This window comes from Lutjanus erythropterus, chromosome 15 (assembly GCF_056507025.1).
Source record: "Lutjanus erythropterus isolate fLutEry1 chromosome 15, fLutEry1.hap2, whole genome shotgun sequence".
NCBI classification, from domain to species: Eukaryota; Metazoa; Chordata; class Actinopteri; order Lutjaniformes; family Lutjanidae; genus Lutjanus; species Lutjanus erythropterus.
In genome coordinates, this window is record NC_139331.1 from 37092176 (window position 1) to 37164264 (window position 72089).

Here is a 72089-nt window from a genome sequence, read left to right on the forward strand (position 1 = left end):
TGCAGAACCCAATATAAAGGGCAATACCTTCTGTGAAATGTTTTACCCAGAAACCCCTGTGAGAGGTTCTACAGAGAACCTTGCTATGGTGTAATCGTTCCATTAAAAAACTCTTGCTGGAGGTTCTATTCTAAACCATTCCACATTCTAAGATTTTTTTTATCTAAAAAGTTTCTACTGAGAACCTTTTTTATCTTCCATGGGTTTTATCTAGAAACCACCCAAGGGGTTCTACCAAGAATCTTTTAATATTCCATGGGTTTTACCTAGAAGCCTTTCAGGGAGGTCTTACTAAGAACCTTAATTTGCTCAAAGGGTTTTATCTAAAACCCACCTCAGGGTTTATTTCAGGAACACTTTTATATTACAAAGGGTTTTATCTAGAACACACTCTCAAGCCTTATCCACCAACACGGAACCGGCCTCATTCTGGTTCACGCACCAACAGATAGCTTTTGGGAACCACAGTGGGCGTGTTGTATTCTACAGATCGTTGTTTTGCCGCCCCCTCTGTTGGCAACAGCTTTAATTACAATGGTTCCACTCAATACTAATGGAAATGTGGGCTGGTTCACTAGATAGAACCAAGGTTCCAAGGATCTTGAACAGAACTAGTTCAAGAACCGGAGCTAATGTGGTGGAAAATGGGCCTCGGGGCCTAATCCTAACCTTACTATACTCAAAGGGTTTTATGTAGAACCCATCCAGGTGGTGGTGTGAGAACCCTTTTACATTATGGTACAAAGAACCCTTGATTAAATAAATCTTTCAACAATCCTTGAAAACCTCTTTCTCCCAAAAGAGTTTGTGAACTTTGATCTAAAACATAAATAGTTGATCATGTAATTTTGTCTTATTGATGTCATGACATAAAGAGAATGTTGCATTCAAGAGCAGATCAAGAAGCAGGTCAGTTGATGACCATCGTCAGTGTAGCAGCAAGTGTTACTTCCTGTTTTAAGTGTTTTGACACTAAAAACACACACTGTTGAAACACCTTCATAAGACGGATAAGGTAAATACAAAATGAATTTAAAAATAATACTTCAGCCTGACTGTGACAACAAACCACCTCACTGTCATTCTCTACCTGTCCACCAGATGTCCTCAGATGTTCCCACCTGTCCCAGTCACCTGCTCACCTGTTTCCACTTCCCCTAATCAGACCTTCTGCACTCTGAGATCTGGAATCTGGACCCTGCAGCCTGTTCTTACAATGACGTTCTGTGAAGACTTTGTCTCTGTTAGAGACGAGAAAGTGGACTTTGACGTCAACAGTGTGAGTTGGACACTCTCTCTCTGTCTCTCTCTCTGTCTCTCTCTCTGTCTCTTTCTCTGTGTCTCTCTCTGTCTGTCTGTCTGTCTGTCTGTCTGTCTATCTGTCTGTCTGTCTGTCTGCTGGTTTCTGTTCTGCTGGTGAGATGAGCTGCTGTGGTTGTCTGTGTGTTTAACCTGCAGTGTAATAATTGATGTTATATAATGTGCTGTGTGTTGTTTGTCTGCATGCTGAAGCTGTTGTTGTTGTTGTTGTTGTTGTTGTTGTTGTTGTTTACACAGACTCAGACAGCAGGGATCGTCTGCAGAACTTTTGGAATAATTTAGAATTAATTTAGGCTGCTTGTTGTCACCTGTTGACTGTGAGGGTCTGAGCAGAAGGTCTGTTTGTTGTTTGTCATCATTTCTTCATCTTTATTTTATTTAAACTGATAAAGTTAAAATATCTACACTGTAAAACCAAATGCTCAAATTAATTAATTGTAATAAGTAGTCAAAAAGTAAAACTTAAACTCATACTTTTTGATTAATGTGAACTTTACTGAACATGAAATTATGTTTTAATTCTCAGAATTAATCAGTTGTGGGCTGCAATAAAAGTTGAGAAGTTTAGTTGAATACTTTGTCTATGCACCCTCTGGTGTTTCAGGGCATAAAGCTAAGGCTTAAAGGGACAGTTCACCTAAAACTGAAAATTCAGTCATTACCTATTCACCCTCAAACTGTAGGTCAGCTTTATTTTGTTAGTCTGCACAACACTGCTGGAATTTCACAGGAAAACAGTGCTGCAGAATCTCCCAAACAAACATCAAATGCAAAAAAATTAATAAGAAATTAATAAAAACAAAACAAAACATAAAACTCCTCCATGCTGCTCATCTGGTGTAATCCAGGTCTCATGAAGTCCGAACATGCTGTTTGCACACCGTCACACCACACACACACACACACACACACAGTTCAGACAGTGTGCACGTGAATGTGGCTCCATGCTAAACATCTACAGTGAGGATTCAGGCTTTGCATGCTGGGACTTTAGGAGACTTGGATTACACCAGACGAGCAGTATGGAGGCATTTTATGTTTTTATTCTGTTTTTTTTAACATTTGAAAACTGGTCACCATTCACTTCCATTGTTTTGAAGATTCCGCAACACTGTTTTCCTGTGAAAATTTGCATTAGGGTGAGTAAATAATGACTGAATTTTCACTTTTGGGTGAACTATCCCTTTATCTGATTGTAACAGAGCTGCTAGCATGACTGTACTCTCAGCTTTGTTAGCATTTATCTAATTCCTTTAAAATTCACCTTTTCTCCTTTGATCTCATTTCATCTTCATCCTCTCTCATCATCTGTCTGATATCTTTACACTTAAATAATTTCCACTCCCATATCAGATGAAGAGGAAGGCAAATACAGGCGGCTCGGCGCTGGCGTGTTCCAGCTGCTGAGCCAGATGTAGTGTGTATTCATTGGATGTCAGGCCAGAAGAGTGTATATCCAGTGTATAATAAACCACAGGAATCTGGAACTGGAGGAGCAGTGTTTCTCCAGAAATCACCTCCTCGTCTCTCCTCGCCCATCATCACGTATCCTCTCCTCTCATCTCCTTTTCTTCTCCTGTTTTCTTTGATGAAACAAAAAAAAGAGATGAGATGCTGATGAAAAACAGGCACAGCCAGCTGACCATCGCCATACATCGAATCCTCTGTTTTGAATTCAGAGTTCAAAACAGCAAACCGAGCTGCCTTCTCACTTCTCATAAAATGGGGATGAAGGGGAGGGAGAGGAGGGAGGAGGGGTGAGGTTCACCAAACATCAGACCTCCTCATAAACCCACAGCTATATACTGTCAATATAAAGTGTGGTCGGAAGGAAGGGGAGACACGGGGGGAGGGAGGAGGGAGGACGGGGTTACACATACAGGCCATTTGAGTCCATTCCTCAGATTAGATGAGACTGAACGCAGTTTTTCACCACTGAAACTCAGGAGAGGAAAAAGTTAAAGTGATGCAGAAACCAGAGATGAACGAGGCCAAATGATTTAAGTGTTACAAGTTTAAAGAAGTTTGTTCATAAACAAATAGAGGGATTTAGCTCAGTTAGATGTGATCCTGTCAGCTTTTTCCTGCATTTTAGTGCATTATTATGCACCACTTTGAGCTTTTTATGCATCAGTCCTCTGCTGCTCTCATCACCAAAGGACAGGAAATAAAGAGTCAGTAACAGGAAGTGCAGTTGCATCAGTTGTAGTAAATACTGAAACATCAGATCATACACAATCAAATATCTGGTGCATCAGAATGACTCTGCTCGGTTCTCTGCCCTTCATGCTGTTCAGACCCCTGATGAATGTTGTTTCAGGTCGGCCAACAGGAAACACTGATCCTCATTCCCACTGACAGGACTGATCCATTTGGGTTCCGTCTGCCTTTCAGATTTGTATTTGGACAGTCTCTTTCTTTCTGTCTTTACTTGAGCTGGAGATTCAGGCTTATTCATCGACTGAGTCTTCATAACAGAGCAACAGTGATGCTGAGTGACAGGCAACGTCCTTGTCATTGTGAGTGTCATTCTTGCTGGAGTGTCTGGCTGATTTTCCTCAGATTCTCTCCTGAGAATTGGAGGAGAAATCTGGGTTGGACCTTCTTCAATCCTGAAGTTTGGCTCAGATTATCTGGTAATGTGAGAGGTTTAAAGATCCAATCTTAACCCCACCATCTGCTCCTAGAACTCTCCATAATTTTTAAACATGTTTGATATTTATGAATTAAAATCCAGATGATTACATCTGTATGGAAGTAAGAGAGCTTTCTGGTCTCTGTGGCTAACATTAGCTTGCATGCTACTGTTCTAAGATTATTAAACCCGACAGTTAAAATCTAACCTCCAGTTTTCGTTGAAGAACAGACAGTGTTGACCGCGTCTCAACAAACATTTTCTTGGACTTAGACTTGATTAACTTTTGCAAAGCATTACATTACTAGATTAGAGGAGATAAAAATGGGGGGAAAAAAGTAATTATGGTTTGGGTGTTAAAATGGCTTCAGTGTGTGGACTGTGGATTGACAGGAGCGGGATGAGATGGGACGGGACGGGACGGGACGGGAGTCATTCTTCCAGGATTGGGACAGAAAAGGAGTATTTTCATGGGAGTGGGACGGGAGTGAAAAGACTTTCTCTCAGTTGGTGTTTTATAAATCACACTGACTCCGTTCCCATCAGTGCAGCAGCTGTTCACTTGTTGACCATGGTTCAGGGTTAGCGTAGCCATGAGACACGCCGCGGTGACTGAGCAGAGGTCTGCTGGTCAAACCCCACCTGACCAGGGCGAGGCTGCGTGTTAGAAAAGTTGTTCATCAGCAGTTCAGTGTGTGTTGGAAGAAGTGTCAGAACAGAAGTGACTGCAAAGAGGAGCTCAACACAGGAAGTCGATTTCATCACACATTTTCTGGTAAGTTAATATAAATAGCAACACAAACGGCCTGTGATGAGCTGAATCAGCCGTGACAGGACTGAGCGGACGGAGCAGCTGGAAAAAGTTCACCAGCAACTAACACTGTAGCTATAAAATATCTTTCTTTCTTATTTTATTTTATTTATAGTGATTGAAGATAAATGAAATATTCCTCCATCGCCTGTGCAGATTTTAGCTCTGCTAGCTGCAGTTTCAAGTCACTTTCTCAACTAGGGATGAGAATTGACAAGATTTTATTGATACCAATCGCATTGTCAATTCTGCTTATTGATCCAATCCTTTGTTTCCTCTGGATTCCCTGTGTGGATTCTCTGTGGATTGTGTTTGGGAGTTTTCATATTTAATGTTCATGGCTTCCTTCAGCCACTGTGGTGCTGTAGGATTCACACTTTTGAGGTTCACATGTGCCTGAGACACAGCCCTCATTTGGATAATGCCCATGATGCACTGCTGAGAGTTTAAGTTTTTAATGTACAGTTGGTACTATTTGTTTTGTTAGTGTTTGTTCAGAAAAAGGTGGTTTATATTGGTAGTTGTCATTTTTGTGCCGCTTTAGAGACGTTTTAGTCGACACCATGAGTGAGGGGTCTTGAACATTTCACCAGCTGGAGTTTCTATGAAACAGGCGGGGAGTTGTGTCACCAGCACATCATAAACACTGTATGAAGTAAAGGCAAAATTTTGAGGAGAAACAGTGAATGTGTGTGTGAAGCGATAATACACACACAAGCACAAATTTAATCGGTGCAGGAATCAAAAATGAATAGATTTCTAGTTTTGGAAACGGGTCTCAATGCTCTGAAGACTGACATGATGAAAATAAATCCAGAGAGATAGAATCTCTCAGTGTTTTGGATTGTTAGCCAGGCGTCAGAGGAATCAGAAAGAATACATCACTATAAATTATAGGGGGGTGCACAGACACCACGTACAGGGGGGCATTGGGTTTTATACCCACAAAGTTGAAGTTGGAGGTGCAGCGACCCCCCAGTCTTGAGGAAAAGCAGGAAAAAATTCAGTTGTAAAATAACCACAGACTAATGAATTTAATTAACATTTGTCAGGAAAGGAAAATAAAGTCATAGCATGTTGCTATATTGTTTTTAAGATTTAATTTTCATGCAGGGTAGTGTGTGTTTTGTTGCTCTTTTTTGTTACTGGCTGAGCACACAGAGCGCTTTATTTAACTGAAGCACAAAGCGCCATGAATTCAAACACTGTTAAGACACTAACGTGTGTCTCTACCGTCTGAATGAGACACACAACATGATGTCTGCCACCAGCTTCATGTGGAAATACTTCATAATACTAAACAATGAAGATGTAAATAGTGCGCTGCACGGGAAGAACAAAATGCACTGGACTGAGGTTTGCTGTCATATTTGGAATCTCAGATAAAATTCCAGGTGAAGCCCAAAGAACGCTTTGAATTCAAGTCAGGTTTAGATATGAAGACAGCAGCTGAACTCTCCTGCCAGGAGCAGCTGTGTGGGTCTTTTTAGTTGAACTTGATTTTTCTGAACATGTTGAAGATCTTCATGGTCACCATGTTTTCTGCACATAATGGCACACAATTTTATTTCTCATCACACAGTTAATGATCAAACAATAAATCTTTCAAACTCTTTCAAAGTATTTTTCATACTTGAAACACAACATAAGTGCTGGAACACAAACTGTATGAATTATTTTCATCAGATTATGTAAAAAGCTAAGATGATATTTCCACTGTGGCTCTTTCTGGCCAGCGTCGCTGTTTTCCTCTCTGATGTTTAATGATGCTGATGGAGCTTTAACTGCTCAGTCTGTATGTGATGAATTAATGACACAATAAAACAGGCAGATCTGTGAAGAATGGCTGCACATAACAAGTGCTGCTCTGTAATAATAACAGTACAGCCCAAACCCAACACAAGCCCATGAAATATGAGAAATGCGGCCCGACCCGTCGGGTCCCGTTGGGTTCAGATCTCAAGCTGTAATTGTTGCACCTTCTGAAAATCGTTTTTTGATAATAACTGATATAATCAGAACAAATACACACATACAGCTGTCCATACTCACCACAGTGATGTATAAGTGAACTAGGTGGTGCCAAATCATAAAAAAAATACTAAATCTTACGTAATGGTGTTTTATTTTTTTAGAGATGGTTTGTGTTTGTAGGAGGAAACTATTTTAATGGGATGATGAAAATGGCTGTTGGATACTTGATACTTTCAAAGAAAACAACTCCTGCTTCCTGTTAGTGCGTCTGGTGGTGTTCACACCAGCTGCTTGTTGTTCTGGGTCAGTCAGGTGTTTCCCTCAGGTCTCCACCGTTACGAGACTTTCATCATTTCGTGTCTTTTTTTATGATGACGATATCTGGTTTGCTGTTTTATCAAACAAGCCCTGTAATCTCTGTTTTCCTTTGCCATAAAACAAACAAATTGGCAGCAAATTCCATCATATTTTCTCGCCCCGTCCCGTCTGTGCTTCGTGTTCTAAACAGTCCCTCATGTGCACCAGGTGTGCGTCATAGTTGCAGCTTCTCCTCATTATTAAAACCTGAAGCCGTGTGGAACTCGAGCACAACAAAATAAATTAGTGTATGTGTAAAATTTATGTTCTGCTTTCAGGGTTTTACTTACTGTGTGGTTCATTCTTTGTCTCTGAGCAATTTCCCTCTTAATGGACCTTAAACGCTGCGCCAAACAGAACTAAACAGATCGGAACAAAATAAATCAGAAACAGCTCTGGGTGATTTCTCAGCTCCAGCTATAGAACAACCTCAGTAATACCTCAGAAATCCTTCACAGGATGCTTTGCCATGATATTCATCCCGTACAGCCTGGACTGAAGCGATCGCACCGGAGGAGTTTTGTGTTACATCATACAACTATTACACTGAGTCCTGGAAATACAGATAAATCCTCACTGGATGTTCAACAAGGGAAGTTAAGCTCACCTGTAATCCTGCTGTAAACACTTTAATGGCAGTTGGCTGTTTGGTTAAACACATTAGTTGTATTTCTACTCCATGAAAAAGATTACACACTAATCCACACAACACAAATCCAGCCAGGCATCCAGTCAGACACAAACAACCACTGGGTTTATGATGAAAAATCATGTGCAGATGGACAAAATACGATTCATTCATGAGACTCACGTAATTGACACAAATCTCACACTGTCACGCCACACATGCTTTTTCTCACGCTAACGTTTCGTCTTCATTTTCTTTGAGGTAGCTGAGCTGAGGCCCAGACGGAAACGAGGACAATGAGTACAGAGAGTTGGAGCCATAGACTGAAGGTTAATTAGGCCGTAATCAGGTTTAATATGTGATACATGTTTGAAGGAGGTTGTTTCTCCACGCTCTCTCCTTCATAGACACAGCAGAAAGAGGCATCCTGCAGGAGCTCTGCATATATATATATATATATATATATATATATATATACACACAGTCTGTTTGTCAGTAGGAATGGAAACCCCAGCTGTCTGGTGATGTGCTGCAGCCTCTTTGTTCAGAGTATGAATTCAACAGGTGGCCAGTTCTTACATGTCGCTCCATAAAATCTATTTTCTTCCGACTCTGACTCTGTGTGGGCTGAGTGCTGCTGCTGTTGTTGACAGGGTTTAAGAGACTCTGCTAACACTCACTCTGAAGCTGTAACACCTCATGTACTGAGGGGAGTTGGAGGTGTTTGGGGAGGTTCAGGGCGGGGGTTGTGAGTTGAGGGTTTCGGTGGGCAGGAGGTGTGTAGGTGGGGAGCCTTCAGACCAGCAGCGTCTGCTCCCGGCCTCAGACTGTAAGATGTGGTGTGTTCTCCAGCAGAATCCCACCGGCTCGCGAATGAAACGCAGCAACAACAAAGCCGGAGAGCGGGCAGGAACACTTCCTGGTATCGAGGCGGCCTCGCTTAAACACTGAGGGGTAATTATACGAGCCCAGATGGAGCAGTCAACCTGGCCAGACGACCACAGATCTGTTTTGAACACTGTGGCGCGTGTTTTTGTGTGAATCTGTGTTTCCAATTATTCAAATGAAAAGATGAGATCTTCATACGGTTCAGTAGCTCAGAGACATTTTGTACAGTGAAGGCCATCTGTTGGAGGCTCACTGTAGTCCATGATGCAGATGGAACATTCATCAGTGAAGAAGAATTAGCAGTATTTCATCTTCCTAATACACCTCCCTCATCTGGAACAACATCTGGAGAGAAAACTGTTTCATACTTTCAGAGAGAAAATCAGATCCACTAACAGCAGAAGCCAGTGAGAGAGAAAAAAACAAAATGACATTTTAACTACTGCAAGCCTCTTCTCATTCCTAAAGCCTCGAATACAGCAGCTGAGTCAGAGGCCTTCTGCTTTGAAGTCTGACACCGTCGGTACCTGTCTGACATCACTGTGATGTGCCATCAAAGTAAGGTGACGTTTCACAACACAAGGTTGTGTAACAAGATTAAGCTGTAGTTCCCTTTGTGCTTTACCTTGCAAGACAGCTGGATTTGCAAGATCACAAGATCATGCAAGAATCCATCTTGCCAGGCTCCATGCTGTCTGTTTATGTTCACATCAGAGGTGGTGTGAGCCAGTTAGGGTCCTTGAAGGAACTGCTGGAAGCTACAGGTGCGGTTTTAGGTGCACCGACAGCGAGAAGCGTCCATGGAAATGACTCGCCTTGAACAAACAATGGCGGCTCCTGAGGAGGTTAGCAAGATAATGTGATAACATCAGTTCTATTAGAACAGGTGCTTCGACAGTTGCACTCTGTCTGCAGCACATCTCTGTGCTGAGAACCAAGTAACGCGTTACTCTAATTCTCCTCCTGTAACTTTGAAATCAGTGGACAATTTAGGACTGAGGTTTATTATCATCCAACCTTTATTATTATCAACACTGTGATAAACTCAGCTCACCACATTTGTCAGAATCTTTGCCACAAAGCCCAAACTAAAGAATCACTAAATGTGACGTCTGCAGGGACAACAGATGCCAGATGAACCTCATCAAACTTCAGCTCCCTGACAGCTCACCTGGATGATGAGTCACTTTGTAAGTTTGTGTGAAAGTTAATGTTATCACCTGTGGCTTAGCACAGTTGTTCTCAGCCTTCATCCTCTCATGGAAAATGTTAGATATTCTACTGTGCAGCATGACTGGGGCGCAGCTGAGGTTCTGTGATGCATCATTACGCTGCGACACACAGATCTTTACCTTTCAGTTAAATCCTCACTGACAAAAGTTGTAGTGATCAAAGTTTGAGTTTCGATGTCCCGGCAGCCGTAGATCCACCGTGTTTCTTAGAGGAGCTACAGGATGATCCAGGAAATAAGACAAGAAAAATGAAAAGTGTGTTTATATGAGTAGATGTGAAGGATTGTGGGTTAATTGTACATTTTTCTCCTTTTCCGTGTTCCCCCGCCTCCCTCGCTCTCTCAGGAATGTTGATCCAGTCTTTGAGTGGTGGACAGTAAATATGAGGTGGATTTACAGGCAGAATTAGGTGGTTTTCATACTCAGACCAATCAGGACACTCTGTTTGGGGGAGTTCATACCATCTGTCTTTGTCCTCTTTTGTCCTCTTGAAAGCAAGTCAGCCTGCAGTTGTTTCACCTGTCTGTCTGTCCATCCGTCTGTCCAAAGACCAGCAGGTCGGGCTGTGTGGCTTGTTGCCTCTGTGGGAATTTGATTTCTATCCACCTCCTATTGTCTTTTTATTACAAATAAAAGCTTTGATGTTCTTAATAAAGCCCTGCAGTTCACGCAAACAAATTTAAAACAATAAAATCCACTGAATTCCATCTCTGAGTAGTTTTTGAGATGAATACTTTTACTTAAGTATATTTCTAACACCAGTACTTTTACTTGTAAATGAGTAATATTTTAGCAGTGTAACAGCACTTTTGTTTGAGTACAGATTTGTAGTAGGTCTAATTAGCAGATAATTCTACAAATATGGTCTTCATACAATGTAATTATCATTTATAATCATTGCATTTCATTGGTTCCCAACATTTTGGCAACAATAGTCCAATAAATTTGTATTAATCAAATTCTAAAGTGACTTTTTCCCATAAATAACTTAATTCCAGGCTTGCAAGTGTTCTGGTTGGTCAATTTAAAGTTGTCCTTTATAGTCTCTGTGAGCTCTAATGGCAACGTGGAGGCAATAAAGGGAGAGCAGTGGGGTGTCAACAGGGGGCAAACAGCAAATATTTGCCTCAGGGGCCCCGTCACGGGTTAATCCAATCATGCTGATGACAGTCGCCTCCTTCAGCTTTAGTTGGCAGGTATAAATTCCTGTTAATGTATTTACAGCTGACGGTGCAGTTACAGCCAGAGTTGTGTCATTGTGTCTGAGTTGACTCATGTCTCCGTGTCCTCACATGAAGACGACTTGCAGGGACGGACACGTGTTTAATTGCAGGGTGTAACTGAACTGTTTAGTCGGTGTAACACCAGGAGATAATAATGATGAGGAGGAGGTAATTATTGGCTGAAAGTTTCCCACCCTGACCCTCACCTCTTAACTGTGTAGCCCCCCCCCCCCCCCCCTTGACCCTCGATCCTCACCCCCTCCAGGGACAATGAGACAGCTGATCAGTCTGTCCTCTACAGACCGGACCATCATACGGTCACACCAGGGACGGACAGGAGCGTAGAGCAGGGAGAGTTTATGTAGAGTTAAATAATTTGACTGGAAGATGAAGGAAAACAGAAAACAAAACCGACTGTTTTGCTGTTACACTGCAAAATCAATTTTTTTTCTTTCACACAAATGATTATTTTAATTCACTTATTCTTCTGAATACTTAAATAATTCCAAGTGTTTCCAACATTGTTCAAACACAGAGAAATACGTAATTTATTCAAGTTAACCCTGTGCTTCATGCTAGTTGTTGCTAGCTAGTTTTGCTGCTAATGCTAGCTCTGGGGATTAGGAGTGTAATTGGTTCAGGTAAGAATTTAAGGGTAAACCAATCAGAGGTAAAGGAGAACAGGACATTCCTTCGGTGTCCTGTAAAAAAAAAAAAAAAAAATCCCTACCAGGAGAGACACTTCTAAATAATGTTGTCTCAATGTTCTGTGTGTTTTTTTTTGTTGTTGTTGGTTGTTTGTTTGTTTTATTTATTTATTTTGCTGGCTCCTGGCAGCCCGGGGATGACTCAGCTAATTAGGCAGCTAGCTCCACTGCTAACTGAGCGAACTAGCTAACACCAGCTACAGATAACAACAAACAGCAGTTAGCCTACAATAAAGTTTTAATGACGTCTTTATGTATTATGTGGTTTGGTAGCCAGCGTAGAGTGTAACACACATGTTAACATATTAAAAATGACAACTGACCAATTGACACTAGAAACACTCATAAAGACTCCTCCATGTTCACGACATGGTTATGACAGGTTAATGTCGGAGGAACAAGCCCTTCAAATAAAATGTTGCAGAAACAGCACATACAAATTTTGCAGATGTCACACATCAAGGGTTTGCTTCAAGACACAAGGTCTCTTTTTAAAATAAATGGATTTTTACCTGTGCAACGCTGCTTTAATCATAATGACATGATGAGTTTAAATAACAATATTTTATCAGCTTTTTGGACAATGTGTCCCGTCTCCGTGTGCAATCAGAGTTCATGTCTGTCAACACGACCATTGTGTAAATCAGACGTGCTTGAACTCTTGCTCTCTGGAAGAAATATACAATGTGACCATTTATCATCACCGCTGTACGGAGAAGAAATACCATGAGATGTATGTAACTAACATTAACACAGTGTCTTTATTCTATTAAAACCATACAGTGAACTGTGGGACCTGTTCCCGCCGGAGTTATCCATACTGACATGTATAAGCTCTCACTGAGGAGGGATCATTCATCACTACACACCTGGAGATCTATCATCCTATAGATACACACACACAGACAGTGAGTTCACAATGAGCCCATTTTGGAAAATTTAGGAAAAACATAAACTAGAAAGAGCGCCAGCATTTCCATAAAGATTTTTCCTCCCGACTTCTGCCTGCAGACCGTTTGATGTGGAAAAGAGATGGACAAAAGACAGTCAGAAGGGTTACAAAGACTATTTATAGGTAGATTCCTAAACTTGAGAAAGGTTTAAATTGTGAAGTCTGTTTTTTTATCTGTTTGTCAATCTGGTGAATTGATCAATTTCAACAAATCCTCAACATTAACAACAGACGGGCTCGACAATAAGGGTTTCCCACTCGTCCCAGACAATGAAATGCCATTTAAGACAAGTAAATCTGGCAACTCAGTCAAAAACATTTGACTATTAAACTATTTTGATCATTGATTAATTGTTATTTTTCATGCAAATAGCAGAAAATGTTGTTTTCAGCCTTTCAAATAGATCTTTGTTCATCATGTTAATATTTTTGGATTTTAGACATCACTCTGGATTTTGAAAAACTAGGATGGACCTTTTTCAGTATTTTATAGACCTTGCAGCCCTAAATTAAACGTGACAATTAACTTTAGTTTTGTTGTTATTTTATAAATGCTACTACAGTGCTGCTGGGAATTTGTTTTGGTGGAACATTTGTACATTGGGATGTGAGCTCTGGCTTTAAAATGACTACATCACTGCAAAAGGAAAGCTTACAGTTGTTAACTTGTTTACATTCGCACCATTAGCATCCCAGGCGCTAATTTGGCGTTTCCAGCGTGTAGGTTGCAGCTCAGAGGTTGCTCTTGTTTCCTGGGGACTGAAAATGCAGATAGTGGACGCTGCGATACCGCGGCCAAAGACGGGACCGATACCCTCAGTGTGCATCCAGTGTGTAAGAATAGTTTGTGCACAAAAACAACTTGGTGATAGAAAGGTTGTTGTTTGGGTTAAAATTACTACTTGGTTAAAGGGATAGTCAAGATTACTTTAAGTGAGGATGTGTGAGGTACTTATCAGTAGATGGCTGTCAACACACCCCCAGTTTGGAGAAGCAGCAGGGGCACCAGTGTAGTGATTTGCTTGTGTACTGCTGCTTTAATCCATTACCCCCAATCTCGACCACAATCAGATGTGGTTTTATTCACATGATTCACACATCAGAAACATTCTCATTTTAATTTAATACATTTATTTAGGCTTCAAATCTATTTTTTTGACAGTGCGCTCAAGGTTGGTCCCCAACAAAAAGTACTGAATACATATTTAATTTGGTGTGTTCCAGAGCAGCTCACTCTGCTCCGGTTTCATCCCACAGACTCTCCTTCACTTCATCCAGCAGCTGGGAAACACGACACAGGAACTTCTTGGACTTTTTCTGTCATGTTTTTGTAGGCAAAGTGTACATTTACTGCCACAAGACAACTGCAAAACTTTAATCCTTCTGCTCTGATCAGCAACACCAGCGCTTCGTTTTTTTCTCTCCCTCTCTCTCAGTGCTCGTACCTATACTTCATGTTATAAAGCAATCGTACCTAATGTGAACACACCCTAAATAAATATATACCAGTGTTGATCCCACCTCACAGAGAGGAGGGCCGGCAGACTTTATAAAAAGAGAGAACAATGGTGGATTCTGTAGGTGTCACCAGTAATGAATCAAAGAGCAGAGTGATGTACAGCATTCAGGAGTTTAAGGGTGTAGCAGCTGTATGTTGATATACTACATCACTCTAATCCTCTGCAGGGAGTGATGCCATTCCAAACAATTCTAGTCCTACTAAACATGGAAAAGCAGGTTGTATCTCTAAGTTTTGTCCACAGCTGTTTAAGCAGTATGAACTTTAAAAATAAATTTATTGTCAGTCCAGATGTTTAAATATTTATAGTGGCGGGATTCTTTCAATATCTGTACCAAGTGAAGTGCTGATCTGAAATTGGCTATAATCAATTTTCTTCGCACTTGTGAGTAGCGTCTATTTTGTTTTGTCAGAATTTAAAACGGGTTTGAGATCAATTAGTATTTAAAGAATATTATGAACCTGTAATCTTAATTTGTATGCTGATGATACTGTTTTATATTGTTGGCTGACGCCATTCAATTGGCCACTGACAATCTGCAGCTTTTTTTAAAAGTCTGGACCTGGATCGTTCATAAAGATTGTGAAAAGTAAAGTAAAATAAAGTCGAACCCTGAGAAACACTTTCTGTTATCTCTGCCAGATGTAGGGAATCATGCAGTCACTTGTATCTGTGTGCCCGCAGACCTGGAGCTTAGTTATTCTCACATTTGGCTGGGCCCCTTAGCCTAATATTTTTTTGTCGACATTCATGACCGTATGCTGAAGGACCTCTGTGATTTGTAATTTTTGAAAACCTAACCCTGCCCCTGCTGGCGCCAGCAACAGACATGGACAGGGGTATTTTTGGGTCATTCCATTCGTGTGAACATAATATCTCAAGAACGCCTCGAGGAAATTTCTTCAAATTTTGCAAAAAATGAGCACTTGGACTCGAGGATGAACTAATTAGATTTTGGTCATCAAAGGTCACTGTGACCTTATATCAGTCCCATTCTTATGAATACGCTGTTTCAAGAATGCCTTCAGGGAATTTCTTCAAACTTGGCACAAATGTCCACTTGGACTCAAAGATGAACTAATTCAATTTTGGTGGTCAAAGATCACTGTGATCTCACAAAACATTTTATTTTTACCATAACTCACAAATTCTTACACCAATTAGAACAAAATCTGGTGTTGAAAATATTGTTGATTAATGTCCAAATATTCTTGTGGGTCTATTGAGTGCACTCTTGTATAAAAATGCAGATTGGACATCATCACCTGCTTTAACACGCTGCTGTGGATAAGCATCAGGGTCACAGCCAACACTTAACAGTCTATGCTGTACTTTGCTAAGCTTCCTCCACTGATATTCCTGCTGCTTCTCCAAACTTATTTAGTGTCACGGTAAAAAAAACAGCATCTCCTGTGTTAAAGTTGGGAGTTTTGTTGAACCATCCATCCACCCTGACCTCCTCCCTCTGTGACCTTTAAAACAAAATCACACCTCCTCCTCCTACTTTGCTCCAGATGGACAAGAGTTCTACGTAACTCCCACGGCTGCTCGAGAGCTCTGTCACTTGACCATAAACATGTGTCCTTTTTGGGCATTTGTTTCAGTGAGTCATACTCTTGTTTTTCTTGGCTGGACGGTCTCATCCAGTTTCTAATGCTTATCACAAAGTCTTCCAAAGTCACAGTTTTGTTCTGCTGATCTGAAGCTGGTCAACTCTCACCATCAGGACTTTGTAGCGTTCAGGGGTCCTCGTCCGTCCTTCATCAAGTCAGTCAGAGTGCAAGCAACCCCCTCGTTCTATTTCTGTCTGCAGTCAGCTCAAGTCTGAGACCACATTTAGATTTTTACTCTTCTGACGACCCGTGTTTTCCCACATTTGACAATGTCCCAAAGACCTTCACAGAATGCTTCGCTTTGTTCAAGCGCCCTCATGAATGTTCACTGGGGCTGAGGTCAGATGACCTGCTAATCGGCCTCAGGGACATTTCTTTGTCTTTGTGATGAGCAAATAAGCAGCAGAGTGACAGCAGAGCAGAGACTTTTCTTCTGTTCAGATTAATGACTAACTCGTTCTTTCGTCCTTACAAAACAGTTGAACGCTGTCATCGCTGTCTGCGTTCTTGTTTGTTTGTTTGTTTTTAAAGCAGTTGTGGTTCATTTATAACATCTGTCTCACTGAACAGACTCTATCTTTTATAATAAATTTAATAATGCACTTTATTTCCCTGTTGTTCAGGGTGAAGCACAAAATCCTCAGTGAGTTTAAGTACTCAGCCCACTCTTTTTGTGGTTTTGGGTGAAATAAACCGGTCAGGTACAGGTAAGTTGAGAACATTACATTTCCCAACTTTTGTACATTAAAACAGGTCAACATTTACTTTTGGTTTCACATGGAACATGAACTCTGGTCTCCTGTGTGAAAGTTGTCTGAGCCAACCATCCAGCCTTCCTCCTCCACATGAGAACTTTTTCACTCTTTATACTGCGTCACCTGACATTTTTTTAAAGGGAAGGATTGTTGTATCACGCAGAACTGGACTTTGCTGTATGCACTGCACACAATTTCTAAGTTTTGTCCCCAGATTTAAAAGTACAGGCAGGAAAAATGACATAAATGCAGACAGCATGAATTATTTCTGATATGTAGGGTACTGGTTGTCGTTTCTGTGCAGTTTAAATTTGATCAGAATGTTCCCTGCAGCTGAGGATGATGGGATGGGCCCTCAGTCCTGCAGGAATGTGGTCATAAACTAATTAAGATGTTGACCTGTCGATGGCACCAGAGTAGTTCAGATTCATCATCTCTCTCTGTAAAAAGTTCTGTCATAATCTTTTTAAACATTGGCTGACTGCAGACTTCATAACAAGACAATTTTATAATTACTCTTAGAGTTTTTTTTTTTTTGTTTTTTTTTGCTCGCTCACGTGGATTTCAGTCCTCGAGTCCCAAATAATGTTCGGTGCTCATCAGTTATTTTGAATTATCCCTTTGTGACACTTCTTCTCTTCCAGCGTTCCTCTCAACTTTGCATGTAAGATCCCATCAGTCAATGAATGTGTGCTTTTGAATTTATGCGCTATACGTTCTCAAAGTTCTGTGAGTCGTGGAAAGTGAAACGTGCCAATATGTGTTGGCTCTGCAGGCCGAATCGCTGCTGGTTTGAGTTTGAACAGTGACCGCGGGGGAAAATACAAACCACTGACTGCCTGCTGTTCCATATCAACCATATTTTATACTTGATCTTTTCAGCACTCTGTTGTGCAATCCATACATACCTTTGGCTGTTTTTATTGTGGGTTGTGCTGCACTCCTCCAACACAAATATAAATCTGAACTTCAGATTTCTTTCTTTCAGTGTGTTCAGATACTCCTGATATATTTGGACTTTTCATCGAAACAGTTAATTTATTTGGTGTGTCAGGTTTAAATGTTCACTTACGAGTGACGGATTGACCATCTGGAAATTGGGCGAATGTCAGAAGGACGATTTGGGACGTGCAGGATGGGTCATCTTTGCAGTTGTGTCTTTGTTTTTTTCTTTCTTTCTCTCTGCCCCTCTCTTAACCTTTTTGAATCAAAATCAAAGAAAGATCTGCTGGCTGAGGCTGAAAAATGTGCAAAAAACAGATTTATTGGCAACGGAGAAAGAGATCATATGCACCGTGGCTGACTGATGCTCTTCATGGTTTTGTGGAGCTGCTTTATGCAGAGGTGGGACCGAGTCATTGTTTTGCAGGTCTTGAGGAGGTCTTTGTGCTCAAGTCCCAAGTCAAGTTCCAGAGACTGGAAGTTGTTGCGTCTCCATCTGTAATTTTTGATCTGCATGTTTTTCATACTGCAGTTTCATTTTTCATCGACGACTTCATAGTTTTCATACCTGAACAAAATTATTTTACATGAGCTGGAGCGCAGCAACGTAACGTCAGTCCTTCATGGTTCTCTGCTGTGCGATTGCTTCAAACAACATGGACCTGGTGAATTAAAGGGAATATCTGTGATATGCACTCACTGACCACTTCATTAGGTACACCTTGCTAATACTGAAAGGTTTTAGGTATTGCCTTCCTAACTGCCTTATTTCTTTGTGGCATAGATTCAACAAGGTGCTGGAAACATTCCTCAGAGATTTTGGTCCATATTGACATGACAGCATCACACAGTTGCTGCAGATTTGTCGGCTGCAGAATCTGCCGTTCCACCACATCCCAAAGGTCCTCTGTTGGACTGAGATCTGATGACTGTGGAGAACACTGGAGAACAGTGAACTCATCGCCAAGTTCAAGTAACCAGTCTGAGATGATTTGAGCTTTGTGACATGGTGTGTTATCCTGCTGGAAGTATCAATCAGAAGATGGTACACTGTGGTCATAAAGGCATGGACATGGTCAGCAACAATACTCAGGTAGGCTGTGGTGTTTAAATGATGCTCAGTTGGTAATAAAGTCCAAAGTGAGCCAAGAAAATATCCCCCACACCATCACACCACCCGCAGCCTGAACCGTTGATACAAGGCAGGCTGGATCCATGCTTTCATGTTGTTTACATCAAATTCTGACCCGACCATCTGAATGTTGCAGCAGAAATTGAGACTCATCAGACCAGACAACGTTTTTTTAATCTTCTACTGTCCATTTTTGGTGAGCCCATGCAAACTGCAGACTCAGTTTCCTGTTCTTAGCTGACAGGAGTGGCAGCCAGTGTGGTCGTCTGCTGCTGTAGCTCATCTGCTTCAAAGTTCAATATGTTGCACATTCAGACGGTCTCCTGCAGGCTTTAGTTGTAACGAGTGGTTATCTGAGTTACTGTTGCCTTTCTATCATCTCGAACCAGTCTGGTCATTCTCCTCTGACCTCTGGCATCAACAAAGCATCTTCACCCAGAGAACTGCTGCTCACTGGATATTTTCTCTTTTACAGACTGTTCTCTGTAAACCTAATGAAGTGGCTGATGAGTGTATATTGATCAAAGAAACACGTTAAGTTGAAATTCTCTCTTCACTTGACATAAATGCTACAGTCGCTGTGAAATTTCCAAACCAGAATAACTGTTCTGAACGTCTATTTCTCATTGATCAGAGTTCAAACTGATGCTGAATCTTGGCTAAATGAGTTAGTGTCTTTATTGGTCATATGAAATCATTAACAATCATGTAGATGGACTGGATGTTTATAACAGTTAAATTGAGGAAAATGTTGATGGAGTTTGGCAGCAGTGAGACAGACATTCACTGAACTCACTAAAAATATATATGGATGCAAAGTCCTTGACTCACTCTGCAGTCTGATTTGGTGGGTTGACCGTCACTGACCAGTCACAGCACTGGTATAGTTTCATCTATAAAGAGTTACTGGACAACCTTCCGGCCTCCGTCTGTGTCAGCTCTGGTAATCACCAGCTACACTCCTCGCAGTGGTTGTTTTTTAATGAACCCTGGGTTTTAACTGAAAACTGCATTTCCCTGCTCTGCACCACAGGCATGACACAATTTAGATCTCCTGTGTCCATTGCTGAATTTCTGAGAATCATAAAGAATGTGGTGATGGAGACGTGTGCTCGTTTTTTTTCAGGGGCCACTGTGTTTGAATAACTGCTGTTGTTTTATTGCAGATTCTCGTTTAATATGTTGTATTTGTCAAGTTTTTCAGTGGGACATCCTGGTTCAATAGAGGCAGAATAAAAAATGTTCTGCTGCTCTCAGATTGTGTTGAATCAGTAAACATCAGTCACTGTCAGTCCCTCAAGGAAGCAATTTTGTCCAAACTCTGCAACTTTTCCACAGATTTGACCAATCATCTTTGCTTCCTGCAAGTTTCACCAGTCACATGTGCATCTCAATGAACCAACTCTGTGTTTTGATTTATTATTCACATTTTTTATATACTTACAGGTACTGAAAAGGACTCATTTGTCATTGTTATTGACATTTATCAACGCTCCGTGCACTTTTATTTTGTACATTTGTGGAATATCTTCCTGGTGCATAAAGCAGCATTTTTTAATTATTATTATTTTTTTGAGCCTTTTTGATTAGTTAGAACAGTGTTCCCCAACCCTGGTCCTCAGGGCTTCACTGTCCTGCATGTTTTAGATGTTTCTGCTCCAACACACCTGATTCAAATGATCAGCTCGTCATCAAGCCTCTGCAGAAGCCTGATAATGAGCTGATCATTTGAATCAGGTGTGTTGGAGCAGAAACATCTAAAACATGCAGGACAGTGAAGCTCTGAGGACCAGGGTTGGGAAACACTGAGTTAGAACACTCAAAACAGAGTGATGTTTTATTCTCCCTGGAACAAGTTGCCTTTTATTTTTAATGTAATATACCAAAAAAGTCACAACTTTATTTTTGCAATTTTGACTGGCCTAAAAACGCTGCAACATGCATCACAGTTCTTTAGAAAAGCTGATGAACAATCCCAGAAAAGGTGACAATAGTGTGTGTTGTTTGAGTGTGAGTTCTGTGTTGTGAATTTCTACATTCTGGTCGCTCTGTGTGGTTTTCTCTCCAGCTGTTTTCTTGGGTCGGTGTTCTGTCCTTTGCAGAATGCCTGGGTTGTTTTTGACTCCAGTCAGTCACTGTCGCTTCTTCTTCTCTAACTCTTTGTCTGCTGTCACTGAGAATCTCACTCCATTATCTGTCCTCATTGCCCTCCCTTTCTCCTCCCCTCCTCTCCCCCATTATTTTACCTCCTCCTCTATAATGCTCTTGTATCTCGGGGCGATGGGAGCGTGACGGGCCATTGTTTCCAGTTTCCTTTTGCTCTCTATTACCTTGCCTGAAGACCTGATGAGAAGTCAAACAGTGAGCTAGATGACATGCAGACACTTGCACAAACAGACACACAAACAAACTTTTTAAATTGTTTATTTGTGCCCACAGAATTTAATTAAGATGGGTGTTACACACACGTCTGTGTCTGCAGCTTGGAGCAACTCTCATCACCTACAGAGCTGACATGTTGACAAAATCCACTTCAGCAACAAACACACAAAGATTTGTTTTCTGAAATATTAAAAAGTACGAATACTGTGAGGATAAATGTAAAAAAGCTTTTGTGAACACAAACCTGGGTGGGCCATTTTGTCGCATTTTAATATTATAAAAAAAAATTAACACTATTAAAATTAAACAGAGTCAGGGTATAGTTAGCCTAGCTTAGCATAAAGACTGGAAGTGAATGAAACTGCTAGCACAGTTTCTTCCAAAGTTAAAAAACACACCTATCGACTCTGCCTAGTTTTAACCTGTGAACACAAATAAGTGAACTTCCACTTGAATCGTGAAGTTAAATCATAAAAAAAATGTAATCAATCTGCTATCAAATAAATAACAGATCAATAGCTGCAGCTTTTTTTGTATAGTGCATAATCATAACAAAGATTGGATTTTTCCCACCAAGAGCAAGCACTTTGCTGACTGTGGTGGGGAAAAGTTTAACACTATTTAATACTTTGTGAAGCTTTCTATTAGTAAATGTGAATTTAAGACATTTTAAGACTTTTAGTTTTAGTTTTCTTTAATATCAATATATATCAATTTATTGTAAATGTTACTAATGATCAGTTAAAGAACGTGTTTACAATTTACAGCCCTAAACCTGAGTAATCAGACGTTAAATTAAAGAAGACTGTTGTTCTCATGCTGCCTGTTTGTGCTGCGCCTGCTTCCTCTCATGGTGGTGAAACTCACTTCCTCTGCAGAGCTCAGTGCTATTTACACTTCAGGACACGGTGCTCATTTTGGAACATTTCACGAGATCTGGTGGAGCAATTTTGGGGAAACCCAACCAAAAAGGCTCTTTTCTGGAGCTCACCATCATTATCTGCATCCCAGATGTTTGGATTGTCCTCGTTAATGTCTTTATGAATCTTGGTTTACCGCAATGGCCTCTCCTCGGTCAGACCGACACGGAGACAGCGAGACAGCTTCCCCTAAACGGGGCCAAAAAAAGATAAAAGACAGACACAAACAGGGGTCCACTTTTTGTGGTTCTGTCATTTCCCCACTCGGCGCGCAGCATTTTGTTCCAGATGACCTCAGAATAGATTTTTAAAGACTTCAGACAACTCCTCAGCGATTCAGTCCAAAATAAATACACTGAGAGTAGAAGTACTATCTGCCAAAGTAGTAGGGAAGCTGAGAACCACACACGACAATGATCGATGGTGGACAGAAATACTACAACTTTTAATTCACTTCAGAGTCTCCTATCAGCTTCTCCAGGGAGGGAAATATTATTAATTATATTAGAACATTAAAGAAACTACATTCAAATGTTTTTTTATTATCTCATTTAAAAATATGGGAGGAACAACTTAATGGATGAGGTTCTTCAGCTTTTCATCAAAATTAAATCCAAGTCGCTGATAAAACACTTCAGATAAGATAACGTTAACATATTAGTGACAAACTCAGACTTTCTGTAAAATTAGATTTTAAATTGAAAAACATGATATGTGTGATTCATTCACAGTTCAAACTGGTAGAAAAAAAAAATGTCACCATAGACTATCGATCATTATATATTTTCCAAAATTGGACACACTGGAAGGGGAGGGACGTCTGTAATTTGTAATGTAAAAAATCCCACAGCAAATCATCGACCTTTTTTGTTTTCTCTGTGTCTTTTTTCAATGTCTTTTCTGGTTGAGAGGTACGGAGGCTGTAAATGAAAGTTCTGACACTGCAGTGTGCAAATTCACAAGGATCATCTCGTTACACAGCGATGAGAAACATTTCTCTGTCTTTCAACAGAGCCTGACAATAATGCCAGTAAATCTGAGTAAAATGCAGGCTTTGCTTTTCCTATGTAAATGCGCCACACCAAACACAAACATGGAGAGTAATTTCTAAATCATATGAGGTCCCCAAGCACCAGGAGTCCCGTGTGAATAAGGCTTCAAAGTGAAAACTTTGAGGAAAGAGAAAGATCACCACTTTAGGAAACCTTTTAGGGTCCCAAAATATACATACCAGAGTTCAGCAGCAGCCAGGACATTCTTGAAACACTTTTCAGTTTTAATCTCCACATTCTCTCTCCTTAAACACTCGCGCCACAGTTCAAACAGAGGGACTCCCTGAGAGGAGCTGCTCAGTGGGGAACTCCCCCGAGAACCACATGCCTTCAAGAGCTCAGTTGATCTACGTCTTTCTCTTTGCATGGTTCAGTCTTAAGTTTTTGTTCACTGACAACGGTTTTCCAAAGTGTTCCTGAGCCCATGTAGTATCCTTTATACAATGATGTGGGTTTTTAATGCAGTTTTTAATGCAGTTCTGCCTGAGGGGTCAAAGGTCACAGACATTCAGTGTTGGTTTTCAGTCTTGCTCCTTACGTGCAGAGATTTCTCTGGATTCTCTGAGTCTTTTAATGATATTATGGATTGTAGATGGTGAAATCTATACACTCCTGCAGTTTTGTGTTGAAACAGTTGGACTATTTGCCCATGTTACCTGTGGAAAGTTCCAAACAGGTGTTTTTGGAGCGTTCCACAACTTTCACAGTTGTTTCTTGCTCCTGTCACAACTTTTTTGAAACATGTTGCAGACTTATTAACTGAATACAAGTGAAAAAGATTTGGGGATATTTTGCAAACCACTGTTAAAGATTGTGATTGGTTATAATATATACTCTATTTTCTTAAAAATTAAATTACTTTTCTAAAGCAAAACTTGCTTGCCAACATTATTTTTAGTTTTAAACAAAAAATAAGACTTATTTTCCAGAAACAAGGCTGCTTTTTTTTTTCTTTACTGTCTTGAAATTCCTTTTTTGCACTGTGGGATTAAAGCAGAACAAGGTGAGCTGATGGTGGGCTGTGGTAGGTTACAAAATGTGGATGAAATACACAAATAAAATTAGTTTTTAGTGCCATTTTACTGATCAAAATAAGACTGTTTCTGTTCTGACTTGCTGGCGGTCAGGACGGTGGGTTGGAACTACAATCTTTCCTGGTTCATGCACTGCAAACACAATTTAAAAAAGGGGGTTCTTCAGCATTAAAATGCCCTTTGTGAAAAATGAATTATCCATCAGACTTCCATTATCACAGCCGTGCAGTCAAGTGCTCAGTTTTATCTCAGATTTATCTGAGTTTATCTCTCTTAGCGTTACAGTTGTTGGTCGGGTCAAAGATTCATTTGTGCTGTTGCAGTATTTTCTACACTGGCAGAACATTCGTGTTTGCGGTTAAAGATGTGTACATACAAAACAGACGGGGCTGTTCCCCATGTGTGGACGACTCTGCAGGGAGATCCCCGGAGGGAAGACGGCACGATTAAAGATTACAGAAGGAGCAGCGAGACGCTCATTGAGACAGATCCAGACCACAGTGGGAGCACCGGTGAGAGCCTGACACAGGTCAGTGGGGGAGGCTGTGATTTATGACGCTGAAAGCTGTGGAGGTGTCTCACTGCTGATCCAGCCTCCCCTGTGTATCATCCTCCTCCTCCTCCTCCTCCTCCTCCTCCTCCTCCTCCTCCTCCTCCTCCTCCTCCTCCTCCTCCTCTTTTCTCTCGTGCAGTTCACTTCTCTCCATCTGTCCTGATACAGCTGTGTTCACACTATCCTCCTCCGTCAGCAGCCCCTCAGGATACAGCGCTACACCCTGAACCAGGGCTGCTTCAGCACCTGACCGGATCAACTGGACATTTTTGCTGTAATCTTCAGGAACGTTTTCATTTTTCTGCGTGCTGACTGGGAACCTTCAGAAGCTCAGGTGCATGAGAGGTGTTGTAAATATCTCCAGGCTCCTCTTGGCTGTTTATTACTGGAGGAGGAAGCTGCTGCGAGGAATTTAATGTGAGGACTGAGGCGCTGAAGGCAGATTTCTCACCTGGACACTGAGGAGGCAAAGAAGGATGGACTTCACTTACGTTTGGCTCCTCGCAGCCACTCTGATGTTGATCCATCAGCATCAAGGTAGGAAACACATCTTTGATATTCAGTTAGGATTCAAAAAGACAGTTACTGAAGCCACAAGACAAACATGTAATATCTTATTTTTACAGAGTAGAAACTATTAAAATATGCATGCTTTCTTCAGTCTGTAAGGTTGAGCAAACATTGGTGCCTGAGCTGATTTTTGTTTAATTTCCTCACCTTCATCATTGCCTGGAATCTCAGTGGTGGAAGTGCAAGTTCTCCTGGGAATATATTTAACCCATTTCCGTGTCATTTTGTACAGATATTCATAAACCCCCATTATTTAAAGTGACAGATCGTCTAAAAAAAAAAAGCACTTTTTTTTTTTTCATTCTTACCTGTGGTGCTGTTTGTCCATCTAGACAGGTTTTGGTGTGAGTTGCAGAGATCTGGAGATTTCTGCCTTCTCTCCAGTATAATGGAAATAGGTGGCAGTCAGCAAAAAATATTTAAAAATTCTATTTAAAGTTTCTCTCTGAAACTGTTCACAGCAACTGTGGATTATGTTGAATAACCATGATTTTTCTGGTGGTTCGAGCACCGCAGGCTGAGTTACATCTGCGTCCATCACACTGAGAGATGGCATCTTCAGTCTCCCTCTCTTGTGTGTTTTGTCTTGTTTGTTGTTTTTCATTTTCTTATGTCTTTGATGTCTTTTTTTGTCTCATCCCATCTGTCCTGTGTGATGTCCTCTGATGGATCCACCAGTGAATCGTCTTTTTTTATGTCTTATTGTTTTGTCCATTTAGTTTGAAATCAGTCCTGATGTTTGAAGGCGGCACACAATGATGCAAAATAAAAATAATTCACCTCAAAGTCATTAAAACTAAAGTAACAAGCCTGTTTAGAAAATACAGATAGTTGTATTCAAATGTCAAGAAATACTCAAGTAAAGCTCAGATACCTGAGAACTCTACTTAAGTACAGTAACAAAGTATTTGTACTTAGTTACTTTCCATCTCTGATAATTAGATGCAGAATTCATAACAATATTCTGTTCATTTCTATCAAGTTCTGTAGAAGGAATCTGATCGATTTATCAGCAAACTCAACCATGTTCTTGTACAGCAGGTCCCAAAGAACCTCAGCAGTCATTCTGAAGTTGTTTCATACTTATACTTAAAGGGATAGTTCAGCCAAACATGAAAATTCAGCCCTTATATACTCACCCGTGTGCTGATTGAAGGTCTGGTTTGGTTTTTTAGTCCACAAAACTCTGCTGGAGTCTCACAGGAAAACAGCGCTTGCAAAATCTCCCAAACAATGGAAGTGAATGGTGACCAGTTTTCAAATGTAAAAAAACAACAGAATAAAAACAAAACTCCTCCATACTGCTTGTCTGGTGTAATCCAAGTCTCCTAAAGCCCCAACATGCCAAGTTGACTTAAAAAAAGTAATATTTCCAGCATGTTTTTATGATCAGTATGATTTTTGGGTGAACTATCCCTTTAATATAAAGTGTTTTTAAGAATAGTTAATAAAGAAGAAAAGTTATAATGGAAACAAATAAATAATGATAATTCTAAGGTTTCAAATAGACCAGATCAGTGCTGGCTGATCCTGCTTCCAGCGTTCAGTGATCGGCCCTAAAAAATATCAATCAAGGCTCTTTTTGTAGAGCTGAAAACACACTTCCTAATGCAGCCTTCATCTTGCAGGATGAATCCACTCACGCAGTTTCAAAGATATCTTCTCTCTCTCCAGTCAACACACACTGAAACAGTCTGGCATCCTGTTTTATTTAGTGGCACTTCGTGCAAACTATCCAGAATGTGTCTAATCTTAGTAAATCCCCAACTAAATTGAAAAATTGCTTCATATTGACACAATATTTTGTGCGTCTGTGATGATCTGTCTAAATATCTCATTAAAGGAACACTTTTGGGTCACATTAGGGTCCATGTGTGAACCACGTCTGATGAACTCGAGCAGTGACAAGTTGAAATGAGAAGCTGAAATGCCACATGGTTTAAATCTCTAAAAAACAACTGCTTCTTGTTAGAGAGGAAACATGCCTGAAGAAGAAGTTTGTTGTAAAAATATATGGTGTAGGTTTTTTAAGAGTTGAGAAGAATCGGGGATGAAACGTCGCGGCAGACGGGCCTGTCGCCTGAGGAGAGCTGTGCTGCTACTTAACTTGACCTTGTCATTATGAAACAGGGTTTGTGGTTTCAGAGCACCGAGCTGCACTAAATCCACTCATTTCCTCTTGTTCAACTCTCTGCACACTCATTACTGTCACAGGAGACATTTAACACCGAGCTGAAATACCCACATTTTTGTGCAACATGTGCAACACGTCACCTCCATCATGTTAAAGAAATATTTTCAGAGGAGAGTCCTGGAGGAATCTCCCAGCAGCCCTCTGTCAACAGACGCTTTCACCGTCCATACATTCTCATTCCTGCTCCGTCTCTCCGTTCTTCTTCCTCCTCTGCCTGTTCTGTGTCCATCATGTGCCACAGATGGACATCTGAGGCCTATTAGGGTTTGCTTCAGAAAACAGAGCTTTTAAATCACAAGATGACACCAGAGTCTCTTTCTTTAAACACTTCTGACACCAAATAAAACCTAATAGCTCGTGTAACGACAGGAAAGGCTGACTGAGATGAACAGATATGTCCTAAAACACACTGTGTCTTGACGCTGTCACCTTTTAAAATGATCTTTAACCAGGAGCCTTCAATCAAAATGGTTTGTCCCACTGAAGAGTCCAAACATGGTGACCCAGTCAGTCCAATGAAAACTTTTAGGCAGCAGCCAATCAGTTCAAAGCAAAGTCAGCTGATCAAGTCATGATGGGAGAAACTGACAAAAGAGGGGAGATCTCCTGTCCGAAGTTCACGGCATGAATTTGCACAGGCCACCTCGGACGGCTCCAGATTCTTAACCCTCTCTTTGTTTTGTTTTTTGTTTTTTGTTTTTGCTGTTTCATCGATACTAGAAATACCACTGCTATATCTTAATCATGGAGATGATTAAGACCAGCACATCCCTGTCGTCGTGAGTCTGAACCCAGCTTCAATTTAACCACCATCTTTCATTTTGTTTGAGTCCCAGGGCGTCACATGTTATTAAGCTGGGAACTTCCTCATTTTGTTGTATGTGAAGTGAAGCTGAAGTGTTGGAGGAGTATCACCCCAACCCTAACCCATGACTAGACTTCAAAATTTAAGAATTATCATTTCATGGTAATCCATGAAGTAGTTGATGATTTCACTGTTGGATCAACCAGAAAAAAAAAGAATATTGTCTGTAGGAGCAAATACTCGTCTCTTTAGCATGTTTTTTTTCCATCACAGCCATGTTTGCCTCGTTGTGTAAGAGCTACATTCTACAGTCTGTGAGTCACACTGAATTAAGACATCATTACGTCTCCTCTAACCTCAGTGGTTCCCAAATAGTTTGGCAGAACAAAATGCATCAGTTTGCTTGCAGCTACTTGTTCAGGTTGCATATTTCTGTGACCTGTAAAGACTTTAATCAGAGTCTGTTTCACTTGAGGAAAAAATAATTTATTGTCTTGTTCCTTCCATTTAACTTAGTTGGTGAATGTCATGATGCCATAGTTTGGTTTCTATGAGGCCTGCTCACATTTCAGAGCCAAGATATGACACTTATAGTTTGTTTCACTTGTAATTTGTAAAGAAAAAAAATCTCTGGTTTGAGAAGAGAGTGTTGAGGACAGTTGTGATGCTTCAACAGTACTGATCAGCTTTGACTGCTGTGATGGACAGATGGGTTTAATGCATGTGCACAGAAATGATTGATTCATTGTCCTTAGCAGGGTTTCTGTTCACTCAGACATCATCTTTACCTGGATCTGAGTCTGCATGTCTGCATAAATCATCTTACAGCCACCCATTCAAACTCCAGGCTATGTGACTGTTAGAGAGGCTGCTTTCAGTGTCATTTACATGTGGGACGGACAGAGTGGCACTGCAGCAAATCATGGGTCGTTTTCTGTAATAATCTTTAATGATGTAAGAGGCTGCTTTCAGTTTCATTTTCATGCGTGCAGTAATGTCACTGCAGAAAGTATTGTGAAAGCAGAAATAAAGACTGCAGTTATAAACTCAGCAGGACAAAGGAAACTCTCCAGAGAATAAAATAAGAAAAGTGCACCACCTTAGAGCCCAGATCCTCTGACCAGTTGACAGATGGACAGTCATGCTGTCTCTTTGCTGTTCAACAATTGGTGTCATTGCATAGAAAATGAAAGAAATGGGGATGGTGAGTGTCTGCCTCCATCAAAGTGGAAAAACAACTTCCCCAAGTGGTCAGAGGTGGTGTATTTCATCGTCTGTCCACTGTGGCGTTGTGTTAAATAAATTACACTGCCTATATTAACATGCATGAAAATGACACCAAAATGCAGCGTGGTCGACGGAAGTGATGTATGGCTGCTCTCAACCACTAAACATCTCATGTTAGGTTTAGGGGATGCAGAAAATGAATCTACAGGACACATTTTGAGAAACTACAATAACTTAACCGTAACATGGCTTCCTGAAGTCTTGTCACGCTATTTGTTGATTTTGTGAGTCACAAGTAGTCTGTCTCTTTAGTCCCTTTAGTGCAGGCTTTTCTTGTATCTGCATAAGTTTTGCTGCTTTTGTCGTTGATTGTATTTTCACCTTTTTATTCTTATCGTTTGTGCTTTCAACTATTGCCTGCCCTCTGGCCGTATTTTTAGAAATGTTACTGATATGCACTGTCCCTGTCTAATAAAGTAATAAACTGTACCGACTGTGGAGGTCAGGCATGGTTCTTGCACTGCCCTCAGTGGCTCATCAAGGACTGTTGATAGAGAGTACATCTTTCTCCCTTTAGCCCAGTTTGATGTTTCCAGTCTGTCTGGTGAATCAAACTGGAGACCATTGGGGTCTGAAAAGCTCCAAATTAGGTCGAGAGTTTACTTTGGCTGTCATGTTGGCCTCAGCACCTTTATTACCTCCCAAGAAACTTGAGTCCACCGAGGCTAGAACAACACAATGCTGGTGGTGTGTTCTTTCACTGCTTCCACACGCTCACGCTGAATCTGCGAGGCTCGTACCTGCAGAGCGACTCCTGCCAATCCAAACGGCCAGCTCCTGGATTAGGCAGCTCATCCGCCTGTATATTGTCAGATATTGTCAAACCCTGTGGAGCCGGGCAGACTCTCTCATAACTGAACAGAAATTAAACTTTGCCTTGGCAGTCTCCAAACACTGTAGGAGCCTGGGCAGTGTGGGGCTTTGCCCTCTTGAGGTTTCCCACATTTTTTTCTGGAGCCACAGATGCACACTAACAGACATTTGCATGAATACTTGCACATGTACACAAAGTATGCAAGCTTACAGGCGCCGGTGCTCAAATACCTGCACTGAGTGGCCAGAAAACACTCAATGAAGTTATGAGAGGAGGAAGCATTCAGCACTATGAGGGCTGCTGACAGGATTGAACAGGTGCCAAAACTGGAGAAGGGAACCTAACCTCCATAAAGTATGATTCATCACCTTTAGAGAAGAAACAATAAACTGCCAACTTTCAGTCTAATGTCACATTCACTCCCATACAGAGGGAGCATGGCACATATCCAAGGTAGTTCTCAGTCAGTCTCATGTCAGTGTTTGATCCATGACAGAGGCCAAAATGTGGCCTGCAACAGTCCAGGTAAACCTCGTTTTTAAGCCCAGCAGTTGTTGATTGCCCTCAACAAGGACATTTCGCTCCTTCACTGAAAATGGAAAACAATGGCAGCCGTTGCACCAATGGGCCAAAACTATTTAAAATATAGATTAAAATGAATCATATTAGTATAGAATCTCAGCTTTTTAAAGTTGTTACAAAACAGTTTAACTCCAGCTCCAGTTTCCCCAAATTCCTGTTGAGATTTATGTTTTTTCTCGTTGGCTTGAGTGAACTTTAAATTCCTTCATTATTTGGTCAAACACGATGTGGCTTCTATAACCAGAGGAACTGTGTTGTTCTATGTGGTTTCTCTCCTCTTGACGTCCATCAGCAGACTGTGAACATGAAGTTAAGAGTCTGTGTTGTTTGCTTTAACGTCTCTGTTCTCTTGATCTGTGCTGTCACACACAGCTGCTGGAAACCGCCGCAGTACTGACCGCAGCGACACGGAAACCACTGACGGCTCTGAGCGAAGAATTAAACATTTACCACGATTGTTCTTCACATTGTTCGAGCTCTCACTGTGGTCTGTTGGTGGCAGGCGATGGTCAGGTGGTATTAGACATTTGGTCCAGAAGCAGCGTGATCTGCTGGCAGAGGACTCATTTAGCTGCACAGAACCGAACCCCGACTGTGTCTTCAGTTGTAAGCTGAAAATGAAGCAGCTTGTTACTTCAGTTCACTTGTTCTGAGCAGCCAGACGTCGTGTTCCTATCAGCTGTTTTCTGTTTTGACGGAGGTGATTACTTTACACAGATTTTAAACAAGTGCAGCTTCTGCCAGTGGCTGTGCTTCCATCTAAATCTGTTGCAAATTTTAAAAAATTCTGAGTAAATCAGCAACAAAAAATGCAAATGAATGCTTGTTTCTGTTGTGATTGGATTGGATGCAGTCGGTGGGTCCAATTCTCCAGTCAGAAAACCATTAAACCACTGCAACAAGATGACGTAATTAAATTATTAGAATTCAAATAATAGTTAGTTAATTAATTAATTTATTTATTTATTAAAATTTCCTGGTGAAAGCTGAGCAGCCAGAGGACATCAGACAGGAAACAAGAAAATATTTTCTCTATAAAATCTGATCCACTTTCACTCAAATAAATGAATAAAGTTATAAAAATGTTCTTTTGAACTGTGACGCCCCCAGAGACACTGAAGTCCAGCAGCATCACAGGAAAGAAAACGCTTCATCAGACACAAATTAGGATAAGCAGCATATTTTATTTTTTAACTGTTTTTCAGTAAAAGATATAAGATGTTACAGAATATAAAATGTTTTTTCATTGTTGAGCCAGATACTGATGTGACGTACAGATCAATACATATGTGATAAGTTTTTCACCTCGAGGTTTAGAAATAATGTCTGACCCGCCCTAATTGATACTGATGTGCAAACTCTCTAAGAAATTTGTTATAATATTAATAAATTATAATAATATTAAATTATCAGAAATCAATTGACACACAATAAACCTGGTTTCTTTGACTATTTACAGCCTTGTTTCAGGGTTATTTTCATAATCTAGATTTTAAAAAAAATGCTAAAATGTAATTTAATAATAGCTCAAACAGCAGGTGAAAGTTTTAAAATGTCTAGATTTTAAAAATGTTCAGGTGCAAAGCTTTTAATCTGATTATTTCTCTCCGTCTCATATCAGCAGATGCATTTTCTGAGTTGCGTTCATCCCCAGATGACCTCCTTCACAGTAAACGGCGTAACACACCAAACAACTTGCAGACGCATCAGAACAGAACATCCAGATGTAAAATCGGTTTCAATTGATCTGCTCCTTTAAAAAATCTGAAAACAATGAGCCATGTGCTTCCTTCCATGACCCTTAATCTGCTTCATGGGTGTTCCTGTGTTACACACATCGCGTTCTCTCGTGCAGACACGCACACGCTCGCCACAAGCACCTGCACATGGTTATAATGATGTCATGTGTCTCTGAAGTCAAACTGCTGCTTCTCATTTCTGGAGTCATTTGTTGAGTTAATGGCTGTTCGGCTCCACGTGCGATGACTCAGGTGAGATGGAAGTTATTAAAGAAGCTGCCTCACAGGTTCACAGGTTACTGTTACTGCCAGACCGGAGCTCTTATCAGATACTAACAGCCGAGTGAAGAACTGCCAAAAACAAGACAGACAAGATATTAAACTCTCCATCAGGATATTACATGATGTTGATGAGGATAACATGACAGGTGTTCAGAGCTGATGACTGAAAAGTTCAGCTTTTCTCTGCTGATAAACCTGCTGACTGATAAATGATGAGCTGAGCACTGTTTGATTTATGAAATATGGAGTTTTAGATGCACCGCACTTCACAGCTGCATGTCCAACATCTGTAGACAGAGTCAAAGGTCGGAGTGTGTCAAGTAAAGTTTGGGAAGACTTATGTACTCATATCATAGTCACAGAAAAATCTCTAGACCACTTTCTGTTGGACAGATGAGAGGATGGTTTCCACTGTGTTAAATAAACATGAAACTAACCAACAGCTATTTGTTTAGCTTTAGGATAAAGGCTGGAAAACAGCCTGGGGGCTGGGATTTCATCATTTTTTAGGGCACAAAGACCAAATGCCAGGCAGTAAGACCATTAAATAAACGAGAATTTTCTGAATTTAATTTAAGTTAATTTAATTTAAGTGTTAAGGATGGTTTTATTAAGGCCAGAGCACCGACCAGTGCGAGGTCCATCCTGTCTTTCTTTCTTCAGTCGCAGTGAAAACTTTCATCTGACATAGGTTTTGCCGATGATCTCGGATAGTCAGACGTCTCTGCACAGCGCTCAGCTCTGGACAAAGGTCAGGCTCCACACACACACATTCTGCCATGAGGGAAAACTTGCCCTGCTTTGTTTGCATTTCTTTAAACCAGTCACAAACATCTTGGGCGGAGCTAAGCCCAGGATGCAGCGACGGTGCTGCTGCAAAACGGTGCTGAGGGGAAACTTGTTTCAGTGGAACATTTGCACGTCAGGAGGCGAGCTCTGGTATTAAAGTGACTACATCATTGCTAAAGAAAAGATAATGGCCATTAGCTTGTTTATGTTCATACTATTAGCGTCCCAGGCGCTGATTTGCTGTTTTCAGTGTTAACAGTGTAGGCCGCAACTGTTCTTTTTTGAAAATGCAGATAATGAACACTGCAAAACCGCAGCCAGTGGCAGGTCTTATACCTGCACTGTGCATCCTGTGTGTCAGACTACTGCGGCACCTACATGTGCAATATGCAAGCACATGTATCGTGCACAGACAACCAAACCCTAAACGCAACAGGAGGTCAGCCATTTTTAATTAAGAAATTAACTTATCTTTTGTTTTCAGGTTATGAGGCTGAAATTAAAATCGACAGCTGACCAGAGTTATAAACAGCTGATCCACTGACAGTGGACGACTCATCCTCAGTTGTTCTTGTCAGTTTACGAGGTTGCATTCACTCTGTGTTCCTGCAGAGCTCCTGCAGCCTGCTTGTCTCTGCTGTGTCTGGGGAGGAGGCAGAGGGAAACAACTTACTTCAGCCATAGAAATCAAATATTAATCATGATTACAAACCTATATAATGTACAGTCAATGGCTCCAACTTTGACTGCTAGACTCATTTTTGCAGGTGCAGCTGCTCCATATTGGCTGCAGTCTGCTTGTTTAACCTTGTAAGTCAGGTCTCTGTTCTACCTGGTGGCTCCTACCAAGATATTACAGAGGGTTTTGTGTTTTTGTGTGTGTTTGTTGGAGGATATGTGATGACCGTGGATGAAGAGCGTGACATCTGCGTGCTAAATGGATTAAAAACCCGTCACATTCTCTTCAGCATCAGAACAAAATGCCTCAGTTCAGCTGAGTTTGGCTTGGCAGGGCGGAAAGTGACCGTGCAAACTTCCTGGAAGGTTGTGTTTGTTTTCTGTGTGTTCGGCTGCAAAACAAACTCAGTCAGAGTTCGTTTTTTAAATGTGCATCCAATCTGGAGAATAAAATGTCTTAATTTTTATTAATTACAGTTTTCTGGTCCTTTTTGTAACATTCCTGCTCCAACAAACAGCCCATTCATCAGACCTCATGTCTTTTTCTAAACAGTGAGAATCTGTGTGATGTTTGACCTCACAGCAGGTCAGGGTCAGGCCTGAAGCTGATAATTATCAGTCTTATCAAGACTCTTTAAGCCACACAGGAGTTTAGGTTTCATTCCTGAGACGTGGTGTTTTTTCTTGGAACACTATGATGTCATACTCATGCATCTCTGCTTTTAAACGACATTTAAGACTTTTGTTTAACTTCTATACTGAGTTTACTTGTTCAAAACTCAACTCAAAACTTAATCGAAAACTATCTTGATAATGGATTCATCGTCTGTTTCTTTTTTAATAAAAAAATGTCCAAATTCTCTGATTTCAATAATTAGGGATGCACAAATTGTCCAGCCAGCGAACAGAACTGGCCGTTTCTCAGTGTGATTGTTCCTGACAGGTGACCGGCCGGTCAGCGTCACATATCTGATTCTGTCCTGGTCACAATGAGTGCGGCGACACAGAAAGTAATGTCACAGCCACAACAGTACCGCTCACAGACAAACCCATAATTACATGCATAATCTTAATATAATAATTAAATAAAGCTGCAATCTGGGGCACTTTTGGACAAAATGTAAGAAAATGTCAATTATTTAATAGCTGAAACATTTAAAAAATGTTTGTGTTTCTGTCAGTTATAGTTTGTAGAAAGAAATCAGACCCTTAAAAACTGGATATTGGCCAAGAAAAATGCAATCAAAAAAAGCAATAAGCATCATAATTTTGATTTTAGAAAAAAGCAGAGCCAGAGCTGTTTGGGAGTCACAGTGCCGAGCTCCGTTATTCTTTCTCATCTTCTTGTTCTTAGTGATACAGTCCTGATGAGAGTCTGTCAGAAAGCTGACAGGTGTGTGTGTGTGTGTGTGTGTGTGTGTGTGTGTGTGTGTGTGTGTGTGTGTGTGTGTGTGTGTGTGCGCGTGTGTGTGTGCGTCACACAGGTGCAGGTGAACACTGACACCTGACCTGTAACAGCAGGTGTGTCTCAGACCTCCTGCTGCAGCACTCGGTTCTAATATGATTAAGGATCCACCTGAATCTGAACACGGTCGTCAGGGAACCACAAATAATTAAATGGAAACTGACATTTCTCATCATTACGTTTGTAAGCCCACACATCTGGCAGGTTTACCTAAACTAAAGTAATGAAAAACTTCAAATGTTGACCTGACGATGGTGCAAGGTAAAAATTCAGAGGATCAACAAAGTTATTACAATTCATTCTGAGGGGAACATGAAAGATTTTTGTAGTAACATGTCTGTGAAGGTTCTCAGTCATCCAGATCCACAATATTTCTCTCTTTTTGCTTCCTGAGTCACACTCACAGTCCAAGAACAAGAGATCATCAGTGAGTAACGCCAGACTTTCAGAATAAAAGAGAGATATCCCATAAGTTACCCAACACAGCTTATGTGTGAAAATTGATGAGGAAAAAGTCAATGTTAAGATTTTATTTCCACTTCCAGTTATTGATGATTACTTAAAGTATCTGCCACACAAAGATCGGGACATTTTTCCGTCCTTTAATACACTGGGAATGAATTTATTTTATTCGATGGGGTTTATAGGGTTAAAAAAAAACAAAATAATTTAGGACATTTATTTTTAGGAAGTAAAATGTTTATCCACCGTTCAGATGCTTTACTAAAGGTGAGGAAATACCAGTGAAACACACACCTTCACACACCTTCACACAGGGACAAACTGAGCTGCACAGGATTGACATGCTGAGTCAGACGGAGTCAAACAGAAGGAACGCAGAAGTTACAGACAGCAGCGTATCAAGTAGAGATAAAATTTGTTTTCTTGTCCAGTGTCAAAAGCGGCTCAAGATTGGAACAAGAAAGCTGTTATTTTATTTTTTTTTTTTTTCCTTCCTTTCTTTTAAAATCATGATCACAAACATTTTCTGGTCAAAGTAACCTCAACTCAAAGTCCACTTACAGCTGTTTTTGACTTTTCAACACATCTCATGGTCTTCATCGGGAAATAGACACAGAAAACAGACATCATGAGCTGTCTGTGAACATGGACCGCCTGTTATTACGTCACAGAGATTCTGTGAAAATTAGTCGAAAATTGCGTAAGAGGGCCTTGAGTTTGGTTTACCCTCCAACTCTAACTTTTTATTTTTGGAGCTCTTTCAGGACGTGTTTGTTCCATGTGTTCCAGTGTGCTGAGACCTCGGACTCTTGGCTTCTTTACCTTTCTTTACTGATTGAGCAACTGAGGTCATAAAACTTTTAATATTGTTTTAATAATGTTGGAAACCAAAAGACAAAGACCCAAAGTGTCCGCATTCAGCTCAGCGTCCTGGGATTGTTGTTCCACTGATGTCAGACTGGGAAAGTTTGGACGTGAGTGTCTTGGACAAAATAACAGCTTCTTTGGAAACTTTACATGAATAACAACCTCAAATATTTGATTCTCCAGGACACGGCAATATAAAGAACAGACCTATACCATTTATGGTGAGGAGAGGTGTTATTTTGTTCCTACGTGTAAATCGTTTAAATCCCTCTTTAGACGCCCAAACATTCCCCTGTGTGCACCGAGAGCACGATCAAAGGCTGTCTGTGGCCTCTGCGGGCTTTATGAGCTCTCTGAGTGTGTGTGTGTGTGTGTGTGTGTTTAGTATGTATGCTACATGTGTGCCTGAGTGTATGTGAAGTGTGTGTTCAGGTGTAGAGTTACAGTACAACTTCCCTGCTCATGCTGTGGTTGTAGTGCAGTAAAGTGGGAAGAGGCGGAGAGATGTTGGCTACATGGTCAAACCTCGAAAACAAAGGAAAAGACACGCTTAGATTAAATTAAGTTTCAGTTCAGCTCAACAAAACTAGGTTTAAAATGACTAAATCCAGGATAATCTCAGTTTAGTAAATCCAAGTTTAGTGGTGTAAACCAAAATTAAATCAAGTTAATCAATATGGAGATGCTTTTTTACCCAGTGTAGAATAAATGAGCTGTCAGAACCCAGAAAGTAAAACATTAACTGCTCTGTATTTCTTGACATATCTTTGCATTCTTTGCTAGCTTGCTAAAAAAGTGAACAAAACATTGCATTGTTTGCTAACCAGCTACACAGTAAACATAACATTGTCATGTTTGCTAAATAGTTCAAAGTAAACAGAACGATGCATTGTTGCCATCGCTCCTGAATGCTCTGTGCTACTGGAACCACATTAAGTGGGAGTGTAGATATGATGTAATTTGACCAATACGTGGTCTGTATAGCTATACGTCTGTGTGTGTGACTGTCCTGCATCTATCTAAAGAACCATTTATCCGATAGTCTTCACACTTGGCAGATGTATTGCTGAGAACTCAAGGGAGCGCAGTGTTGAATGTGAAGTTTATCAGATGAGCGGTTCTTGAGAACATAGAGAACAAAGTACTTCCAGGGGCTAAGAAATTAGCCTGTTCTGAACGGGCACCGCATGAGTATAATTAATAGAAAATATTTCATACAAAAACAGTAAAGATAAGTTACTGATCACCTTCTCCTCTCTTGTGCTCTCCAGCCTCTACCCTCTCTGTGATGAGCCCCGCAGCGGAGGAGGGCCCCCTGACGCAGCTCCCCCACACGGCCCACCGGCGAGAGAAACGCTGCTCCTGTGAGAACCAGAAAGACAAGGAGTGTATTTTTTTCTGCCACATTGGCATCGTCTGGGTCAACACCCCGAGGTGAGTGTGCCATCAGCGAGAGGAGACGGAGTTTGTTTTCACAGTAATGGAAAGCTGCACCATGGTGATCAATGTTGCAGTTTAAAATGTGATAATAAAACAGATAAGAAGCCATCAATAATCTGTCTGTGTGAGGGTTTCCCCCTCCAGCAGTAGCTGGGAGGTTTTCTGGGGGGGGATGGGAGGCGTTCACACACAGCAGCTCAGGTCCAAAACTAAGATAAACTCTCAGTGTTATGCCAGGTCTGGAGAGAATAGCAGGATACAGGAATGCACGTACAATCAACCATCAGTGATTGGAAAGCTTCACCTACAGATAAAAAAAACAAGTCATTATAACAATGGTTGAAGTGTTATGATCCTAGTGTTTCTTACTAAACCTGCCTAGTTTTCCTGTTTGTCTCAGTTTATTCAGTCAATACTTTCACTCCAGTACATTTAAATTAGAAAGGTTGATATTTTATCTGTGTTTTTAAGGAAATTTAATTTGGTTTTCCTGACTCAGTGTTCACTTGATGTAAGATTAAATGCAAAAGCTGTCAGAACAGATTTGTTTTTTTTATGTTTGGTCTCTGGGCACGTCTACTCTAAATTACAGTATTGTAGACACAGGACACCCAGAGCAGCACGGCTATACACCCCAAATTATACACTTCTCAACTTCAGCTGGGACTTACATTTTATATAAAAAAGTCAAACTGGCAGCGTCAAAACAAAAACATGAGAAAGATTGAACGGTTTCAGGCTCGTCGGGCAGTGTTTCAGTTAAACTTGGCCGTCTACAGAAGTGCTGTTATCAATTAATCCAAGGGCGATTTCACACCAACGCTTTTCACTCCGTTTAAAACAGACTCTGGTTTGTTTTAACCCCTTGGCACATTGTATTTGTGTAGGCATAAACACAGGAATGCGCCTCTTCTCAAGAACCTTGAGAAGAGGTGGTCTTGATCTGGTCCCAAATGAGCTCGTTTGTGGTGAGAACATGATCCAGTCTCGATATGACCCAACTGTTACCTTGCGAGGAAGCTGGATTAGCAAGATCACGCGAAAATCCATTATGCCAGGCTTCAAGCTATCTGTGTGGGTCCTCACCAGAGGTGGTGCGAGCCAATCAGCATCCTCAGAGGGACTACTGGCAGCTGTGGGTGTGGCTTTAGGTGGGCAAACAGCAAGAAGTGTCCATGGAAACGACTCGTCTCGAACAAACAATTGCAGCTCTTGAAGAAGTTAGCATAGCTACTGTGATAGTATCAGTTGTATCAGAACTGGAGAGAATTTCTTCACTGAAAGAAGAACAAAGAACGACACTGAAGGATTTTATTGATGGAAAAGATGTTTTCAATCTTCTTTCAGTCAGCTTTGGTTTGATGAGTTGATCTGATTGGTTGAAGTTAGCTGATGTTAGATGTGACAGATGGTTCATCCAACCACCTGCTAAGTGTTAGCAAGCTTTCACTCCCATCCTTCTGGTTATACTCTGTTTATATCACTTATCCATTAATCTTCTTCCCAGGATGATGTAGAAACTAGTGATGTCCAAATTAAGCAGCCTCATCCTGCAGAGTCAGATAGGTCAGAACACTCAGACAGGTTCTTCTCATTTTATAGCCTGTTTGACTGTGGAACAACTTCACCTGGAGAAGGGAGCCAATCTCCAGGTTAAAAACTCTGGCATGTTTCTGTCCTGTGGACTTCATCAGGATCAAAATGCAAATAATGCTCATCATTTAAACATATCAACTAGTGGTTGGAGCCCTCAGTGAAACCATGATGACTTCTACCCCCTACTTTTACCCTCCAAATTACTTTCCGTTTCTCAGAAAATAGGAAATGGGACCCGGAGATAGCAGCATTTGACAGATTTACCATCAACAGTTGGCTGTGATGAAATATGCCTCTCGCTGAAGAAAGACGGTCAAAAACTCCTGAAGAGCCATCCCAAAGCTCACACCAACTGACTGAGAGCTTTTTAACTTTGAGTGATCACTGACTTTATTAGGTTGAATATAACTAAAACGGTGGCATACATCTTCGCAGCAGATGCATGTGAACGCAAACAAAATATGGAATCTGTCTCCACTCAACATCATGGCTCTGAAAACACCAAGTGACTCCCTGTAACTAATTTCATTGGTTTATAATATGAAGAATTGTGTGAATGATAACTGTTCAGACAGACGGTAACAGAAAAAATCTACTTTGTTAGCAGAAATCACCTGAATTCAGCATTATTTTATCAGCCAAAACCATATTCTTCTCATTTTCTAATCCAGATGTCCACATTTTTAAATTGGCTGCCCTCAAACAGGAACCAGGCACTCGGCTCTCTTCACAATTGGCAGCAATTAACTTCATTTTAGTTCAGTGTGCACAAGCAATGAGTGAGCAGTTAGATGTGGTGGAGCTAATAAGAAAGAGCACCTTTCCTAACGAAGGGTAATTTCTGCCATGTTTCCTCTAAAGAGCCACTTTTAACCCTTTAACACGAAGCCACAGAGCAGACCACAGAGAGTCTGAAATCACTGTGGTCAGATCCACACCTGCCCACAAGGACTTAACTCCTCACAGTATGCTGCCAGGTCTGCCAGGTCTGCCAGGTCTGTCAGATCTGTCAGAAAAACTTTTATCAAGAACTGAGGAACCTTTTAGAACACAGAGTGGATTCTACCAACAACATATTTATACTCCAATAGTTTTATCCATCTAGTCATGACCAAAAGAACAAGATCACAGATACAAGCGGCCAAAATCGCTTCTCTCAGGACGGTGGCGTCTCCTTTAGGGATATGGTGAGAAGTTCACCATGAGGAGCTCGGAGGTGAGCCACTGTTCCTTTGTGTAGAAAGGAACCAGTTGAGTTGGTTCAGGCATCTTGCAAGGATGCCACCTGGTCGCTGCCCTAGGGAGGAGTTCCAGGCACGACCAGCTGGGAGGAGGCCACGGGGCAGACTGAGGACTAGGTGGAGGGATTGTCTCTCCAAACTGGCCTTGGAACATCTCGGGATCCTCCGGTCAGAGCTGGTTAATGTAGCCGAGGAAAGGGAAGTCTGGGGTCTCCTGCTGGAACTGTTGCCTCCACAACCCGACTATGGATAAATGCTGAAGATGGATGGATGGTTTTATCTACAAAAGGTTCTTCAGAAGCAAATGGTTCTAGGTAGTTCCAGGAAGAACCCTTTTGGCACCCTTACTTCTCAGAGTGTTAGGCAGAGTTTTGTTGATATGTATTGCACTTACTCGTCATGAAAATAACAAGGTTGGTAAAATTCAAAAATCACATCATATCCAGTAAGTGTGAGGGGTTTCAACAATTTAACCAAACTGTTTAACCAAGACAACCAAACCAAACTGTCTTTACGACAGACTGTACTGTGTGTTCCATGCCAAGCCAATAAGTCACATTCGAAATTAATTAAGGTGTCACCAAAATAGCTTCCAGAGAGGAGCCAAAAACAGCTCATGCAGCGGTGGGACCCTCTCACTAAGTCTCAGATTGTTAGTTCAGTCTAAACATAGCAGTGTGGTAAAATGCAATCTTCCTGCCTTCATCATAAAGACGTTTTTAAACAGTACTGGCAGTTCCCACCATCACTAACTACACCACTAAAGGCTGTGGGCGACACGGAGCTCCTGACTGCACTTTTCCTCTGCAGCACATACTGCTGAGACAACACTGTTTTAAATAGGTAACATGTGCTTCACGTGGGTTGAAGTCTGGTGATTTTCAGCAGGTCCTCGTACATAAATGACAGAAGGTGTAGACTGCCAAAAAAAATCCCCAAATTATATATAAGAGCAAGTAAGAATACCTGTGATGAGGAAAAACTCACGTCATCAGGACACGAGACAAGAGGACACTGCAGAATCAAGTATCATCAGGACACTAGCTGGGAGGGCGCTCCAGAGTCATGTCCTCAGGACATTAGACTGACTGTGGACACATTTTTAAAACATGGTAACATCACAACTGTGCTGAATGCCGTCCTGAAACTTTACAGGTTCATATCATAATGAAGGCACAATTCGAAGACAGCTGTGGTTCCAGTAAAGGAACCAGTAGAAGAGGGGATATTAAGTTGGAAAGGGACCATTATCTTCCCTATTTTACACCCTTGTGCCACATTTCAGTCATGGATCATTATATCACAGTTTCAATCCTTCCTGTCCAGACTTTAAGTACAGTTTCACCTTGTGAGTCTGTGTGTGTGTTATCATGTGGTTCTGATCCACCTACTGTAGCGGGATCAGCAATAGTATCACAACCTTACAAGATGCAGTTACAAATCTTCAGAGGTGTATGATTCAACAAAAATTTTGAGTAAAACAAATCCTGTGCTTTATGAAAAGTGATCTTGATTCGATTAAACTACCAGATACTTTGTCTAACTGTTATCTGGTTTTCACACAGATGTGAGTTTTATTAATTTGTTTTTTCTGATTTTCTCCTTCCAAGTGTGACACTAAACACTGATATCAGTCAGAATTCTCCAGCCATCCAAAAAGGCTGAGATCCAAACCAAAGACAAGCTAATGAACAACAGTGAGCGTCCTCCAGGATAAACAAATAGTTTCCATAACATCTGACATTTGGTGGACAGATTTATTCAAACAAACTTCCAGCCAGACAGACTGAGCAACTTTTAGAAATATTGCTGTAAATTTGAGCTCTAATCTGAGTGGTGGTTTACCGGGGAGCCCCGCCCTCACACCTACCTACTGTTCATATCTGAGATAACACTTCTAGACACTGAGTAACAGACCAGCAACTACATTTTTTTGAGCCCAGTCAAAATGCAGGATGCGACATTGTACTATCATTAGTCATATATCAGGCAGAAGCTCCCACATATTGCGTGAGACGTGAGAAGCAGCTGCCAAATAGCTGTGAAAACCACAGCAACAGTTATGATGTGATGAATCTGTCACAGATTCTTGACTGCTGAGCTGTCAGCCACAGAAATCAGTGCTTTTTAAAGCCTAGTTATGTCCTGAAGTGAACAGTTTGAACCAGAAACAGACTCAAAGTGCTCCTGAACCACCAGTATGAACAGTGATGTGTTCATTAGCCGTGTTGGCATCATCATATTTTTGAAGCGTTGTCTCAGAAAGGCTTGATGGAATCAGCTAAAGTAGAAGGTGGAAAAGTTCTAGATAGAACCTCCAAAGAAGGTTCTGGATGGAACCATTTCACCGTAGAGGGGTTCTCTGTAGAACCTCTCATTGGGGGTTCTGTGTGAAAGCTTTCACAGATGGTTAGATGCATAACTCTTTATGTTGGGTTGTATCTAGTTCTACTGGGAACCAAGAAGGGTTCTCCTGTGGAGAATTTATATTTCTAATGAGCATCTTTATTTTTATACGTGTGGTGTATAAAAGTTCTCCCATGTGACCTGATGTGGGGCTCTGCTGCATATTTAACCCCCGTGGGTTGAGGGATGTTTAGAGGAGGACGTCTGTGCAGGAGACTCCTTCATATTGATGCTTGTTTTTGTGGGATTTAATGTCAACCTGGAGAAATTGAAAATATGTGAACATATTCCAGGATTTTCCAGGCTTTATCCCACCTCAAAAACACAAGAGGAGGAGAGGAGTCCAACAGGAGCCGTAACTCATCGAGCTCCAGTTCAGAAGTTCAGGTCACTGATATATTTCATTCCTGTGTTCAAACACAGTCAAACAACAACTAAAGGTGGGACTCACTGACTCTTTAATAGAGACGTGAAGACATGAAAGTGGAAGTGAATCCAAACAAGTTTAAAAAAATAAAAGAGAGAATAAATGATGTGGCAGAAATGAGCAGACAGACAGGAGCTGATGGAGGACAGTGGGGAAACGCTCTGAGATCAAAGGGTCACATTTTATCACCGGACACAAAGAGGAAATGACTCCCAGATGTTTTACTGTTTGATTAAGAAGAAAAACACAAAACCTTCAACAGTGCGATCACTTTAAAATGATTTATCACAGCTCAGATCTAATCTCACTGCTCGTGCCTGAATCCTGACTTTAACACGTGTGACTCAAATGATGCATTTTACAAACAATAAAGAGGAAAACCTCAGTTTTATTTTGAAGTTTATCCCTGTTTTGACATGAATGAGGTGCAGTTAAGCTGCTGGCATCTGCTGGCAGTTGTGTCTGTGGTGTAGTTAATCCCACCACTAATCCAGCGGTGGATTCGCCCCTCAGACCTGCAGCCTGCTGACAGTCGCCTCGGCGGTCACGACGGCTCCACATGGATCAGCAGCACTGTGATTCACTGCAGTTAAAGTTCACAAACTATTCCTTTAACAGTCGTCACCTCAGGAAGGGAGCGTGGCAGGTGACATCACGCCAGAGTCATGTGTCAACATGGGACTGCGTGGTTGTATGAAGTCAGTGTGTTTGAACCCACGGATGTTAAACACTGCTTTGACTCGAGTTTGGTATTACAGAGGTCGCCATTGTTTTTTTTTTCTTTCAACCAGAGCACGCTCAGTACAGACGGGGGCGTGGAGCTGTGCTGTGATGGGGGCGGTGCTTACGTTTGGCTCATTATGTTCAGCAGGAAATAAAGTCCGTCTGCCTGGTCACAAAGTTTCTCGTATTACAGATAAACAGTCGCTAAAATATTTAAAATCCGTTTCTGAAAACTTTTTTGAGATTTTTGTATCATTCTGTTGTTTCTCAGATCTTAACGATCACATTTTGGTCAAAATGCATCGTATGTTTTACACTCTTAGAAATAAAGGTTCCAAAAACGTTCTTCCTGAGGTTCTACCCAGAACCATTTGCTTCTGAAGAACCCTTTTCTGAAGAAGAGGTTTGTCAAGTGTTCTTTGTAAGACTACAGGTCCCATGAAGAACCCTTTTCATCCAGAGAACCCTTGTTTAGAGGAAAGAAGATTGTTGAAACCCTTGAAGAACTCTTTCATCAAGGGTCGTAATATAAAGTAGGACCCTCTGACTGGGTTCTTCTTAAAACCCTTGAAATGACTCTAGAACCTTCTCTGCGTGTTCTGGATAAAAGCCTTGAAATTTAAAAAAGGTTCTTGCTAGAACCTGCTGACTATGTTCCACATGACACCCTTGGAACACAAGAGGGTTCTCAGAAAAAACAAAAACAATGCAAAAAAAAATAAAAATAAAAGATGTTACCAGATAAAACAGAGACGGAGACTCTGTGGTGGAGAAAAGATGAGCTTCAGTTAGAAATGTCCTTCAGGTGACGACTTTTTACTTTAATGATTTGAGGACACTTCAGAGCCTGAACTTTTTCACTTTTACTGCAGTAAACAGGTTGAATCAGTACTTATACTTACCAGAAAAGTACTGAGGTCAGTACCGACTCTAGAAACAGCTGGCAAGCAGAAGTGGATGTGTTGAAGGGAACGTGGCTTCACCTGTAAAGTAAAATCACAAAATAATTCCAGAAGGCTTTGAACACACCGCGGAGAACAAAGATGGTCCCACTGAGGTGGACGAGGTGTGAATATTTAACCCGTCTCTCTCTCTGTGTTGCAGCCACGTGGTTCCTTATGGTTTTGGTTCAGTCCGATTCAGGAGGGACCTGAGCCGCTGCCTCTGCACGGACACTCAGGACAGCGAGTGTCTGAGCTTCTGCTCCACCCAGACGCACAAAGAGTGAGGACACACACACACACACACACACACACACACACACACAAACAGAAACCTAGAATAAAATAATAAAACACACTCTTACTGTTTCTCTTCCATTTTTTTTCCTCAGAGGGGAAAACGCTTTGGTGAAGAGGAAGACTGACAAACAGCTGAAGAGATACAGAGGTGCATTCTGGGAAAAACGGAGCCGACACGCACTCAAACACCAGACCTGAGAGACCGCGGAGGATCACCAGTCCTGTATGCATGAGAAACAACACAAATGGACCCTTTTAGTTTGTCTTTGTGTCCTGATGACGGTGTGAACGTGTGCAGTGTGTGTGATGTTAATGTAATGATGATAAAACTGTGACCACTGACCACAGGGAGGGACTTGAACCTGTGACCTTTCTGTTTCCGGATGATCTCAGCTGATTTTATAAGCACTGAGGGACAAAACAAACATGTGACTCGAGGCTGCAGACGAATGTTCCACAGCAGTCTCAGGGAGAACGGACCCCCCGACATTTAGAACGTTTTGGTATTTTAACGGTCAGTTCTTCCTGTAAAGCGTCACGAAGCTCCGTTGTTGTGGGCTGAAAACCTCACAGCTCCAGGCTTGTTTTTAGCAGCCGCACTCAAGAAAACAGCATTTCAAAAATAACTGAGCGTGGTTGTTCTCAGCTTCTATTAATAACTACTTAATGCACAAAACATTCAGAATTTCTTGTAAATTTACAAAGTAATTCTTCACATATTACAACTTTTTATGTAACATTTTTAAAATTACAGCTTTATCTTGAAAAGCTGCAACTTTTTCTTGTATTTTTTCAACTTTATTTCTCAGACATTACAACATTTTTTTCATGTAATTGTAACTTAATGTTGTAATATTATTTTCTCTAAAAACAGTATAAAAGGTTTCGACTTTATTCTCTAAATCTCACGTCTTTTTGTCAAACAGCAGCTGTCGTCATCCTCATGTAATAAGTTATTTTGACACTGAGACATGTATAATGTGATCTGAGCTGTTTGTTACATTGAAAGGTTTGATTCTTCTTCTGCGCACAAACAGAAAAATATTATTAAAGCAATAAAAATGTTCACACTAATGGATCCAGTGGCTTTCAGTTTCACAACATCCTGAAATTAATTTATAACTAAAATTTGAAGTTATGAACAGTGAATCATACATGTGGAAGGTTATTAAGTTTTTTTTTTAAAAAACTATGCAGAGGATTTTTTCATTTTGCATTTTGAGAATCAAGTCGAAATGTTGAGAATAATGTTGAATTATCCGTTTTGGTCTCAGATATAAGACAACATAAATCAGAGAAGGAAAAGGGTTTTTCAGATTTTCAAGTCTGTGTCTGGAATAAAGTTGAAATTGCACTTTGAGAAAGAAGTTGACTATAGTCTCAAAATCCAAAAAGAAAAAAAAAAAACTTTTTCCTCTGATTCATTTTGCCAAAATGTAAAAAAACAGTTCCACTTCTCTGTTTTCAATCAATCAGCCTGAATAGTTTTAACACATTTGAACTGGAGTTCTGAGGTTTTCACATAACAAGAGAGTCCTGTAGCTGTCGGTCAGTCGTTCTTTTCTTCAGAAATCTTTGTCTGAATAATGTTAATAATAATAATAATAATAATGATATCTGTCTCACTTTTACAGTGTGTGAAGAAGAAATCAACACCATGATGATGTCATTATTGTGGTGAATCCACAGCAGAGTCTTAGTGTTTTATTTTTGTCTTACTTAATCCTGCAACATGTCAAAAGAGACAGAGAACTATAATATTTATTTACTGTAAACTGAAATATACTCACGGTGTGTAACCTTCCTCTGTGCATGTGGATTATAATCAAAATAACCTTTAAATACATGGACCTGTGAACAGCTGTGTGTTCTCTCCTCAGCAGAACAGCTCAGTCTGTCATTAGTGATCAGAGTGGCCTGTTAGAGACTTGATCTTTGGCTGAAAGTGATGTGAAATGCTGCCAGTGATCACCTGAGGAGCTGTGACCAGGTTACACAGCCCCTTTACACCCACCGTAACACTGCAGAACGCTCGGCTCCGTCTCAGGTTTTTTTTTCCAGGAAAAAAAGTGCCTTTCTCGGGGGAAACCAAAGAAGATTAGAATTTGACTTGTCTGATATTTCATCCTGTCCTCTTGGGCCAATGATTCTGAGGTTTTCTGTAATAACACAGTGTACCGTTGTATTAAACAAAAGCCTGATGGGAGTCGTAGTTGTTGCTGGGAAGTTCATGTTTCATCTTCAGATTCAGCTACGAGTCCTTCAGCCTGGTTTACAGCTGACAAACATCACATCAGCATCATGCTGGTGTGATGAACACGATCATGAAGATCTGTATTGTCCTCACATTTGTGTCCAGCAGCAAATAAGCAGCCAAACTTTCTGTGCAGTCTGCAGAGCGTCGATAAATGTCAGTAACAGTGACGAACCTTCTGTTCTTTTCAATGCCTGTGACAAATCAAAAAAACACTGAGATGCCCATGTATGACGTGTGCAGCGGACTGTTAGGATTGGTGTAACTCACTGAAATGTGGATTAAGTACCTTTTTACTGGGTACCAGCCTCATGTTTACCTGTGTGTTGTCCAAAAAACAGACCTGAAGTCGAAATTAACACGTTTACAACCATCAGATGCAGCTGAGACACATGACGCTCGGAGCTGGTGCAGACAGCTGCAGAGTGTTTCTGTTGCACGAGACGTGTGAGTGAAAAAAAGTGACTCGCTTGCAGTTGAGACACGGGGTGAGAACCACCTGAACAAAACAGACATTTGCACGAAGAATTACACATTATAATTCTAGGGGAGAAATACAAATCTTCAAAAAAATCAGCATTTTTTTAGAAATGGACAGAAATAAGTTCCCTTCTCTCCCTGATGCTTGGTTAATCTCCGCGGCGAGGTCAGAGGTCACAGCGAGCTGATAAAGATTCTCTTCATCCAGATAAAGGCGGGATGTTAAAAGACTTTGAGCCTCGTTTCATCAGCCGGAGATATTTTAAAGTCAAGAGTTTCTCAATGAAATCTGACATGTTTCATTCCTGTTATCTTCTGTTAAATCTGCACTCGTGTTACAAAGAGAACGATGAACGTGACAAAGGCTGTTACCCAACCTCCTCACGCTGAAACGGATCGGTGAAGTTTCTTTTATTATCGGTGCCAAGTGAAACATTCAAAGAGTTTTGTTCCTGAATGAAGCATTAAACATCTTTATACACAAGATTACATACCCAGGAATTCATCTCAGAAAAGAAATGATTGATATCACTTAATTAAAAACACATCATGCTGTTTTTTTCCTCCCAAAGAGCAGCAGGTGACAGTCTTGGCTGACATAAAAACAGCGTTAAAGATCTGTCATTTTCATCATATTATTAATCTGAAACCAGGTGCTTCATTGTGAGTCGTGGAACAGAACTCTTGGTTTCATTTTGTCCTGATTTTCACGTCTTCAGCCACAAAACTCCACCTGTAAAATAGCTTTTGTAAGATGTTCTGATAAAAATGTTTAGCATCATATACTGTATGTACGTATGTTGATTATTTTATTGCAGGATATTTATTTTGTTACAGATTTTTAAATTACTTTAACACATTAAAAACAACCCTTGAATGCTGTCTGATTGTTTCAAACTTCATTTAATTTTCTGTGTATAACGTGTTTAAACAAACAGAGTGAATACTTTGGCTCCACCATGTGATAAAGTTGTTGCCAGACTGACCACAACAGAGAAATTTACAGGCAGTTTCTAGGTGATCCACAGGGAAACCCTTGAAACTGCCACAAATCTCTATTATGAATGAAATTATTGGCCTGGCTGATGGTGGAATAATTTTTATTTTCCCCAAAAACATTAATGAACACGAGCCTGACAGAGATACGAACAGAAACTGGACTCCTTGTTGCACAAGAATGAAAAGTCTGATTAAGACACTCACACATTTGTGAGTCCAGAACCTCCGAACGTCACCAGGTTGATTGAGTTCACGGGCAAGTCGAGTCTCCGTACAGGCGTGTGTGTAATGTGCTGGCCGTGATCCTGCTGCTGATGGCTGCAGGTGTTGAACTGTTGTGAATTATAGTATTAGTAAGAATCAGTCACAGGCCTGTCAGACGTCTGAGGACACGTCTATGAAAACAACCTGAGCGCACACAAATGAAAAGCATCAAGAGATAACATGGAGGATCAGCCCTTTGTTTTCAGTCTGTTAATGAACGATGATGTCACTTTGTCAGTCCACCATTTTGGTCCAGACATCCACATCCCAACAACGACAAGATGGATTTAGACATGTTCAGGTACCATTTTTTATTTCCTGATACCAATTTAATGATCTGGACTTTTGAGTATCAGCTGATTCTGAGTACCAATCCAAATACAGCATATTAAAAATATTATTAGTTACACCTGTGTACTACAACACGTCTTCATACCTAGATGACAGAATAGGTTGACGTAAAAAAAGAAATGAAATGGAAAGGGTGTGACAAAACTAAAAGCAACGTAGGACATAGAAAGATGAAAACAATGATAACAACATACAAGATGCAACAAGACATGACAAGAAAAAGTAGGATATAGAAGAAAGATGAAAAACATAACAAGATGTAAAAGATCTAATGATGAAAAATGACGTTAAAGATTAAAAACGAAAAGAAACAGAAAGATGTAACTTTACACAGAAACAGTCAGTAGAAATGTCCTTCAGAGGACAACTTTTTACTTTTATACGACATTTCAGAGCCTGAACTTTTTCACTTTTACTGCAGTAAACAAGTTGAATCAGAACTTCTACTTTTACCAGAGTCGTTCTTTACACAAATAACTGATTTGCAGATTAATCAATAAAGTAATCAGAATTCATCAATAATGAAATACTTACAGCTTTTCCTCATGAAATAGTTTATTCAGGTTTTCAAACATTGAGAGTTAAATAAGTGAAGCCAGAATGGATATATTGATAACTGTATAATTAAATTGACAAAATAAGGGCGGAACAAATAGTTGGTGTGCTGCATTTTAAGATCAAAAACATTTGATATTTGTGGTTTTCAAAAATCAGTGTGAACTCTCTCTTTAAAATCTACCTGGAGCCAAAACCGCTTTTCCTCAAACAACAACAACAAACTGTGTCAGATATTTGTTGTCCACATGTTAGAGAGCTCGAGCCTGATGCTATAAAACAAACAAAAAACACATCTGCTGTGTTGAAATTTGAAACGCAACCTTCAAATGTAACCACGAATCGTTCTGCCAGATCTAAATCTCCTCCAGGTTCTCAAAACGGGACAAATTAGTCATCAGACAAGAAGCTGTTGGTTCAAGAAGAAAAATCCTCTCCTGGAACAACAATGGCGGCCATGTTGTTGACAGCCAACAAACAACAAATGAATCTGGTTTGTTGACTGTAGATAAAGATGGACGCCGCGTCTCCTCTTCCTCCCACTGAGCCCCGCCATCTTGTTCTGGTGAACAAACATCAGTGTGTTAAGAGCGATCTCAACCTTTAACTTGGTCCGTGTCCCTGAAGGAGGCTCTGAAGCCAATTTGACGTAGAGGCCTTTTCCCCATAGACTTACATAGTGAAAGAAGATGCTGTAAAACAGTACATCGTTTAACTCCTGCAAAGACACCATCAGGACTTGATCTTCTTGTTCCAGTAACATTTGCAAAGTCTTGAAAAGATTAAATACTTTTATTCACATTAGACTGATTTTTGTTTTGTCACGTTGCTTTTCGTCTGACTGTAAACTGCGGAGCTGCGTTAGCTTTGTTGTTGTACAGAAGCCAACCAGTTCTGATCAGTGATTGATTTTGTGAGTGTATGTGCTATATAACAATAACGATATATATATATATATATATATATATATATATATATATATATATATATGTATAGAGAGAGAGAGAGAGAGAGAACTGGGCAACCTGCAGGAGTTCATTAGCACCGTTGTGTAACTGTGATTCACACCCAGCAGGTAGCTTCAGTTTCCTGCAGGGCAGTGAGGTGAGATCCACATAGAAAGTTATACTTCATTTATCATAAATGAAGTAATCTGCAAGTACAGACTAAAGGATGGTGCTAATATATTGCACGCCGCACTGCTGAGCCAACCTAAATTACCTGAGGGGAAATTCCATCACTGCAAGAAAAATGGGCTTCTTCTCCTCCTGGCTCTGTTTTCTTTATGAAAATCTAACCTGCGATGGAAGACTGATGATCAGTTGTCAGTAAGATAGTTGAATGTTCATGACCTGAGATGAGACTCAACGATCAATCATCTTTCTCCAGAATCTGCATCTTTAATACATCCACAGAGCTGTTTGATTTGCAGTACTGATGTGCAGGGTTGTGGTACACAGAGCAAGAGTGCAGTGTTAGTGCTGTACAGATAAATGACTACAGAACTGGTTGTTCATGGTGAAAGTAACAGTATTTGGAAATAGCCAGGTTTTCAGATTTAGCACCAATTTAAACTAGATTTCCATAAAATCATTAAAAGAAAGCACAGTTTTCCATTTCTGGTTACTTTATACCACAAGTGGTTAAAGCTGCAGTTGGTAGATGAAATTGATTGTTGAGACTCCTGAGCCCCTCCTACCAGACAAGCAGCAAGTGTTTCATGCAGGCACTCAGCAGCGAGCACAGACCGACAGACATCAACTGTCTGCAGTAAAGCAGAAAATACAAACAGCGTCATCTCTCTGTTCTCCTGCACACGAGCTCTGTATCTCAACACTCACTTGCTTGAGGGGCAGAAAAGGAGGCTCATCACAGTTTGGCTGCAGACGGCGAGATATGACTGTAGCCCACTTGGAGGCGAATTGGGTCACTTTGGCCCTGCTCCAGAGTCGGTCCATCTCAGGCATGAGCTGCAATAAAAGTGGCAATGGAAGTCAGCATGACATGTTTTGACTCAGCGCCCCATATGTGTGATTGTGTGTCAGTACTCACCAGAGAAGTTGATTCTTTCCTTTACAAACCTCCTGTCTTTACTCTCACAACATGATTTTCAAATACATTTCTGCTCTGGTCAGCAGTCAACATGGACAGACAGATTAATTATCTTACTACAAACAGCACGGTCGGCTCCTCTGCGGCTGCTGCTGCACACAGCGCAACCAAAAATCAGGCACTGAGCTCTCATCTGTCTGGTCAACAGGTCCACGATTTCTCTGTTGGTTGCTGCTACGGAGGTTTGAGAGGCAGGAGGGAAAATAAATCCTCTTTTTAATCCCAAAAGTTTAAAACATTCACTCTGAGCTCCCCTCCTGCCAATGAAGGAGCCAATTTCAGAGTGACTCTGGTGTTTCTTCCTCCAGAGGCTCCACTCTGCCACCGACCCTCTCCTGCAGAGCTCCCTGGCTCTGTGCAGCTGTCTGTTGGCTCTTTGTCTCAGTTCTGCTTCATCCTCTTTGTCCTCGGCAAAAGGCCGGTGTTGGACATGAATGAAGACAACTGAAGGTGAAATGAAACGTAACCGAGTGATTTGACAAACTCCTGGGCTGAGCATGTTGCTCATTAGCTGGACTCTTTTTTAAGATTTTCTGTCTGACCGTTCAGTTTTATAGCGATTTTTCCTGCAGGAGTTTCCGACATTGATTCAGGGTCTCACTGAAGGAATGTACGTGCACAGCTGCACCAGTACAACAGCCAATAGAAACACCCAGTCTTTAGATGACTTATGATTGGTTTAAATCTACCATCACAGGCCAGATTCCCTAAATGCTGAAAACAGAGGCAGGAGGAGGTGCAGAAGTCTAGTTCTGTCTCAGACCACTTGATTTACAATATGCTGAAAGGTTTTTATGGAACTGTTGCTCATTAATACCAAAGAAATGTTGCTTAAACAATTTATTTTACAAATTAACATTTTATATATAAAAAAAATAATTAGCTTAAATTATGATGTCATGTCATTGATTAAATTATTCAACATTGTGTTAAAATGCTGTATACAGGTGAATTCATAAATAATAATAATACATAGATAAAATAATGTAACGCTGACTGGAGCCTTTCTATCAGTGTGAGCACTTTGATATCTGATACTTTAAGTACATTGTCTTCTTAATACTTACATAATTTACTTTACTTACTTAAAAACAGAATTCTAAGTTGTAATTGAGTATTTTTTTACTTTGCTAAATCGTTACTTGTTAAACTTCTGGTATGTACAAAAATGTATACGCAGACTTTTGTAATAATTCAGTTCATCTGACTAAGGCCTCCCTGCACATCTAGGGAAATAAACGGTTATTTTAATGGAGCGAATAAGAAAGATGAATGATGCTCAAAGGCTATCATATGCTTGTTTTATGATTTATGAAAATAAATTGCATTTTTGGCTCAACTATGAGGCTCACCAGAAATGATTTATGGCCAATATAATATTTTATTTAATTTGCATAGAACTTTTCTTAACAAAGTTACAAAGTGCTTTAATAGAAAAAATAATAGAGATGAAACCCAAAGACAACAAAAAAAATAACAACAGAGAATAAAAAGCCACAGAGGTCAGTGAATGTGTGCATTTACTGAAGCCAACAGAATGAAAGGATGACAGAAGGATGGACTGAGGCTTTCCTTTACAACACCGCCACCTGGTGGACAACCTGCGTCACTGCAGGTTCACGGCACTGATGATTCAAAGGGAACGTTCAGAACAGCTATTTGTATTCACTCTGAGGGCTGAAAGGTCCATTTGTCTTTTATCACAACAACATAGGTACCTGCACAAAGCCAAAAATAAAATGTCGGTCGGTGCTGCTGCAAAAAGGCGGAGGTACAGTACACAGAGAACAGCACAGAATTATTGGTGACATTTGCAGTGGAAGCTGGTGACATGAAGCCAGAAACTGACATGTCACTGTGTGTTGGGCGTGACGCGTTATAATCAGAGTTGTTTTCTGCACTTCAATGAGCTGCATCAGTTTCTGATTGATAAATGTGTCATGATATCAGAACTATTATCGCTGCAGGTTTAGAACATAATGCAAAACAGCATTTTCCCCCCATGAGTGAAATGCTGATTAATATGCATTTTCTCTGGTAAATAATAAATATGTTTTGCACCAAATGCATGACTGCTGTGTGTGTGTTGACTGGCGGGGGGTTTCCTTGATGACAAAAGCTGTCAGGAAGTCAGCGAGGGTTTGTTGGACGACTAATGAAACTCAGCGTCTGTCACTGGCAGGCTGTGATGACAGTTTCTGGAATAAAGACAAATCAGAGGTATGAATGTGTTGTTTTCACTCGTAAACTTTTCTTTTATAACGTTGCTTTGTGTTTTTTTGCTGTGTCAGTAAAACTTGCTGTGAGTAATGACTGAGCTCAGTGACACACAGGGATAAAAGAGGAACAGCGAGTGTAGATGGAGTCAGTTTGTGTCAGTAATATGAAAACTGCTGTGCTCTTCTTCATTTCTTGTTAGATCTAAATCTTGTTAGATTTAAATCTTGTTACATCTTGTTCGCCTCATTATGTTTTTTTTTCATTGTCATTTTTGTCTTATTACATCTACCATGCTTGATATACTCTGATGGATCCACCAGTGAATCAGCTGTTCTATGTGTTTTGTCCCTTTAGTTTAAAATCAGTCTTGATGTTTGCAATGATGCAAAATAACAATAATCAATAATTCACCTCAGTCATTAAAACTAAAGTATGTTTAGAAAACGTGAGGAGGAGAAAGTTCAGATATTTGAGTTCAGATGCAGGGAGGAAAAGTAAAAAATAAATACGTACAGATACCTGAAAAATCTACTTAAGTACAGTATCAAAGTATTTGTATTTAGTTACATTCCACCTCAGTTATAAAGGGTGTAGGTGACATGAAACTGTGATCAGAAGTTGATCATGAACCTAAAAAGTCTTTTATGTCTCCACTAATGTCAAAATCAAACCTGTGTCCCAAAATATGTGCTGATAAAAGAAGTCTGTATAATACCATTACAAATACTGCATGACATTCATTCATTCTGTATTTATTTAAATAGGCAGGTAAATATATATCTAAGAGTTATTAACAACAATTTTCAGCCACATCAGCTTCACTGAATGATGAACTATGAGAGCTGCAACAGAGAAAGTGAAATAAACACGGGATGAAGGATGTGACTCATCACGACTCAGTTAAAGACTATTAAAGTGCAGCACCAGCAGATTTGGTAGATTTAGATTTAGTGTTGATAACTTGGATAATGTGTCACAAAAAAAAGAAATGTCCGTGTGCATGAGTCTAACAGAGTAAACTTGCTGCCTTCTGTTGGCAGCACAGTGAGAACACAGTGTTTCATACAGGAAACACACAGACACCAGACGTCCAACCAACACTCAACTTTGTTTGCATGAGACGCCCATGGTGTGATGTGCAGGGCAGGATGGGTAGTGATTTCCCACCCTTTGCGCTGTACATCCCTGCTTCTGCTGAATTATTTTTCATCACTGGTGGAGTTTATCCCCCTCACAGTCCCTGTACTGCAGACCCACAAACAGCCTCAAAGAGACAGTTTATAACCTGAAAAACTGAACATGTTCTGTTTGTCTATGAGTTTCCTCCGTGTCAATGCTGTGGACATGTCAACCTGTGGTGTCAAGCTGCAGGACACACAGGAACGATGCTGCGCTGCTCTGTGAGGAAATACAGCTGACAAAATCCGCTCTTTTAAGTTTTTTAGACTCATCACTGAAGCTAAAACACCGCAGCGTCTGTGAACGCAGCAGACAGACAGTCAAACAGGGAGACAGACATGATGAAACTCCTCATGAAGTCAGTCTAAAGTTTGTTTGGGTGCTCAATTATAGCTGATGAATTGTGATGGTTTTGGATTTTGTTGGTTGTTTCCTGTTTTATTTTGGTAGTTGTGGTCCTCCCTCATGTGTCTGCTTTTTACTTCCTGTCTTTGTCTGTTTCCCGCTCTTTTTGATTGTGATGTGTTTCACCTGTTTACCCTCCTGTCTCTCATTAGTTCTTCCGATTTAGTCCCTGTGTTTCCCTGTGTCTTTGTGAGTTTGTCGTTGTCTCCTGCATTGATGTCCTGAGCCCTGTCTGTGTGTCTTCATGTTTTTTGGATTTGTTACGTTTTTGGAGGATACCGCTTTGTTAAAGTAAGCCTGAGCTTTTGTTTGCATTAAATCCTTTTTTGAACTCTGCTTCCTCTGTCCAGTCTGCATTTTGGGTCCACTCTTTGTTTTACTGGTTCACTCAGTGTACCCATAACATGAAAATGGTCCATGTAAACTTGTGATCAGTGGTTAAATTACCTGAAACCAGTCACATTATAAGTGTCTGTCTGCATACATGCATCATAGTGCGCTCTGGTAACTAAAAACAGCACTAAACCTCTGAATTTATTCACTTATTTTAACAATCTAACAGCACAAATACCCACTTTCTTTGATATGGGCATATAGTAATTATCAGATAATATTAAATATTACACAAACTTTATTTAAAGATTTTGATTGTGACAAAAGAGGGACTGGATCCAATTAAATATGTGCTGATCCCAGTCTGGCAGCTCCCCGGTCTTGTTCTGGCAGGAACCAACAAAAAGGCAGGATTTAATTCATGTTATTTATTCACATGTTAGATCAGGATTTAACCTTTGTTGTGTTGTGTGTATTATCACATCACCTGTGTGTCCACGTGAGGACAGCACACAGTATGCAAAGAAGAATATGGCAACCACAGCCACATCTCTTGAATTGTTTTACTAAGTTTCCTAATTATTCTATAAATGTTCCTGTAACATCTGAAAGGAATAAACCAACAGGCTTCATAATCTCCAGGCCTGCTGAGTAAGAACGTTCTGAAAATGTCCCCTCCTTTATTTTTTTTTCACAAATCTCATCCTGGAGACAACTGTCACTCTGTTAGACAGCAGTCTGCTGTCGAGTTCACACATTTTCACTAATACACACTTTCTTTTCTCCTCCTTCACTCTCTTAATGCGTCTGTGTTGCAATAAGGAGAATAATGAACTAATACGCATGATGATAAACATAAATAAAACCTCTGTCCCAACACAACATTACCACACACAGCCTACTGTAGCAATTAGCCGACCTCAATAAGAAAGTGGAAAGTTTAAACTTATGAAAATGACGGCCGGGGCCGCCCCCGTGAGTCTGCAGATTCTTCTGGGGACCTTCCAATTAATCATTTCATACATTTTTCAAGCATAAAATGTAAATATTTGTGGGTTACTGCTTCTTAAATGTGATGATCTGTTGCTTTTCTTTGACATTTCTCAGTCTCTGACTTTTGGACTGTTGGTTAAACAAAAGAATCTAGTTTCTTAATAATTTAATAATAAGAATAATTTAATCTAATTGCAGAAGGTCTGACTGCACAGCTGCAGTTACTGGCTGCATTTGCGGCAGGAAGTTTCACATCTAATGATGGTAATCATGTGAACAAATAAATCAGACAATGTACAGGAAGTTAAGTCATGTCCCTGCAGTTGTGGTCTTCACGGGCGTTGACTTAAAATTGTGAGTTCTTTGTCTGAGACGGAGAACAGTCTTTAGTACACTGTAAAACTGAATGCTCCAATTAATTATTTTTTGTAAGTAGTGAAAATGTTGAGTGCCAGTAGCATTTTCTTTCTTTTGTGTTTAAACTCATATTTGATTAATGAAACACAAATATTTTTAGGAAAAAAAAAATATTTGTTGCTATATTGTGTTTAGTGACATGCAATATACTGTATTAAAGTAATTTATTCATGCATATGCTTTCTAAGGGTGCACACAACCCCTGCTCCAAATGAACACAGAATACACAAGACAGCCATGATGCATATGGATGTGTAAAGGTTTTAATGCAAATGCATCGTTAAAAACAAGTATATCACTGGCCTTAAGGATAAAGAAAAATGTTTTACACTAACTGAGAAAAGTCTGAAGCCAGGGACATCATATCATAGAATATTACAGCTCCCTATAACTACAGACGTGTCAGAGTATTTTCAGTTGTTTTATTTTTTTATCCAGAGATAGAGCTATTTATCCTTTTATTAATGCAATTAACAAAGAACCACCTGTCCAGAATGTTTTGGAGAGCCAGCAGTTGTAAAACAAGTGTAATATTTAAAATTTACAAAATGGCAAAAAGAAGTGTCCTTGTATTTAATTATTACAGCCTGAGTGTCACCAATAACAATATTTTGACATTTAAAGTTACTACAAAGAGCTTTCATTTTGTGTTGATTTTGGAGCCCCCTGTGGACAAAAGCAGAAGTGTTTCCTACGCCATATATGTAAACACAGGTTTGACTTGATTTGAAGAATCACTATACAGAAATAGCTAGTCTTCATAACCAGTTAAAAACTCCTTGCAGTCACTCTAAAGTAAAGATTTTCTTTCAGTATCTTCTAGATCTTGACAGAGAGGACAGATGGCAACACATAAAGAGGCTCTCTTACAAACTTTGGAAAATCTGAATGCAGAAGAATTTAAAAAATTCAAGTGGTACCTGCAGAAGAACAACTCAGAATGCCTCCCAGAGATCCCGAAGAGTCGGCTGGAGAATTCTGACAGGACTGACACAGTGGACCAGATGGTGCAAACCTACACTACAAACACTATTGATGTGACCATAATAGTTTTGAAAAAGATAAATAGGAATGACCTAGTGGCAAATCTATTAGGCATCACACCAGACCCTACAGGTAAGTCATGATGTTTTCAAATTCTTCTTTAGGAAAGAGATGTGGTGAGCTACACTGTGTTGTTTTTGAAGGAGAGATAAAAAAAAAAAAAAACAAATACTGGAAGAATCTGCCTTTGATTGTTATTATTTAAACTGAAAGCTCATATTGATCAATTTTAATTAATACTGAAACAAACTGTTTGCCCAAACACTTCCAGGTTCAACTTAATACTGCTTGACTGTCAGCTTATCTGGTATAGAATCAGATGTCTGTGTCAGAGACAGCAAACTGCTGTAATCCAAACTCTGCTGGAGACGTAACTCCTGTACATCTTTCTCAGCTCTTCTGTTTCTTTGGACGCTTCTTCTGCAGCTGATGCAGACGTGTCCATTGCAGCCGGTTCAGGGACTGAACAGTAGTTGTGATGATCTGTGACATCAATGTGCTCTTCTTTCTCCTTGGGGGCCCTTTACTCTCTCCCACACACTGCCCCATGGTGGTTCAATGGTGTGTCAGTACAGCACCTACAACAAGCCTTCTTTGACCCTCAAGAGTTGTTGGTTCTATGAGTTAATTAGTGGCAAAGTGTCTCCCAGCTGTTCATGAATCTGTCTTGAACACTGTCCTGTGTATACTCATGTTGAAATAGTCTCAACTTTGACGCTATCAAGATCTGCGAGCTGGCTAGAATGATGTAAACACACAGACCAGAAAATGTCAGAGCAGCATTGTTTGGATCAGAAGTATGTCACAAATCCTAGTGCATGTAGCTTATTGTGACACACTTATGCATCACGTGACACTTTTACATTGTGATAAGGTAATTTACATGACAATAACAGATACAATACAGCTATGCAGGGGTTTGGGTTGCTTACAGTGGGAGACTAATGACTTAGCAATGCTGTACTGCAACTTCCCTCTGAGAACGAGAGGGTCCCTCCTGAGGGACTGAGGGAAGATGCCTTTGCCCATGTACCAAACAGCAGTTAAAGTGTCTGGGTCTGGGCATTGCTTAGGGTCATATATTTGTGCTAGAGAAACATGAAGGAGGGAGTTTGGGTGGAACAGACGCCTGACTTCGATCCGCCATTTTCTGGCAAAGAACCTTGGCCTCAGACTTAGCGATGCTGACTCTCACCCCATCATCATCAACAGCTTTGCACTCAAACTGCTCCAGTACATGCTGAAGGTCAACACCAGATGAAGCTAACAGAACTGAACCATATCATCTGTAAAAAGCAGAGATGATATTCTGAGGTTTCCAAACTGAGGTTCTCTTCACGCTGCCAACCACAAAGTTGTTCATTGACCTTTGGCCTGTGGTCCTCTGGTACCAGGTACTCTTGTGAATAACCTAATGCCAGTCCATGACTAGCCCAGAAGTTGAATAACAAACCATCACTCTGGATCAGATCATGCAGGCTCGTCCTCCAAATCACCCACCTCCAGGCTTCCTCATCATTGCCCATGTGACTGCCGAAGTCCCCAGCAGAACCATAGAGTCCCCAGACTGCACTGTGCACAGGACACTAGGCAGAGACTCTTAAGAAGTCTGGATAATCTTAACCACTGTTTGGTGTGTAAGCATACACAATAGTCAGAACCTTTCCCCCAGGGACTTGTAGTCACATAGAAGCAACCCTCTCATTCTGCAGGGAGAGCTCCAACACAGCAACGCTCAGTATCCCCACATCTACTTGGTGCATCTCACCCTGGGCAACGTCACAAAAATAGAGTCCAGCCTCTCTGCAAAAAATTTGTGCCAGAGCCAGTTCTACGCATAGGAAAGCTCAACTATATTCAGTTGGTACTGCTCCACCTCCTGCACGATCTCTGGTTCCTTCCCCACCAGAAAAGTGACATTCCATGTTCCTGCCAGGTGCCACCACACCAGGGTCCTGTGTTTGTCTGGAGAGAGATCAACAGACTGTCAGGTTTAGTTAAATGCAGAACACAGACTAGGAGGCAAATGATGGTTGACTAGTTTATTGTGAAGTTACTGCGGACAGAGATATTGAGGAGGTGGAATGGCTGGTAACAGAGATACTGAGGCAGTTACAGTGACACAGCTAACCAGAGTTTGGATAAAACCAACTTCAGGCCTGAACATATGCACTACGGTGGCAGAGACAAGAATCAGGCCATGAGTGGGAGGAAGGTCTGGGCTGATAAACACAGGTGATGTGATTAAATTTTCAGTAGCATGCTCTCATTAAGTCAATTTGTTGTCTTTTTTCAGAAACTCAAACTACACGTTGCCAGCGTAAACTAAAGTATACTCTGAAGAAGAAGTTCCAGTGTGTGTTTGAGGGGATTGCCAAAGCAGGAAACCGAACCCTTCTGAATCAGATCTACACAGAGCTCTACATCACAGAGGGAGGGACTGCAGAGGTCAATGGTGAACATGAGGTCAGACAGATTGAAACAGCATCCAGGAGACAAGCTAAAACAGAAACAACAATCCGACAAGAAGACATTTTTAAACTCTCAGAAGGAAGAACAGTGATGACAAAGGGAGTGGCTGGCATCGGGAAAACAGTCTTAACACAGAAGTTCACTCTGGACTGGACTGAAGACAAAACCAACCAGGACATACAGTTCATGTTTCCATTCACTTTCAGAGAGCTGAATGTGCTGAAAGAGAAAAAGTTCAGCTTGGTGGAACTTGTTCATTACTTCTTTACTGAAACCAAAGAAGCAGGAATCTGCAGGTTTGAAGAGTTCCAGGTTGTGTTCATCTTTGATGGTCTGGATGAGTGTCGACTTCCTCTGGACTTCCACAACAATGAGATCCTGACTGATGTTACAGAGTCCACCTCAGTGGATGTGCTGCTGACAAACCTCATCAGGGGGAAACTGCTTCCCTCTGCTCGCCTCTGGATAACCACACGACCTGCAGCAGCCAATCAGATCCCTCCTGACTGTGTTGATTTGGTGACAGAGGTCAGAGGGTTCACTGACGAACAGAAGGAGGAGTACTTCAGGAAGAGATTCAGAAAGAGACAGGCCAGCAGAATCATCTCCCACATCAAGACATCACGAAGCCTCCACATCATGTGTCACATCCCAGTCTTCTGCTGGATCACTGCTACAGTTCTGGACAAAGTGTTGAAGACCAGAGAGGGAGGAGAGCTGCCCAAGACCCTGACTGAGATGTACATCCACTTCCTGGTGGTTCAGTCCAAACTGAAGAGCGTCAAGTATGATGGATTACCTGAGACAGATTCACACTGGAGTCCAGAGAGCAGGAAGATGATTGAGTCTCTGGGAAAACTGGCTTTTGATCAGCTGCAGAAAGGAAACCTGATCTTCTATGAATCAGACCTGACAGAGTGTGGCATCGATATCAGAGCAGCCTCAGTGTACTCAGGAGTGTTCACACAGATCTTTAAAGAGGAGAGTGGACTGTACCAGGACAAGGTGTTCTGCTTCGTCCATCTGAGTGTTCAGGAGTTTCTGGCTGCTCTTCATGTCCATCTGACATTCATCAACTCTGGAGTCAATCTAATGTCAGGCACATCAACCTGGACTGGACTTCTGACCTCACTGTGGTCAATAGTAATTAGAGATGACCCTAACCTAACATATCTCCACCAAAGTGCTGTTGACAAAGCCTTGCAAAGCCGGAACGGACATCTGGACTTGTTTCTCCGTTTCCTCCTGGGTCTTTCACTGGAGACCAATCAGACTCTCCTACAAGGTCTGTTGACACACGCAGAAAGAATCTCAGAGGCTAATCAGGTAACAGCTGAGTACATCAAGAAGAAAATCGGTGAGAATCCATCTCTAGAGAGAAGCATAAATCTGTTCCACTGTCTGAATGAACTGAATGATCGTTCTCTAGTGGAGGAGATTCAGTGGCAAATGAGATCAGGAAGTCTCTCCACAGATGAACTGTCTCCTGCTCAGTGGTCAGCTCTGGTCTTCATCTTACTGTCATCACAAAAAGATCTGGACGTGTTTGACCTGAAGAAATACTCTGCTTCAGAGGAGGCTCTTCTGAGGCTGCTGCCAGTGGTCAAAGCCTCCAACAAAGCTCTGTAAGTGGATCGATCACTGGATCTAATAATTCAGTCAAATGTTTTACAAGCTATAGATGAAAATCAAGTCATTTTGTTTGTGTTAATCATTAATTTTTCTTCAGACTGAGTGGCTGTAACCTCTCAGAGAGAAGCTGTGAAGCTCTGTCCTCAGTTCTCAGCTCCCAGTCCTGCAGTCTGAGAGAGCTGGACCTGAGTAACAACGACCTGCAAGATTCAGGAGTGAAGAAGCTGTCTGCTGGACTTCAGAGTCAGTGCTGTAGATTGAAAACTCTCAGGTCAGGATTCAGAATTTTTGCTAAACAAATTATAACGGTATCGTAACACTGTTTAACAAGTAATGACACTGTGCAACATTCTTTATATAGCCATAGTTCTAAACAATTCATAAAATGTTCTATTCTATTTATAAATGCTGAATAGGCAGCCCACCCTTGCTGTATAGGTTGTCATCCAAGCAATTTATTAAGAACCATATTTATGTTTAGTGGTACACGGCGACTTCTTGTGGCCATAGTCATTCTGACAGGAACTGTGTAAAGAGCAAGGAAGTCCACAAAGGAAAGACACTGGAGTGGATGGATGGGTCAAACAGGACTTTCAGCTTGAAGACTGATGTTACCCAAACCCTGATCTTTGTCTAAACCTTAGGCAGTTTGGCTAGATTAACAGCCTAAACCTAACCAAACTGCTGTTTAATTTTTGTAAGGTAAGGTTTCCAACCATTTGACAATGTTGCCCATGTATTTAACATCATGTGACATACAGAATGTAACATACTTATTTTAACCCAAACCATGATGTTTTCCTAGACTTAACCAATTGTCTTTAGTGCCTAGACCTAACCAAAAAATGTTGGTGCCTAAACCTGAACCAGTTTAGTGGTTTAGGCTTTCAATCAAATCAAACTGCACTTTCGCAAAGTTAATTCCATATTTTATGGAATATAACGGAATGACTTGTATTTGACTGAAATAATTTTCATACATATTCAGGCTGTCAGGCTGTCAAGTCACAGAGGAAGGTTGTGCTGCTCTGGCCTCAGCTTTGAAGGCCAACCCCTCCCATCTGAGAGAGCTGGACCTGAGCTACAATCATCCAGGAGACCATGGACAAGAACTCCTGTCTGCTGGACTAAAGGATCCACACTGGAGACTGAACACTCTCAGGTATGGACAGACATGTTTTAACACTGGCAGAGTTTAGAGTCTGTCACACTCAAAACTCTGTATGTGAGGGTACTTCACATCTGCTCATTGGTTTCTTTGGTTTTGGTTTCTTTTTTTGCTGACTTAGCTTGGTACTTAGTTTTCATATTTTTCTTTAAATTTCTGTGTGGTCACTCCAGACCGTGAATTCATGCCACTACATGAAAGTACTGAAATGTTCCTGACTCTTGGTTTGTCTTTGGAAGAAAAAGTTTGAAAACCACCAATTTTTTTCTACCCAAGCACACCAAAGAACATGCCAAAATCTAAAGGTACACCTGTATTCATATTCATGCAAAAGAGCCTCTTTAACCAACCTTTCCAATGGACCCAACAAGTACGAGCCAATCAGAGGCAGCGCTCCGAAACTGTGGGTGGGTGAGTGTGGCTAATTTAACTTCAGGGCTTTTCACCAGAAATGACAAGAAAGCATTGATCAACCTCCAAATATTACTAAATATCGACCGATAAAGATCGGTGGCCATCAATCTGGGTATCCCTGATGTTAGCCTTACCTGAAATCAGGCGAGCTCAGCTCACTTCCTGCTGAGGAAGACAATGATTCTTTTTGAAGAGTTTAATAAAGGACAACATCTGTCTGTGTTTCTTCTTCCAGTCTGGACCATGATGGAGAGCAGAGACTCAGATCTGGTGTGAGAAAGTGTAAGTGTGGATTCAGTTTGATTTATGATAATGTGATAATTATTCTGATAGTTGATGGACAGTACACAAAAACTATCAACGAGTAAAACAATTAACCCTTCAGTTGTGTTGGATGATAAAACTACAGCATATTATTAGTTCCTATAGGAGAATCCTTTTTGGTTCCTGGTACAGTCTTTTATGAAGATTCCACTTCACTAGAACCCAACATAAAAGGTTATACCTAGAACCATCTGTGAAATGTTTCACACAGAACCCCCTATGAGAGATTCTACAGAGAACTCTTCTACAGTGTAGTGGTTCCACCCAGGGAGTTCTAGTGCGAAATCCTTTATATTATGGTACAAAGAACCCTTGATGAAAAGGGTTCCAAATAGGGTTCTTAATGAAACCATTAAGGCCTTTTTCACACCGGACGCGCTTTCTTCCGTGCATTAATATTATTTTTCAAACTTGTATGAATCCGATTAAAGTTTTCACAGCAACAGGTGAATTACGATGACCAATAATTGCAGCTTTAATTTTTTTGGAGTTTCAGTTCCAACATCAACACATCTGATCAATCAAACTGCGTGTTGTTGAAAACATCTAAAACATCCAACATGGCAGATCCTTTCTTTCACATATTTCGGGAGCCTCAGGTCATGTTCACGTGATGTTCATTATAGCATTGTTGCCACAGTGCAATTTATTTTTAGAAACTTGATCATTTATTCGCTAAATCATGTCACGCTTAATGTGACTCATCAGGTGAGTTGAAATTTCACCTCCAAAATAAATGCAATTTAGTGCTGTTGATTCAAGTTGCTGCTGGTGTGTAAAGACCTTTAGTCTTACAAAGAATCATTGATGGACTCTGTCTTCACAAAAGGGTTCTTCAGAAATAACCTTTTTTGGTACCTTTATTTCTATCTTCCTCTCTTGATCAGACGTCTGTGAACTCACGCTGGTCCCGGACACAGCAAACCGATACCTCAAACTCTCTGACAACAACAGGAAGGTCACATGGGTAAGAAAGGAGCAGCCGTATCCTGATCATCCAGAGAGATTTGACCACTGGCCTCAGCTGCTGTGCAGAAATGGTCTGACCGGTCGCTGTTACTGGGAGGTCGAGCTGGAAGGAAACATTTACGTGGCCGTGACTTACAGAGGAATCAGAAGGAAAGGAGACGGACACGACAGCAGGTTTGGAGGGAGCGTTAAGTCCTGGAGCCTGTTCTGCTCTGATAACCGTTATTCTGTTTGGCACAATAAGACAAACATCCCTCTGTCGTCCTCCACCTCCAAAAGAGTAGGAGTGTATGTGGACTGTCCTGCTGGCTCTCTGTCCTTCTACAGCATCTCCTCTGACAGACTGACTCACCTATACACCATCAACACCACTTTCACTGACCTCCTCTACCCTGGGTTTGGGATCTTGAAGTGTGGTTCCTCAGTGTCTCTGTGCCGTCTGACTTAGTGGGAGACTCGTCCTGTGTAGAGAAACAACCTGCAACTGTTAGGATCAAAAGCTGCAGGTTGCAAGCCTCTGCACTGAAGAAAGAAAGAGTTTGTTGTCTTGTCAGCCAAAGCTGTCATGCTTTAAAACTTGTTCTGTAAATAGTGGTTCTGAGCTCCAGCTGTCAACAGCTGAGGAAAATGGGCTGTTCCTGCTGTACATTCTGCAGAGATTTACGAGAGTGGAAACAACATTTAAAGTTGCCATGAATACAAATCTATTTATTTGCTTTTATCATGTGTGCTGGCCTTTATGTCACCTTGTGAGGAAGCCTCAACTCCCTCTCTATTTGCTAAACCCTTGTTTTTGTTTTTGTTTTTTGTTAAGCAAAGTGGACAGTTTCTCTCACAACTTCTTTATTTTCTTTATTAAATTTTTAGTTCAATATTAACTGAGAAATATAAACAATTGTACTCAGCATTACAAGCACACTTTTCTTAAGAATATATTAAAGTCATGCTGTAATCAAAGTCATAACCTGTCGGAGTTTGAGTCCTCGTGGAGGCCATCCTGTGCTGGTGCTTAAAGAGGAAACACGCCTGAACAATAGTCCTTCTATGTGCTGCAGGAGCAGGCGGATTCTGAGATTTGATTGGCCAAAGGATGAGTGATGAAATGACAGGTAATTAAGACAAATACTGTGTGATACTCAAATGATTTGCTTATTTTGAATGTATGGTATTTATGATAACCCACTGAAGAATGAAATGAGGCTTTGTTGGTATGAGCAAGCTAAGAAAAACAATGTATATTTGTGGTTAATCTCGTCAGCCCTCCTTCCTGCAGAGCTGACCTGATAAACCAGTTTGAACTGGCAGGATGGGCGTTCATGCTGTATATGTGAGAGCACTGAGAGAGACACTGGACTGGTTTAAGAAGAGCAGCACCAGATTTGTTCTAAGCTGAGTATTGAGAAGAAAAGTGTATTGTTGTTTTTGTTTTGTTTTTTTACTGTCAATAAAAGCTTGCCTAATTTTTGCAGCATAACTCCCTGCCTGCTTCATGTTTTTGTCCTCTTCCAGTCTCGTCATGCTTCCCTGCACCTCACTGTGCAACACACCTTATGTCATGATCTGACCCAACAATGACAAAAAAAGTGGTTTTGTAGGTATTCTGTGGTATTTTTAATGATATTTCAGTGTTTGTCTTTTTCTGGACAACAATTTGAAATGGCTGAAGACTTATCCTGCTCTCTTTTGTGTCCTGTTGCATCTTTTAAGTCTTGTTACTAAGGGTGTGTCTCTCACTAACTGAGATGATTCAGTACGTATCTCAATACATGTTCAATGATACGATGAATCTTAGAAATTTTTAAATAGGTAACAATTCGATACAGTACAATTCAACCCTATCACGATGCAATACGAAATGATGCATGAATCTTTTGGGTTTTGGGGGAATGGTACAGATTCATTTGTGCACTTAGATGTATTCAGGATGGATAAACATAGTGTCATAAAACATGTAGTTTGTTGGAACAGTTGGTTTTTCAGTATCATGAAAGATACTTGTACATGACATTAATTTTTCTGCAGATGACACATTTATTTAACTTTTTTTTTTTTTGAAATGTCAAAATAAAGATTCCAATCAGAACGTGTCGGAATATTTAATTTAAATTACATGGCGACACCGAGTCAGTCTATCATTTTCAGAACCAGAACACGGTAAAAAACCTGTTACTGCTTTATTTTAGTTATTAATATGATTTCTATTTTACAAACGTTATTTTAACACTTCGGTAGAGATGATATAATAGTTAGACCTGACAGTCCCTCCAGGATTTCATGGGCTGTTTTTGGGACTGTCGTGGTCTGTGTTGCAATGTTTTTAAGCATTTATTTGCAGTTAAACTGCAGAAGCAAGTGAAAATTGCAATAGAAAGCTCAGTTTTTTTGTTTCTATAGTTCATTAAAAGTTCTCAGTAACTTTACCAAAGAGGCTCATGGTTACAAAAATTAACATTAAAGCTTCATATGTAGATGAAGGAGAGCACCTGGGTAATATTCCACAAAAGGCAAAAATAATTCTGGAGCTCAAACTGAGTCAAAACTAAAAATTATCACGACACACATAAGAAGAACAATAAAACAAAACGCGGGTCGGTTCATTGGGATGTACGTGTATGACGTTTGCACAGAGGACGGCTGTGATTGGTGGAACTCACGGGAAGCAAGGCTGATTGGTCCTATTAGTAGAAAAGTTGCGGAGTTTGGATAAAATTGCAGGGATTGGTTGAATTTGCCTGAAATGTTGTGATCGCAGTACTGTCACTTCCTGGAGGGATTGGATTGAAAATCTTTTTCAGTGTGTAATTACTTTTCTTTTAATGTTTTTTTGTGGGACAAAAATGTTTTAAAAAAGAAAAGAAGAGGACGTGCTTTCTATTCTTGTGCATCCGGGTCACACACATCTACTTCCGGTGTGATCAACCACTGCGCCGTAAACAAACCGTCCGCCTGTCCCTGTCTGGTGTATTTAACGTGATTGTGATCGGGACACTTTGTCGCCGTTGTCTTTTCGGTGTAGGTGGACAACAGAGTGTCCCTCGGTTACCATGGTGAAGTGTGTCGTCTCTGGCTGTCCGAACCGGACGGCGAACTTTAACCGAAAAGGAGGGATCTTCAAACAAACACCGAAGAGGTTCTTCAGCTTCCCCACAGACCCGACCCGAATCAAGGTACTGTCCCCTGTCTGTCCCCTGTCTGTCTCCTGTCTGTCTCCTGTCTGTCCTCTGTCTGTCCCCTGTCTGTCTCCTATCTGTCCCCTGTCTGTCACCTGTCTGTCCTCTGTCTGTCTCCTGCCTGTCCCCTGTCTGTCTCCTGTCTGTCCCCTGTCTGTCTCCTGTCTGTCCTCTGTCTGTCCCCTGTCTGTCTCCTATCTGTCCCCTGTCTGTCACCTGTCTGTCCTCTGTCTGTCTCCTGTCTGTCTCCTGTCTGTCCTCTGTCTGTCCCCTGTCTGTCTCCTGTCTGTCCCCTGTCTGTCTCCTGTCTGTCTCCTGTCTGTCCTCTGTCTGTCTCCTGTCTGTCCTCTGTCTGTCTCCTGTCTGTCCCCTGTCTGTCCCCTGTCTGTCACCTGCCTGTCTCCTGTCTGTCCTCTGTCTGTCTCCTGTCTGTCTCCCCTGTCTGTCTGTCTCCTGTCTGTCCCCTGTCTGTCCCCTGTCTGTCTGTCCCCTGTCTGTCTCCTCTTAAATGTTAGCTTCGGTCCACAGACGCAGACTAACTGAGCTTCAGTTAGCTGAACGAATAATTGTCAAACCAAAAACTACTCCAGTATTAGTAGTATAAGTAGTCATCAAAAGAACTACGTGAGTACAAAAGTATACTATATATCAAGTAACTTAACTTTTCCATGTCCAGTAGGTGTTAGAGCTGCAACAATTAATCGAATATCAACTGATCATTAAATTAATCTGCATCTGTTTTGGTGACTGATTAATCGTCTTAAGGTCATTTTTCAATAAATAAAAGTCCAAATTCTCTGATTTCAGCTTCTTAAACGTGAATATTTTCTGGTTTCTTTACTCTTCTCTGACAGGAAACTGAATAACAACATTTATCACCAGTTTATGGACCAGTAGATTAATTGATTAATGGAGAAAATGATTGACAGATTAATCAATAATGAAAATAATAATTACAGTAAGGACTTCAAAAATAGGCATGTGGAGCGCACAGACATTTTTCAGCTGACAAGATTGTGACAGGATTAATTAATCAATTGATGATCCAAAACAATTGATTGATTATCAGAACAGTTGGAGATTAATTGTTGCAGTGGTGACTTTGTTCAGGTTTGGCTGGCAGCTCTGAGGAAGACGGACAAGCGGGACCCGACGGAGCGGCATTTCATCTGCGAGGACCACTTCCTGCCCGAGGACGTCAGCGCCGATGGGGTCACCAGCGACGCCATTCCCATCATGCCGCCCTGCCTGGATGGGTTGCTGGACCTGAGCAGCCCCTGGGGAGCAGAGTCCCCTGAGGAAGAAGGGGAGGAGGAGGAGGAGGGAGAGGATGAAGATGGAGATCTACTGCAGCAGGTCTGGAGACGTTTTTCTTAAGTTAGATTTTCTTCCATGTCTCTTTATGTTCTTAAATATTACATATAGACAGACGGTCCATTTCCTGCAGTACAGAGACCCTCTGGAGAAAATATCCCACCAAACTCCATTTAAGAAATATGACATTTTAACAACTTCTTATGTGTCTGGAAAAACAAATAATTGTAGAAACACAAGATAAAAGGTGTCACATGTCGGCAGTCTTCTTGTTAATTTGGCTTCAATATAGTTCATAAATATAAACTGTATTTCTATACAAACTGTATATTTTGTCTCTTGTTGTCTGAACTCCTCCAGCCTCTGTTGGTTGGCTGAGCTGTTCTAGTAGGAGAAGAGTGAGGGACTGAGAGGAGAACTGTTTCAAAAATTAAGATTCCTCATTAAAATAAGTGCCGGTTGGTGGATCAGATACACACTGAATAATTAATCGTCTGTTTTTGATGATTGATTACTAATTTTTCAATTAAAAAATATCCAAATTCTCTGATTTTAGCCCCTTCAGATGTGAACATTTTCTGGTGTCTTTGCTCCTCTCTTACAGTAAAACTGCACATCTTTGGATTTTCAAAATCAAAAAACAAGACATTTGAAGACGTCACCTTGGACATTTTTCACCATTTTCTGACATTTTATCGACTGAAACAACAAAAACAATTAACCAATTAATCGAGAAGATAAAACTAATGGTTAGCTACAAACGTGTGGAAAAAACATCCAAG

The 72089-nt window shown here is 40.8% G+C and overlaps 3 protein-coding genes across 3 annotated transcripts in view; all 3 read left to right on the top strand.

Annotated features, from left to right (window-relative positions):
• Positions 1–24763: 24763 nt before the first annotated feature.
• LOC146314873 (endothelin-1) lies at positions 24764–46899 on the top strand. The gene is made up of 4 exons (XM_084737427.1): positions 24764–25167; positions 38436–38598; positions 46102–46221; positions 46331–46899. The coding sequence occupies exons 1-4, from the start codon at positions 25107–25109 to the stop codon at positions 46434–46436; spliced, it is 450 nt and encodes a 149-aa protein (XP_084593553.1). The 5' UTR covers positions 24764–25106; the 3' UTR covers positions 46437–46899.
• Positions 46900–61316: 14417 nt separating this feature from the next.
• Positions 61317–67476, top strand: LOC146314874 (NLR family CARD domain-containing protein 3-like). Its single transcript, XM_084738157.1, has 6 exons — positions 61317–61418; positions 62119–63941; positions 64046–64219; positions 64937–65110; positions 65766–65812; positions 66742–67476. Exons 1-6 carry the CDS (start codon positions 61317–61319, stop codon positions 67269–67271), a joined length of 2850 nt encoding a protein of 949 aa, XP_084594283.1. The 3' UTR covers positions 67272–67476.
• A 2274-nt stretch (positions 67477–69750) lies between these two features.
• The window catches only part of LOC146314875 (transcription factor E2F6-like), a 6329-nt gene continuing 3990 nt past the window's right edge, over positions 69751–72089 (top strand). The window contains exons 1-2 of the mRNA XM_084738158.1: positions 69751–69990; positions 71104–71349. Coding sequence (XP_084594284.1) covers positions 69868–69990; positions 71104–71349 — 369 coding nt within the window. The 5' untranslated portion in view covers positions 69751–69867. The remainder of the gene's footprint in view (positions 69991–71103; positions 71350–72089) is intronic.

What these genes read in the sequence shown, in the direction of transcription:
- LOC146314873 (XM_084737427.1), top strand. Translation starts at nt 25,107, where the DNA reads ATGGACTTCACTTACGTTTGGCTCCTCGCAGCCACTCTGATGTTGATC. An exon ending in GTCTGGGTCAACACCCCGAG is followed by an intron (nt 38,599 to 46,101) that starts GTGAGTGTGCCA and finishes TCTGTGTTGCAG; the next exon opens with CCACGTGGTTCCTTATGGTT. An exon ending in TCCACCCAGACGCACAAAGA is followed by an intron (nt 46,222 to 46,330) that starts GTGAGGACACAC and finishes TTTTTTCCTCAG; the next exon opens with AGGGGAAAACGCTTTGGTGA.
- LOC146314874 (XM_084738157.1), top strand. Translation starts at nt 61,317, where the DNA reads ATGCAGGCTCGTCCTCCAAATCACCCACCTCCAGGCTTCCTCATCATT. An exon ending in TGTAGATTGAAAACTCTCAG is followed by an intron (nt 64,220 to 64,936) that starts GTCAGGATTCAG and finishes ATACATATTCAG; the next exon opens with GCTGTCAGGCTGTCAAGTCA. An exon ending in TGGAGACTGAACACTCTCAG is followed by an intron (nt 65,111 to 65,765) that starts GTATGGACAGAC and finishes TTCTTCTTCCAG; the next exon opens with TCTGGACCATGATGGAGAGC.